General features: G+C 39.1%; 1 protein-coding gene across 1 annotated transcript; it reads left to right on the plus strand.

Annotated features, from left to right (window-relative positions):
• Positions 1-17,126: 17,126 nt before the first annotated feature.
• LYPLAL1 (lysophospholipase like 1) lies at positions 17,127-43,596 on the plus strand. The gene is made up of 5 exons (XM_084262007.1): positions 17,127-17,268; positions 21,077-21,176; positions 31,881-32,050; positions 42,608-42,723; positions 43,347-43,596. The coding sequence occupies exons 1-5, from the start codon at positions 17,184-17,186 to the stop codon at positions 43,581-43,583; spliced, it is 708 nt and encodes a 235-aa protein (XP_084118133.1). The 5' UTR covers positions 17,127-17,183; the 3' UTR covers positions 43,584-43,596.
• Positions 43,597-72,089: the final 28,493 nt, after the last annotated feature.

A 72,089-nucleotide genomic window follows, 5' to 3' on the forward strand; every position in this document is an offset into this window, starting at 1 on the left:
AATCTAATTTTCTTCTACCGTCCATGTGGTTTTTGTTTTTTAATTTCCAGGAATTCCTGACTGTTTATTCTATAGCAAACCATTGGGATTTTGAGGCCATGGTATGTTGTGGGGAATGTCTCAGTAGTATGTGTTCTTTGTTTAAAGTTGCTGAGGAGCTGCGTTGGTGTAATTGAATAAACACTAAGTAACCCACTTTTAAAAGGAAGTGTAATATGCACATCAATTAAAGCCAAATGTCTGCTTAATGGTTAAGACACAGCTATGTGTCATCCTCCCAATATTCAGCAAAGAAGTGTTCCATAAGTGCCTTGAAATCAAATTGCCAGTCTTAAAAAGATCTTCAAATAGATGTGTGAAGGCAGATGGCTTGTTTATATACAATTCTAACAAGAACAGTGTTTTACTAATAAAATCTTGTGTGATTCATCCAACACGTAAAACGCAACAAAGGAAAACAAGGAGCGGGCTATACGCGCACACATACCAGGTTCTGATTATGCAAAGTGCCTGCCCCATGCCTGGACAGCAATCTGCTCCCTCCCTCCCACCCACCCCAATGCCCTTGCTGCCTGGATGAGTGTGGGGAGAGCTGGGCCTTCAGCCTTGCACCTGGTAAGATGATGGTCACCCTGCTTAGCTTTGCCCTTGCCATATCCCTCCCTGCTCCTAACTAAGCCTTAGCGTTTAATATACATGTAATTGGGAAAAAAAGATCAGAAGTGCTGCCCCTGTCAGTTGGTAGATATCTGTCCCTGGTCTAGGTCCAACCTCACTTGTCCTTCCTTGCCTCCTCCCATTGCTAATATTCTTCCCAGTGCTTCACAGATGTTTTCTTATCATGCTACCGAGCAGTTATTTTTCAAGTGGCTTCTCAGAGCAGATGTTCCACAGGCACATGCTCTTTAGCCTTCTGTTGACATTGTTTCTCTTATAAAAGAAGTGTTACTGTCACACTACTTTAAAAAAAAAAGGAAAAATAAACCCCAGAACTTCAAATAAACAACAAATCATTGGGGGGGCAGATGTGTTTGTGTGTATGTGTGTTTAAATACCTGCTGATAGTATTACAAGGCAACCCTGATCACCCCGTATGCTGTTGTTATTATTGTACACATCACAAAGTGGTTCTTTCAAAACATCTCTTGCTCAGAAAGCTCTAGTCCCTGTACAGTTGGAGAGGTCTCCCTTAATGCTTCGCAGCACAGGCTATGTGAGAAATAATATGCTGTGTACATACATTTATTCTTTGGACATACACACAATTCTACCACTATATTTTGGTTATTTCCTTTAACACAAAAGTCACAAAATAAAATACTCATCATTTGGTGTTATGCCAGCAGATGAAGGAATCCTGCCTCTGGTCCCTCCACCAAGTTCACACAGTGGGGCAAAATTCGTTTATTGACTTACATGCAGACATACTCACTTGCTGCAGTTTGTGCGAATGTTTTCACAGGGTGTTTGGAGGTGCTGCCCTTAACACCCAGCTAGTTCTCAGGTTAACATTTCAAAATTAGAGGGGAAGAACTCACTGCAGAGAAGTATCACTAGAGGCTGGATTTCAAGATAAATGTGAAGCAAAGTAGTTGTATGGAAATGAAACTGGGTTGGAGGTACTATCTGGGTGGAGGAAAAAACCCAGTATTTTACGAGTTTGGGAGCTACAAGCTACAAGCAGTGGCCAGGTTTCCCCCAGCGAGTATAAAACTTGGTTGCATAGGATCTGTGCCAGTCAAAACCAGCTGAAGAGCTAGCCCACAGCCCACAGCCCACAGCTTTTGGCTTTGACCAAACTGCACATCCCACTGCATGCCCTTGACGTGGAAGCACAGCCTTGAAGAATGAGCACAAGAGCAGAAAATTCTGACTTGAGCCACCTCATTGCCTCTGCTCCAGTTGGCCTTTCTATACAACCAGTTCATTAAACAATACTTCAAGTGCCTGGTTCATCCTCCTCTATGCCAGTGACATTGTTGGATCCTAACCAGCATAAAACCAGAGCCACACAGGGCTCAATTATGCTCAAGGATTTTGAAAAGATTGATTAGCTAATGCTTTTTCAGTTCCTGTACTATAAAACACCAAATGTTTTTCTTGCAGAGGCTTTTTTGACTTCCAGAAACTTAGGACGTGGGGTTGGGGCAAATCAGGAGTGGGTAATTAGGGAATGCATTTTCGACACAGTCTATCCACCAGGTAGTCTTCTGTAACTCCCTGAGGCAGCTTCAGTCCTGCACTCATCTGTTTAGGAAAAAAGAATCCAACTTTTCCTCTTTACAGTTTCTCCCTCCTTAGCCTAACATCACTCCTTTCTCACTGTCCTACATACCACCGAAACATCTGGGGTGGTGGCTAGTGCCAGAACTCACACAAAGTTGTCCAATTTGTCAGACGTCCCCAGGGACAGGACAAATGCCTTGTATCAGATATCTCTCCATCCTACTAGTAGTTTTGCTACGCTAAGAAAATAGTCCAATGGTTAAAAAAAAAAAAAAATAAAAAACCCTAACCAAAAAACAACAACAAAAAAAACCCCACCCCAAAACACAACAGTGGGGTACAGACAGTTTGGAAGCCAAGGTGAGGATAGGAAAAAAAATTTAAAGGCTAAATATAGTTGTGTGCACGCACACACGTATTCATTCACTCACACACACATTCACAACACATATCCTCCTCTGAAAATATGTAAGAGAGCTGAGAAGTTTCAAGGGTGAGCACAGAATATTACCAGAAAGCAGAAGAGAAATAAAGTAGCTGACTTTGAAAAGAGTGGAAAGTACTTTTGATTGGATTTCTACTAACTGTGGGAAAGCTACTAGGGGAAAAATGGGAAATGTTTAAGCAACTGTTGGAAAGCGTGCAGTTGAAATTCTTCCCACTTCAATCTAAACAGGGAAAAGTGCAACATAGGCCATTGTGGTTAGGTAAGGAATGAAATGCAAAGAGTTTTACAAGCAGAGAGCCGAAAGCTTTTAAAAAAGATAAACAAATCTGGTGCAGAGGATTTGGAGACACTGTATGTAAAAATAAGCAGAAGTAAGTTAAAGGATCAAATTAAAGGAGCAAATGGAATTACTGAATGCTAAACTACATAAATATTTCAACTGACAACAATGGGCTCTTTAGACATGTTCACATTAAAGAAGAAGGAAAATATAATAGTGGTCTCATAAAAATGCACAAAAAATGAGAAACAGGGACAAAGGAAACGGTCTAATAATAGTATAGAGAAGGAAGGGAAAAAACAGGGGTTATATTACTGTTCCTGATTTAGAGGCCAGTCTTACAGGAATTGAAATGCATCTCTCTACTCTTCTGGGGCAGATCTCATCTGCACAAGGTGGAGGCCAAGACCAAAACGGCAGGATAAAGTGTGTCACTTTGCCCACCTTCTGTCTCTGTTGTGACTTATGTGGTGGTTCAGGCTGCTGTGCTTGTAAGGGAAGGCATGAAACTCCTTCAAATTTAACCTGGATGCATCGATCCTAAAGGCACCTTTCTGGTATCTGTGGATCACCAGGAGTCAGCTATTTTCTAATCACTTTCTAAATTCAGCCAAATTTGATGCCAGATAGCAAGGTGCTGCTAACACAGCAGTAAACATCCTTTACTCCAGAGAAATCCCAAGGCAGCTCAGCAACACTTTGGTAACTCCCCACCTTGTTTACACCTTGTGTCCATGAAAAGAAAAACAGACACTTCAAGACAATATTAAATTTCAGGGCAGCAAAGCTAGCTGGGAAGACCTATGAAAGACAGTCAGCAACCTACAATATTTGGACCCGGACGACTTACTTGCTTTACATGGCCCTCCTCTGTCATATGGGTCTTCAAAGCAAGGCACTTAGGCAGTAGGAGGATTTACAGAGGGAGTGCTCTAGGAAGCCTGTATCTCCCTTTGCATCTCTATATGCTCATGCTGCCTCTGCACTGTGGTGGATAAACTAGTATTTCTTTCTCAAGCCATTTTTCTCCATATGGCTCCACACCTGTTATGTGTTAAGTTTATTTTCAGTGACAATGAAAAACATTTAGGATGACCTAATGGATGTGTACAAAATAATGCAGGAAGTGATAATGATGCACATGGTAATACATGTTCCCAACAACCCAACAACCATGAAATGTGGCAGAAGCTTTCTAAACATAAACATGAATGAAATCCAATAAGAACCTTTTTCACAAAAATAAATAAACACCTGGTCACAGTGGGCAATAAAACCAAATTGCAACAGTGACTTAAGTATTTTCATATTACAGATAAAAATATAAGACATTGGAAAGTGGGAACAAGATAAACGTAACAAGAAGACTAAAAGAAGAGACTTGGTCATTTCCATGTGCAGGCTGCAGATGAAATAAAAGCAAATGTAAAAGAGATACTGTTTTTTATTATTATTAGAGTTATCACTACTTTATTTGTTCTTCTGAGAACAAATTTATATGAAGCCAAAGCCAGATACTTACAGTGGAACTATAAGTACATGCAAGCTTACACGGTTTACAAGAAAAAGTCCTGAGTTCTTACTTTGGGCAATCACTGTTGAAGATGCTGGCACTGATGTATGACGCCTGAGCACTCATAAAAGATGCTAACCTTTCAGAACTAAACCCAGTGTTACCAAGAATATTTCTGAAAAACCTGCCTGGCCTCTCAAACTGATTTGCTCTATTTCAAGTTAGGCCTGAATCCCAAATCCAAAACCTTAAAGGTAAAATTCTGTCCCTAAATTTGAAACTTGAACCCTTCTCTGTGCTTGGTTCTTAATAGTTTTATTGGTGCCACATTGACTTGTACTTGCTGAGTGTGTAGTTCTCTATGTTTATTCCCTAAAGACGAGCTGAGAAAGTACATATAGCCTGTGCCCAAAATATGTACGCCTTTGGACATAGCATTAAATCCTTAATATCATTAAAAATAAAAAAGTACATTCAGTTTCTTCTTCAACAGCTCTAGTCTCTCTAAGTTTGGCTAATTTTTGTCCTGAGGCACAATGCTCACATGTTCAGATACTACCCAAACATGCTGGATGACAACTCTGTGTTTACACACTGGACAACTCTCAGTCCAAATTTCTCTTCTCAGGCTTCAGAAGATGTTTTCATGTTGTTCTCAACAGACTGTGTCTGGAGGCAAAAAGCAACATGGTTTCATTACTGCTTTGCTTGGATGATTGCTGATTACCGCCCACTACGGATGTGCGGGTTTTGTGCTGTGTTTCGGCCCAAGTGTGCTACAGCTTTCGCCCCACGTCCCACAGCCAAACCAGCAGAAGATGGTGATGGCTGTCACTCCCCATTGCCCCTTGCCAGCTTGGAAACTGGCCACTGAGAAGCTGCATCTCATTACTGCCTCTGGACAGTGCTGAGCCAAGTTTGCGTACAGTGATTAATTCAATGAATCTGGCATGCAGAAAAGAAATGTCTCAAAATTGCATTATTCCAGTGAAAACACCTGCATACCCTTAGGAAACAAATATAACAACACTAGTATTGTGAAAAATGAATCACTAGGAATTTTAAAAGGGGGAAATAATTCGAAGTCATGGATTTTATGCCTCAGAACCAGCTTGGTAAAACAGATCCTTCTGTAGTGTTATCAAATGCTCGGGCGCATGGATGACATGCAAAGTGCAGGTTCCTCGCTCTGCTAAAATATTAGGGCTGGGCTTCATTCAGTGAAGGTTTTGCTTTAATATTAAAAACTTTGATAGGTGTTTTCTATGTCACTATGAAATGAAACCACATAAAAAGAGTTACATTTGATTTCCTCATAAGCTAGATCAAAATCTACAATTTTAACTCACAGTCAGTAATGTCTCTCTCCTCCTTCCTCCCCCAGCTTTTTTACAAGGGAAGGCACTGGAGAACTCGAACATTTAGTTTACTTCCTTCTCCCTTAATAAAATATAGTAAAGTTGAAAGCTTTAGTAAATCCACATACCCTATCCTCATGTATCAAATGTCTGAAAGGTACTGATAAAACTCAGAAGTCAGGGTGTCTAATCTACACCATTATAACAAAAGCTGTGATTAAACAACTTCAGATGATTTAAAAGTGCCGTAGCCTGGATTTTTGAAGACTTTCTAAAACTGAAGTTCAGAATTACAAATGGTCATACAATGCAAGAATCAGTTAAAAAGCTTTAGTCCCATTTAGTATTTCAAATAGTTACCATAGAGAATGGCAGTGGCAGTACTGAGAGAATTGCATCTCCAAATCTATTCAATAGGATTTTATTTGTTGTTTTAATTAAGAATAATAAAACTCTGCATATCTAAGTACTGGCACCAAATACATAGGAATTGCATATTGCTACTGTGTATCTCTCAGTTATCCATTTGAGGAAAATCTAATCTAATTCCAGTTCTCTGAGCTACTCAAACTGGGGTGAGAGGGATGAGTGGTTCCAGTGGTTTTCTATGGAAAACTCTTGTGGCCCATTCTATTAAAAAAACTGTAAGATCCCTTTTAAATCTATGATTTATGTGTTGGGTCAGTAGAACTAAGGTCATATATGACCTCATAGAACAAAAGAAAGGTGTGACAAAGGTTTTTATTTTCTATGTTTCATTGCGATGAAGTCCTATCTTCTCAAGATCACTGCCCATAACACCAATTTAAATGAGATGTAACAGGACAATTCATTCTCATTCTGCAGTTTTCAATTGGCTTGCCATTTCAGTACTTAGAATCCCTTATTTACTTCCCTGCCTTTTTCAATTCACTGGTGAAATAAGTATCTTCTTCAACCCAATGGTCTCTAGACCATTTGTCCACAGTCATAAATTAACAAGAAGAACAACTTACATTTGCAGTCACTGAGACAACATACCCAAAGCTGTTATGTGTGCATATAAAATATTCCAAAATCTGAGTTGCACCAGTCTTGCCAACACAATTGTACCTACGTGTATAGATGATAAATGCTTTCACCATGTTATGGACCTCAGGACTTTTTCATTCTCTGTATCTGAATTGCAAAACATGTGAGATATAAGTTGTATCACCATCAGTAACTAAAACTAAATTCAAATCCTTGCACTTTCAAACTACCATCTGAGCACTTGTAAATTATTATTTGCTTGTCCAAGATCTTAACTGCAATATTTTGAATGAGACTCTTCAGTATAAAATACTGATTTTGTTCATTATAACACAAGACCATGACAGAAACCTCTTACCTGGTCTTTTGCTTAACTTTTGCGTAGCTTAAACAAAACCTAAATAGCAGCCACTTTTGCTTTGACAGTATCTCTAATAAATAAATACATTCATCTGAAAAAACATCGCCCCAAGCTTGGTTTGGTCATCTTCTTAAAAAAAGGCATATTTTTTCTTCCTGACCTTTTTCCTAGTAAAGACAGATAGATTGTGTGCAGAGTTTATTACAAGATCGATCAAGATAATTGAGGTATAATTTTCTCAGCTATTTCTGTCATCATTTTTAAAGGCAGAGATGATTACATTTCTCTTTCACCCATCTGGGAACACACACTGTGTTCTCATGTAATTTGAATGTTCCAGCAAGGATGTGAGACCATCTTTTTGGATGTAGCTAATAGCTCTGCCATTAGGACATCCTCTCTTGAGACTCCATTTTTCTTATTAATAATTGTCAACACTATCTTTTTTTCTGAAACAGCCAACCACACCTAAGTCTTCTCTTCCTCTCTGGCAAAACACCAGGCAATATTAAGTCCAAAATGTGGCTATGGTTCTGAAGATCCTTAAGGATTCTCTTGCTCCTTATGAAAATGACCAATTACTTTTCTATACCACATTTTTTAAGAATGATTATTGAACATTTATATGAAAAGAAGTTGCTTCTTTTTTTAAGGTCACCTCAAAATTAAACTCCAAGCCACATGTCTTTGCTGGAGTCTGCATACACAAAATTCTCTTCTCACACCAATCTTCCAGGGCCATAATCTAAGTGAATTACTGTCAATTGCATCTAACCTATCAGAGTACAAGATCCCATCTGTCTGCTTTATTATAGTTCACTTGATCTTTTTTTCCCTCTGCACTAATCTGTTTGTGGTAACTCTGATACCAGTTATCGCAAGAACCATTCCTGTTCTGAAATACATTTGCTTTGATCCAGTGTTAGATAATTTTCAGATCTGCAATGATAACGTTCTGGTTTACTATAAACACTCATATTTCAATCTGGTTTAATCATCAGTTTTCTATCCAGGAACTTTGTATCTGCCACCTCCAGTCCTTAATGTGTGAAAAGGCTAAGACTTCAAGTCAATGGTTTTGTATCTGCTTATTATTAAGGTAAAAACAAGACATCAAATAGGTTAACTACACATGCATGATTAGCTATTATTATGTATACAGTTTGTATTAGCGGTTTGAACCCTGACTTTGTTATTCTTCTAGAACTGGCAGTGATAAAACATTGCTATGGGATTTAAACCCAGGGATTTCCAAGCATGTTCATGACATCAGCATATCCACACTGTATCTAAGCATCTGTGTCCACATTAAACATTCTTGTTTATGTATATATGCAGAATCCTTGATGCACCTTGTGCACCAAATCCCGTCATTGTATAAACATAAGCAAATATAGCTGTATGCCTTTCATTTAACTGAGAGTAATAGGCTGTTCCAGCTTATTTTTTAACAAGGCTTTTTTTCTACTGCCAAAAATAAGGCATTTGAATTAAATTGTTTTGTGAAAATAATTACAAAACTGAAAAATTAAGTCAAATTAAATAGTAAGCTTTAAAAATCTGGATCATAACAGTGGCTTTTAGTTAGGCAGGACTGTTTTCAGAACTGTGAGAATCTCATTTAAAATGAACCGCAAATTACTCATTATCTACCTGGAAAGTTCAAAGCACTTCAACATTTTACCAAAGAGTTTGCCTGTTCTGACTGGCAGCGGATGGGTGGTCTGTTTAAGGCACCTGTCCAAGCCCAATCACACTGCATTTTCATAGTATCAACATTTGAAAACACTATAGCTGTTGCATCAAAAAAAGTGCACGGGAATATCTCCAAAGCAGATGGTAGCAGCTAGCACATCACAAAAACATGCAGATTCCTGAGCCAATTTCTATAGCAAAACAGCATCTACCACAGAGCAAAGACTAAATAGCATATTCAAACATTTGGAACTTCCCAACATCACATGGTTTATGCTAAGGACCAGAAAAAGTAATTGCTCTCACATATTGCTGGCTTTCATTTGGACAGGACTGACTTAGAGCATGGTTTATTCAACTGAGTAACTCCCTTTGAATTTGAAAGAATACAAATTCCTTTGAAAATATTGGCTAAATTTTGAATAACGGAAACCACAGAAATCCAGACAAGGATCTTATTACAAAAACGTAAGTATTTTGGTGTCTGTTCTTTTAAAGCAGTATCATTCTAATGTCATTAATATATCAACTTTTATTATAACTCACAAGTCTCTAATAAAGGCTGCATTTCAAGACAATAGTGAACAATCTGCACCTATATAATACATAACACTTCCCGCTGGATCTGTTCATATACTGCATGCCTAAGTCTCCTGCAACTGTTTCTGAAAACAATGATTACATTACACAAATGTAACTTACATGTTTCACATTGTCTGAAAATCTAATTATTTCATTTCTATATAATTCCATGTTAATTGACTCAGAATGGAATCATCCAGTTATCCACAGGTGGCCCTGTTTTCACATGTGTGAGAATTCATTCAGATATTTAATGGAAAAACTGTTCTACACCCAGGCTGAGAGCAGATCCAATACCCCAAAATGTAGGTAACCTTTTATACAGTGACCTGTTCCTATTCTTCACACTCTAATTCCATAGTTCTTCTCCTGCAGGAAACAAACCAAATCCCTGTTCTTGGTAGCTTGGTGGGGCTGATTTTAAAAATGTAGGTAGATTTCAGATATGCCAGACCTGGGTCATAACTACACAGTTGTCACTCAGCCATCACACTGCAACTACTAAAATTTACAGATTCAAACTGGGACCCAAATACACTTCTGAGAGAGATCATTTTCAGTGGCCTGCTGATAATGGTACAGCCATGACCTGGAATCTGACACCACAAAAACAAAGTAGAAACTTAGAATGGGCTTAATCTCACCTAACTTGGGAAGTTCAGACTTCAGATGGATATGGGTGAGCTCATGGCCTTTACAGATCATAGAGAAGACCCACTGCCTCTGCTGACTACAGAAAAGAGCCAATATTAGAGACCCAGAAAGCAATACCTGCAGCCTGAAAATCCAGTTAAACAAAATAGTAAGGAACAACCACAGATTTTATCCTTTCCACACAGGAAAAATAGTACATCCAGAACTAATTATCAGAGATTACAGAACTACTCTTTTGGGACATATTTCATTTTAGAAAAATAAATAAAATTTAACAAATATATACATGAGAGTCACTCTGCATATCTGTTTTATATTCAATCATAAATTTATATGTAGGAAAAATGTACTGATGTGCATTGTGTGTCCTTATACCATACCTGGTCTACCATGAAAAAGATGCACTACAGTGTTTCATCTTAAAGCATCATAAATGTTATCTTAAAACCTTGGATCACTGTTCTGCGCCATTCATCATGCCTCAATATTATATATATATATATATATATATATGTATGCATCTACATGCTGGATGCTCTGTTTTGGAAAAAAAAAGGTGCACTGACACTAAAATATTTTAAAACAGCACATTCAATTTAAAGAAATGCAAACAAGACGATCATTTTCCCAAATGAAATGCTATAAATTTATGCCAATATAAACCTGTCAGAATTATCTCTCTAGAATTTTCACACCAGGGTGTGGTGCTGCACAGCTGAGGAGCTGAGTTAGTAAGTGCTGAAAAATTAAAAATGCTGCTTTACAGCATCATGTAAATCGGCACCAAAAAATGCTTTTTCCTACACCCCAGTTTTGCCAAAAAAAAAAAAAAGCAAAGGTGTGGAAAATATATAAAATAAGTCGCACTGGTATGAAAGCAGGAGGAAAGCAACAAATAGATTTACCAGGGAGTTCTGTATTATACGTTTTAGCTGCTTCTACATTTGACCAGTATGAACACAGATGCTTCCTACTTGCAGATTAAAAAAGCTATTTCTGCCATTTCCGTGTTATAGTATCATTAGAGAGTTGTGTGTCCAAAAGACCCTTCTGCTGAACTACTATAGACTGACAGCAAGGTAACCAAAACCAGATTCCAGGATTAAGAAAGCAAATCTAGATTTTGGTGTGACTGTATAAAGTCATGACAATATATTTAGATGAGCAATGCTCTCTTTCAGACTTCCATTTTATACTGGCAAAAGTACTCCACATCGACATGAGATTCTTTGGTTGGAGAAAACAAGAGAGCTTGCTAGCAGAGCTATGCTACTGAGAGTGTGATAGCACACCCGATTCGTGTACACATGAACGTAGAATGCAGCAGCACAGATCTGGGCATTTTCATTTATGACTCCAATGCAGTAATTTCCCTAGAGTGCTTCTGAAAATTTCAAGAATTCCTAATTCATAAATCAGAACTTTAAAAAATTAGTCAAAATTATGAGGTTTTTAAAATAGGAATCTTGGGGGTTCTTTTCTTGTATGTGTAGATTTTAAGGTTCATGTTTTCACAGCTTTTTCATCAATTCAGACTACTTACATCCTTTTAAAGCGACAAAAACCTGAGATTCATATTCAGTAATATACATGCAAAAGCACTAGTCCTCCAAAGAAATACTGAAACATGCAATGAAATCACAAGGTGCAACAAACTTGCCAGATACATAGTTTTAAAAAACAAAAAATCCTTCATTCTGATTCCAGAAGCTTTACTGAAGAATGTAATAATACTGTGGTACCAGTACCAACATCTCACAGGTGAAGCTCCAAAGGAGCCATACCCTTCCAGGGCACTTCAAACTTCCCGCAAAAGCTCTGAGCTCCATCTCCCACAGCCAAGGTGAGCTCACTACCCAGGGTGAGTGCCTTTGAAACACTGTCTGGTATATAAATCAGCTCTGCCAGCAACTGCAAGTCAATGTAAAACTAGTCAGTTAGCAGCCATAGTTCTAATCACCAACATATTAAATAAAAGGCAGACATCATGAGTCCACATATTAATATAAAGCAGCTTTGCTATTTGCTGAGTATACTGTTGCTGCAACGAGAGGGAAGAATGCAGCCAATCAACATGATTGATAAAGCAACTTCAACTTTACAGCAAGCACACACTTCCTTTTATACCATGTGTCACACCCATTATACTCTAATTGGCTCTTAACTAAAGGTTACATTTACATATTCCACCCATCTTGCAGCCTGGGAATCATGTCTCTTTCTCAGTCCCAGGAACACTGAATCCTTATCACACCTCCTGCTCCCACATCTTGTGGCCTTGCTGCACGATACACAAGAATGTGCTGACTGATTGTTGACCCATCTGTTCTCACCAAGACGGCGTGGGGCCTAGTCTTACTAAGCTACACAGGCGACTGCTTGAACAACTGCTCCATAGGCTCATGGCCTTGCTTCTCAAGCCATTCTGCAATATACTGTTAATGTGTTTTTAGTAAGCCCTGAACATGTCTGTGATATTTCTGGTGGAATTCTGGTTGAGGAACACTTCTCTAGGCTCCAGCAAGCTATAAGCTGAAGGACACGGGCCAAGGAGCTTGCCTGGGAGATGCCTGCAGTTGCAGCAGCTGAGTGGACATCCAAATGACTCAGAAGCAGCAAACCTGCTGCAAAGAACAAGCAGAAGAAACACACAGGCATCAGTAATGTAGCCAAGACTGGATTTGTTTTGGCAGGCTGTTGGCTAGCTGCAGGCTCAGATTTCTGAGGAAGGGAACTGCCTCCTGTTGTCCCTGGGACTGTGCCCTCATTTGTTTTTAAACAAACTGGATGGCATGCAGTAAATATCTGGATCCTGCAAGCAAAATTATCTCACAAGACCCTAAATACCAATTATCATTTGGACCAAAAAGAACATGATTCATTTATTTATTACTTGTTTACCTTGCTGTGGTAACAAGAATCATTGGATCAAGATCCCATTGTGCCAGACTGTATTCAGATGCAGAATGTAACTTGCTTTTCTCTTTGTGGACAGATTTCCCCCACCAAACTCCATGGTAAATCCTATCTGCGATGCATAGTATTAAGGATGCAGCCCAGTCAGGGAGGTTTGTTCTAGTAAGAAACTCAGAGTTAAAACATACTTCTCACTGGGCAGGAAAACAACTTTTCAAAATCTGCTTATTTTGAATATTGATCGTGTGCTAAAAACCTAAATTTTTATTTAAAAGATATGAATGGAAATACATTTTTAGTCTGGCATAGTGAGGGTATGAATAGCTTAGAATGATAAATGGACCACGAGACTGTGTGCCTGAATGGCAGCCACTACGGCACTTCCTACCTCTGTTGCGGCAGTTGCACAGAGAACTGTTTATAAGGCGTTTTTAGAATAAACCCTGACAAGATGTACACCGAAAAATGAGACCTAAAAATCCCCATGACATATAAATTCCATGTCAAAACACAGCCATTGATTTCCGGTGAAAGAAACCACCTGCAAATTTGAGGACAGTTGTTTATTTTTATCAGATCACAGTAACTGCCACGATTATCTTGAAAACAGTGGACAGACCCTTCAGCCTATAAAAAACTGGCAGAAACATATGAGCGGGAAGGAATGTACAAAAGAGTCAAAGTCATTCATCATTTAATTTTAATGCTTTAATAAATGATGAAATCAAGTATAGGATAGCTATCACTCAAGCAATAAAGACTGGATATTGACAATGTGATCTTCTGATACGGTGACAATGATGTCATGATACTGAGACAGAAATAAAGTGTGTGTGTGGAAAGATCCAAATACTTGATAAATTTATTTCATACCAAAATCCTTTTTTCTGTCAAAATCACCTAAATGCAAATATAATCAACCAGAAATCAGATATAATTCTTTGTAGTCATCGACGAAGCATCTGTGGACTAACTCACCTAATAAAAAACCAATAGTAATTGTACAATACCTGCAAACTATTTTTCAATGTGGGGCCTTATTGTGGTATATACAGTTATAATAGCACTCCTGGATGTTATAGATGTACACATGCTGGACATAAAAATTACTCTGCAACATACTGTTTTCAGCTAAAGTTAATTTTAAAGTGCAAAGCCATTTTAAATGAGAAAAATATCAAAATGGTTGCAAGTAAATTAAAGTCTTCTGGTTTCTTCTGAATAGAGTCAGTGTGAGAGGACAGACTTGGAACAGAGCACTGTAGACAAGACCCTATCCTAAGGAACAAAACGTGGCTCACACTTAACATTTACTTTCTTTAGAAGACTTAAATATGGCCACATAATTACATTTGAATATTTCTTTAGTATTTCAGTAAAAAATGTAATCAATGTATTTCATTAAGCCCAGAAAAAAAAAAAAAAAGAAAAAGAGAAGCAATTGCAGCACAGTATGTTTTTTAGGCTGCAGGAGAATGTTCTATGGATGCTGTGAAATGTAGTAAATTCCTTTTGGAGATGTTGCATGTCAGCAGTGCAAGACTTGTAAAAAACCCCATAAGCACCAGGACTTAAGCATATGTTAGTTTAACACAATTTTCAAGCTATTTTCATACTGGCTATAATTTTCTACAGTTATTAACACAACTGACAATTCATTCAGGCTAGTCTGTTCAGTTAGTAGGGCTAGATTTTAGCAGCAGCTATTATTTTCATGGTTTTCATGGGTTACATCTCTCTGCTTCATAGGTTTGGCCCAGGGAATTAGCTATAACACTTTTCTAGTTCTTACTCCAAGCATGTTCCCTCCTTTCCCTCCTTTTTCAGGCAGAAGGCAAAATGGCAGCAGAGGGGACTCTATCCCTGGATGCAGTCCTGTGTGACTTAATCTAGGTGATCCTGTTCTGGCACAGGAGTTGGACTACACAATCTTTCGAGGTCCCTTCCAAACTCTGACATTCTGAGATTCTGTGAACCCTCTAACAAAAGAAAACTCCCAGAAACACTTGATCTGTATCTATCACTGTTAGAAGGGGGGGTTGACCTTTTTTTAAAATTTAAAGTAATTAAAATACATTTTTAATATAATCAATAGTCAATATCATTAATATACTTCAAAACACCTAAAAAACACTTGTCCTCTGGTATTAATAATAAGTTCTCACAGTAAATCTGTTGCCACTCAAATTGTAACTCAGCTCTTTTCCATTTACAGTTGTTGAAAGCTCTTACTCTCTCACAAGTTTCTATACAATTGGCTATTTTGTCTTCAATTTTTGAAAAATATTGGTCTCTCCCCTGAAGCCCTGGAGTTCTCTCCCCTCAGGGAAAGATAAAGATAGACCTTTGCTTGTTTTCTGATGGAAAAGAAAGAATAAATCTGATGCCTTGACTATTTATCTTTAAAATTAAAAACAACATCATACAATATTCTCCAAACCTTGAGTACTATGCATGGTCTGCTATTTCATCCTTTGTTTTGCTCCTGGCATCAAGCTTTATTTGTTGGCACATAGAAATCCTGTATCTCCAAGCCTGTAACTCAGACAGAGGGAATGATAAACCATAAGCTTTAAAAGGGTTTGATCATGGTCTGTTGTCATAACTGTGCAGTTTGTCCAAAGCCACACATCACATTTGTTCAGTGATCCTTCATACACCGCTCATGAAAGACATCAAGATAAAATACTACAAATAAGTAACTTAAATGAGTGAATATGTCCTATAATCATGATTAAACATTCCTGCATTTTTAAAGAGAATTGATGTCTCAAATACCACAACTATTTTTGTATACTTCAAGTCAAATGAAAAATACGGCATGTCTCAGGTATTAGCTGCTGACAACACTGACTTGTTCGCAGTGGACCAACCATGCTGAGATTTTGTACTCTTGAACTGGGCAACTGAGCCTGTAGAAAATTTTAGATACCTCTTTCATTCCTCCCCACCATACAATTTTCTCATTTTCCCAACTATTAGACTTTGTTTTCTTTCTGTTTACTTCTTGGCCCGACTGTAGAACACTTCTAGATACATATATTAAAGAGAGAGCTGAATGCGTTTTGAATGCGTATCATAACATGCCATTTGTAGGTCTACATTTAACTGGTGCCCTAAGTAAATATATAGAAAAATAGTAGTCAGGACAGTAATTTGAACAGAAATACAAACACAGCATGCTCTTCATATTACACACACACCAATGTTTCATCTACTTAACCCACAGGCCATTCTGAAGGTAATAACATGTTACCTCAAGAGGCTAAGGTTTCATTACATTTTTAAGGACTAACAGGTGTGCCCCATGGCTTGCCAAAATACTTCATGATGAACTGCAAAACTAATCTGTAAACTTGCTGCTCACCCCCTGGCTCGCACTGCACCTGGCTAGTGAAATGGCAATGGCAGAGTTTATGCCTGGTCATCCTTGTTCCACTGCTACAGACCTCAAAGCACCAAAGCAGGTGGTTAATCAAAGCATTGCTAGGAAAAAAAAAAAAAAAGGGGGGGGGGGGAGGGGACGGGGACGACAAAAAAGTTTGTATAGGTTACCAAAAAGTGCATAAGCAATCTCCTACTCCTTATCCCCCTATAACTGTTTGGTTCAAACTGCCATGCGCATCAGAGTAGCTGTGCTCAAGCACGGATTAAGGTCTGACAACTGGACCTTCATAACCTCGGTCCTTGCAGGCCCTTTGCTTTTTGTAGTGCCTCATAAGAGCCATCAAAACTTCGTGCTACCTGCCTTGCCTCAGGGCCTTTACTCCCAGCAGTGCACACCTGAGGAGGCTGAAGCTTTGTTGCCTTTCCAAACACATACTACGAGGTGAAAGGTGCAGCATCGTCCCACCCCTTCCCCTTTACTTTTCGATCCCCACTTTGCCCACCATATGGCACTTCTAAAGATGGGGGCTGTGGAGATGCACTTTCTACAGGTAGAAATTTTCTGGTTTGGAGCTGCGAGAGCTGCTCCTGAGGAGGGCTGGGGGCGGGACGAGGGCCCCGCAGTACCAAGCACTGGAGCAAACCCCGACTTCCCTCCTAGCCCGGCGGTGGGGAGCTGTAGCTGTGGGGCTGTCTCTGCGTCGGCGCGGTAGGCCGCGCTACCGGCTGGGAGGAGGAAGAAAGCGGCAGGCATGGCGGCGCCAGCAGCGCTGCAAAGGAGTGTGGTGGCCCCCGCTGGCAGGCATACGGCCTCCCTCATCTTCCTGCACGGCTCAGGTGGCTGCTCTTACCCGCTCTTCCCCTCTGCTATCCCGCGGTGGGGACGCGACGGGGCGCGGCGCAGGGGTTCGGTGAGCATCGCTTCCCGCTGAGGAAGAGCGCAGGCCTACCGCCCGAGGGAGGCTGCTGTCCGGTCGCGGGCCCGGAGGGGGGTTGCCGCCGTCTCCGGAGCGGTGCGGCCTTTTTCCCTGCCGTGAACGCGGCGGTGTGGGGAGGCAATGTCAGCCCCTTCAGACCGCAGCGTTGCGATAGTGCGTAAGGGAACCACCGGGACCAGCCCACCGCGGCTGGAAAGCGAGGAGAAAAGGAGCGTCGGGTGCCCTTGTCCCTCCTCTCGGGGCAGCGCGGCGCTGGCCGGCAAGGAGGAGGTTCCGTGGGCAAAGCAGCGTTCCCTTGCGTGGGCTGGGCCGAGCGTATGGGCTCCACCCGGGCCTGAGGTGGATCCGTGGATTGTGCTTTAGGGATGGTGCTGGCACACACGAGCCTGGCGTTCTGCATCATGAGAAAAAGCGTGTTCCACGAGCTACTTCATTAATTTGCCTGCTGTCAGGGTAGCTATATACAAACAGTGGTTTTCGTAATTAAAATGTGTCATGGTGTTTTTAGGCTCAATCTGCAAGCATTGCTGTCACCTTATAAAAACGCTGTTAATAGACAGGCTTCTGTCTGTTCGGAAGGGTCCTAGCCGTGCCCAAACTGGCTCTGTGGCCACCACCTGTAAAACAGTTTTCCACATCAGTGAGCAAAGTGCAGGAGAGGAGCGTTTTGGGGTTCTTTTCCTCAAGGTTATTTCTAATCTGCCAAATAACAACAAAGTCTGTAGGACTATTAAAAAAAAAAAACAAACTAACAAACCACAACAGACCAAAAAACAACAAACCATGAAAAAACCTAACTATCATAAGTCTTCATTAGGTCAAGGCCTTGGGAATTAATGCCATCAGGCTGTCAATGTGCATGCGTATGTCAGTGTGCTCGATTCTTTCAGTGTCATTCTAGTTTTGGTTTTAGCTGATGCTTCTGTTTTTTTAACAAATACGTGTGTGCACATTAAATTAGTTTCATTTTTAGAATCTAATTTAATTTTGCGTTTCTCAAATTCTGTGAGTTAAATGAGAGTTCATAAGATGTGTTCAGCCCTCTTGTTAACACTAATACTTTAATGCTGGAGGAAATAATTTTCTCTCATGTTGGAGGAGTAAGGGAAGATTATGGTTAGAGGTTGATTCCACATGTGGTTAAAGTACTCTACAATTTTTCATTTCTGATACGATTTCATTTGTAACGTTCTGCAATGGGGAAGTATGAGGCTACTTTTATTTGGTTTTGCTTAGTAGTTCTGTAGAATAGAATTTAAAACAGGAGTAGCCACAGTGCTGTTACTGTGGGCTGGCCTGTAAACCTGAATTGGTGCCTTCTATGTAACACTTGTGATGCAAAGTGGCAGTCAGATGGCATAACTCCATTTTACTCATAAAGCTTGCTCCAGACATTTGATAACTAGTAGAGAATATAAATGCAAAATTGTGTAGAAAAAAAAGAGAAAATTCCCGGTACTGTACATCAAATTTAAGCAGAGGATCCATTTGGTAGCTCAGCAGGGAAGGTAAAAGAATGTGAAAAACCTGTAATAATTTTTTAACTTAGGTTTGCAACTTTTCATGTTGTAACATGAATGTTACATGTTGTGCAAAGTTTTATCCTGGAAATTCAAGCTATATTTGAAAGGAAAATAATTCCCATTTTACTTCATGGGGAAGAAGATAATGTTCACACCAGTCTATTTCAGATTTGGAAACACTGAAAAGCAGGACTGTTTGTGCATTGTTTGCTTCTATTTAGTAATGTTTAAAGAACATATAATGTTAAAATCTAAGAGATGTCTGAAAGGCAGACCTTTCAGAAGGTTGTTGGGTTTTGTTTGGTGTTGCAGTATCCTCTTTCTCCCTTCCCTACAAATTCTGTTCTTACCAAATCAAAATGCATTACCTCTGCAAGTGCAGAGCGCTTGTCCCATGAGAACTCTTGATACACAGAAGGTCATAGGTAATTTTTCTCTTACTTAATGAGCTTTCTGTCAACTTGTCATGGGCACACTAGCTTCATTGACTGTAACTGCTCCTGCTCAGCTTGGCAAAGCTTAAGAAATGTGAATGAATAGTAAAAGACGTGACCTGAACCGTTAAGGAGTTTCCAAAGACCTAAGCTAGTCCCAAATCTGTCAGCATTTGAGTTGCTGCTTAGGTTCACCTACCTGAGGGTTGGTCTTGCACAAGTATTTACAAACCCCAGATTTTTGCTTTATTAAAAAAAAAAAAAAAAAAAAAAGAGGCATGTATAGAAAAACAAATGTTTATTCAAGCTCCTTAAGTTAGCTTTCATAAAATAGGGGACAGCAACCAGAAGGAAACCCTTGCACATCCAGTGTCTACTTAAAGGAGTGTTTGGACTTAAGACCATATTATTTACATAAGCAAAGTGCTTGTGGGAATGTGTTCTGAAGCATCCAGTTAAAATTCAAATTTTTATTTCACTGTTTAATGTAGCACAGAGTAAGATTTGTGTCAGTGCTGTGATTCTATTGCTTCTTGGAGAATTTAGGCCAAACATAGCTTAATGGTTATGTCATTTATGCTCAACAGAAAAAAAAAAAATACTGAGTTTGGGTCCTTGTTGCCTTCTGGTTTAATTCTGAAGATGCATTAAATGTATTTGTAAATAAAGATCATTTAATTTTGTTTGCTAAAGCAAGAGAAAATATTAATTGGGAAGTTATAATCATAACAATGAATCAGTATATTGATGTGGCATTGTTTGGATGAACCCATGTAATGTGGCAGGAAGCCTGATAATTTTTTTGTTCTTGTGGTTTGTAGAGTAACTTCAAAAGTCAAACTTGCCAAATTGAGATAAAGTAATTGGGAATACTGTTAACTCAGATTAGCAGTTTGAATTGTTCATATGTGGGAGCCGTGACTTCAAACAAAACCGAAGTCCTCTGGCATGAGTGGCAGTAGTGAAATTCCATTTTTCTAATTCCCCACCAAATATTTAGGTTGAACATTACTACTGCGTGTTGTATTGCTGCCAACTATAAACCATATTCCTTGATGGGCTGGTTTCTTCAGGCTTGAAGCATTGTTTAACTCTTACTAGAGGCTTGTACATGTGTGCTATTCAGAGGGGTGGTGGTGTATTTGTTGTTGAAGATAACAGTGATGCAAAGGTAAGCTCTAGAAATTGTCTGGTGTATGTACGTGTATTTGTTTGAAAGAAAAGCGTGCCATCTGCATAAGCTGTATATGTCTTCATAGCACTTCATTCTGCAAGGGTTTTGGCTGTAGCCTGAGTTGATAAGACTAGGAAAAAGCACACAGTCAGATCTCTACCAGCTTTCAAATGGAACTGTGAGATTAAGGCTTTTGAGGAGCCTGCCAGATACTTTAACTCATCTCTTGGGCACTTTTGTAAAACGTTGGGGGCGTTCTGGTACTTCCCTTAAAGCCAATGTGTAATTTTAGCATAATTAAATGTGAAGATCCTTTTTATTGCTTTTGGCTAAGTTTTGAAACAGGCTAATTCTGTAGTAAAAGTAGTAGTAGTAGTCTTTTCTAAGGGAAACAACAGGTGTTTTCTCACCTTTTTAAGGTGTTGATCAGTATTTTTTGTTCATGGCTGCTGACAAGGGAAGTTGCAAGTAAGAGGTAAGACCTTGTGCATGATTAGCAGGTACTTAAGCCGTTGAATGTAGCAAAGTTCTTTCTAAATGCACAAAATAATTCTTGTACTCTTCTGTGTGATACAGGTGATACTGGCCAAGGAGCAAGAACATGGATAAAACAAATTTTGAATCAAGATATGGCTTTCCAGCATATAAAAGTAATATACCCAACGGCTCCTGCCAGGTATTTAATACATTTTAAGTGTAGGAGTAAATTACTCTAATTTAGTACTGTAAAATATGCTTGTGAATATTGGTACAGACTCTTGTAACGCTTCTTTCTTCTTTCTCATATGCATGCTTTTTGACAAAACTGAAGCTCAGCAGTGCTTTTCTGCCCAGGGACTCTGATTTTAAGTGGTTAATACCCTAAGTGGTTAAGGCTTTGCAGAAGTCAGTCTGATAACATCTTTCCACTTCCTTGATATAAATAGAAGATACTCCAATGTATGTAATAATGGCTTTATAAATCCATGTTCTGCATCAAAATCCATACCTATACTAACTCCGCTCAAGTATTCTATTGTATTTAATGCCAGGTTTCAGTTCAAAAGGTTGTTGGTCTGTTTGGCGAGTAAGAAGTGAAAAATCTTCAGCTGCTGGAAAAAGGTCTGGGAATCACACATTTCTTCTTCTAGTTTGAATGCTGACCCAACTTGCTTCAAAGAGTTCAACAGTTGGTATAGGCAGAAGTCTTGTTATTAAATGACCCTATGTGTTCGGTGGTAAACTGGAAATGTAGATACAAATATTTTCTCCTGGGAATTTGAAAGTCAGTGAAGTCAAAGCTAAAGGCTCAAAGTTGGACACCTACTTCCACATTAGCTATCTAAGCATATGGCATTATATTTTATATACGCTTTTTTTTAATATAAATCCATTTTTAAGTGATCTGTTACTAAGTTAGGAAAATGTTTTCTTGAATTGGTGCGTGTGTATGAATGCTAGAAGAAGGAGAATACGGCATTCTACACAGACTTTTAAGGTGCAGAGGTTTGGAAGTCAGGAAAAAATATCTTGGAGGGTATAAACAAGCATAGTAGCAGATTTTGTTTGGCAGTCACTAATATGTGAAAAAAACTTTCCTTGACCATGTATTTTTATGATCTACTTAGGCAGGAAAAGCAATTGAGAGATTGTGGTGTGAATTATACTCACTGTTACAGAAAAATCAAGCTTGTGAGTAGAAGTCTTTGAAACTATGTTTTGGGTTAGTAAGTTGTATATATGATTTTCTGTAAATAATATGCTCAGTACTTCATTGATGACATGCTAAAGTGATGGCTAGAGTTACCAGTGGCACATCACACATACTGACAGGCTTCACTTCTTCCCTGTTGACGCAGCAAGTACTGGAGAAATGCAGGAGGTTTTGCTTCTCTGTGGAACTATCTTTTTTTTTCACATTATATATTCAACCAGAGCACCTCAGGCCACATCTGTTAGGTCAGTATTTCACACTTCCACCCCACTCTACTTCTGGGGTCCAATTTCTCATTTGTTTTGCTGGCTTTGGATGGATACTATGTATAAATGATTAACCAGCAGATTTCTGGACTCAAATAGTGGTGTTTATGGGTAATTTGTTTTTATCTTAAGGCTTTGGATTTCAGTACTTTAGTAGATGGGAAGAAAAATTCTGCTGTGATTAAAATATGTGAATAAACAATTAATTTAACTCCTTAAGTCACAGTTACTCTTGTTCTCTACAGCAGATAGAGGTCGTGCATGTTGTGATTTAGAAGAGGGCTGGGTTTCTTAGCAAAACTCTGAAAAGCTATATATTTAAAGAACAAAAAATACCCCCCTGTTTGTCTTTGGCAATATTAAGTACACTTGGGAATATTCTGATAAGCACCATTAGCTTCTATAGTGAAATAAAGCAGATGCCCTTAAGTACACATTGCTGCCACCATTTGCAGCAATGCTGAAGTGAAGTTTGTGAAGCTCAGTGTTATTGGCTGAAAACTAAAATAACAGAAACCTTTACAGCCTCATTTCACATTGGGGCTTTGTTTCACGTTTTGTGTTCTAGCCTAAAACTTTATGAAACATTTGTAATGGCTGTTCTCTTTCCTTCCACAGAAAGGAAAAACAAGGCCTAGAACATCCAAACTTGAATGACAGAGATAAAAATAATTATATCTGCTTTAGGAACTTAACTGTATGGTCTGATTTTGTGTATGTATTTATGCTGTTGTAAGGATTCCAAATGGTTCTGGTACCAATAGCAAAATTCAGCATCCATGTTAATAAGACCTATAGCTAAGCCGTTTTGGATGTGTAGATATGCTGAAGAAAGCTCTCATCCAGCCTTTGATGGTGTAGAGTCAGAGCGTTAGTCTGCTGGGGGGTTGGACCTGATGTTCTCTCGAGGTCCCTTCCAACCCCTAAGATTCTATGATTCTATACACCCATGTGAGAGTTTCAGTGGGTGGCACAACCTGCTACTGCCTCGTCAGTTACAGGAGCAGAGCACAAAGCTTGCCAGCAGGAATTTGCACTGATGATGAAATCAAAGAAAAGTTTGAAGTTAGGGAAGACCATGCTAGGATTGCTTGGCTCATACGCTCTTCTGGCAAAATGCTCTTAATGTGCATGGAGTTCATACTCTATAAACTCCTGTCTTTTCCAGCATAACTTACCGCATGCACACTGAACGCTCCCCATCAAAGTAGTTATGCCAGTAAAAGCAGGTTTGGTGCTACAACTGCAATGCTAGAGGCTTTGGCAGGATAAACTGCAGGTCAGGAATACCTCTTCATGTTTTTAATGGATATAATTCTGCTGATGGATAGATCTATAGATTTGGTCTTACACGTTCTTCACCTCCATTAAACTGGATTCTAAAAACCAGCAGAATTCACATTTTTCAACAAAACATTGAATTTTTTTTTTCTTTGTGGAGGATGGATGGAGTTTATCTTTACAGTTTGTTTAGATTTTCTCCCAGGCACATATTTTTCATTTACTACAATATAAGAGGTTTAGATATGTTTTGATTCAAGAGTTCATACGTTTGAAATGTATTTTGGAAAACCAGTGCAGCATAATCTAGAGGAATTCTAAGACATGTTCTCCATCTTCATTAGCATTGATATCAGCAAACACTGGAGAGGATACTTTCATTTGATATTACTGAGCTGCCTTTTATAAAACTGGTTTTAACGGTTTTCTATAGGTCTCTGTAAAAAGTTACACTTAAAAATTACTAAAGAAGTTTTTTATTATTATTATTATAATGTGCAGGATCTGTGTAGAAAATTACCACCAGCTGTGCCCTGCACAGGTAAAATGTTTGCAGCATTTTGTCACAGCCATTCCCCATCACTTCAGGAAGTCCTGTGAGTCTCCTATTTGTTTCCTGAGCAAAACTAACAGAATGTGTATAGGGCAGTTTACTATTAAAAAGAGGAAACATGCAAAACATGGGAGTAAAATGCTTATGATGAAAAGTATTCTGAGACAAAAAAGGAATAATATGTGAGTTTGAAGTTTCAGTGTGATGTAGGGGGAGTAGTGAATTTAGTGTAGGGGGAGCTCCTGAATTTGGAATATATTTGGAAATGGGATGCATATACCTAGGGTATGCAAATTTTGCCTTATGAACAAAAGAGGAGTTTAAATATTTCTGAGAGGTTTTGTTTTTTCTCTTCAAGGTAAGCAACTGGGATACTTAAAAGTGAGCAGAGAACTTGTTTTAATCGGTTTTTCTTTTACCTTTATCCAGCTTGCTTTCAAGATGAATGCTTCTGTACGTAAACTTGTTAAACACAACAGAATTCAATTTCTTTTCTCTTGTAATGCTAATGTATATCTTAAATTAAAAAAAAAAGCAGCTCAAATTGTAGCCGTAGCAGCTGATGCAATCCCAAAATCCAGGCCTACAGTAGTAGTTTTAAAGTAAAGGGTTTCCTTTCTCTGTTTTTATTTGGGTCAGGATGGTTGCAGCTTTAAATACTGTTTCAGCTGCTAGAACTATGACTTAAACATTAGGTTTCTATTGAGTTTCTAAATCAGAACTGAATACCACCTAATTTAACCTTTTTTTTTTAATAGAAAGTGATAGTTTAAATTGGCATTGCAGGAGCTAATGTGGTAAAGTTAAAACCATTTAGAGTCTGCTTGTTTTAATAAGTATACCTTACCTTCTATAATTCCGTTACAAAATCTAGGTCAAAGATTCTTTGCATTGTCTAGCATTCCATTCTGACTGTCCTTCTCTCTTGCAAGTCAGAAAATAAACTCTAAATATGTCTTGGGCTATTTTGTGGATCTTTTTGACTTTCACTCAACATACCTTTCTGTGGCCAATACATCTCTATCCAGAGCTTATTGTGTGTTTTGTTTGGTGTTTTTTCAGGTTTTTTTTCCCCAGTTTATTCTAATTTCCTTTGTCTCTAAGTACGGTAAGGACTGCCTAGCATTATATGGCCTGGTACTCCATCCTTTCACCAAGCTCACATCTTTGCTGGGCTCGTTGATGGAAATGAGTTTCAACTCATCGTAGTCCCCGTTTGGCTCTATCGCAAAACCACCAGACAGTTTGGCACTGTTGGGCTGCGCTGGCAGCCTCTACTTGCGAGAGGCCTAGGACTGGAAAAAGCAGCAGGGCTACTGCAGGTCAGACTTGACATGGATTGGCGACGCTGCACAGGGGAGAGTGCATGGTGCCTATCTTACTATTTCTGGCTTGAGGGAATGATACTCTGTCTTCACTTTTGTAGGCCTTAACCTCATTCATAAATTTAAAACAAAGAAGTCTTTTTAGAGGTGGACATTTGGGGGGCAATTGGAAAGGGTTTTGGTTGGTATCATGGGGTGATTCTTTCATCTCCTTCTCTAAGTAGAAATTTAACATTCTGCACAGTAATGGTGGAAGCGCGCTTGGATATACTTCTTGTTTTAGTTTTACTTCTCTTGCATTAGGTCAGAAAAAGATGGATATGTGTATATGTAATGCTTTCATCATGTATCAAATACTATGTGGGATGCAGTAAGTTCTTGTCGAAGATACCTTAGTTATGCTCTGGAAAACAAAGTAGAACATGATGGTAATAATCTTGAATTTCTTATCCCTTTAACTACATTGTGCCCTTGGACATCCTTCCTCTTGTTTTTCTTCTCAGCTGTTTTCCAATACAGCAGTTGTGGGGTTCTGTGTCATTCTGTGGTTTTGCTTTACATTCTTTTCAAGGGGGTTCTGTGCTTAGCTAGTGTCATTCATCCATCTTTAGTGTTTTTTGCTGCCAGCTTGTGAAAGACACCACTTTTAATCCCAGAGTCTTTCAAATGCCATTGTGGAGAATTGATTCAGATTGACCCTGATTTGCCTCTTGTCACTTTTTCGGTGGACTCATAGAACAGCCACTATTAATCTGGTTTCTGGGGAACTGGCAGTGTAGAAAAGGTTACAAACGGTATTCTCAACCATAATGTTACTGCTGCTTCTCTGATTAGTGCAAATCTTCATGATACATACCACCTCCCCATCCTACTCCCCAATCCCAGCCCACCCCCCCAAAAAAGCCCCAAACCAACCCAACACAAAGGAAGAAACAGAAACTCATTTTTTTTCCTGCTGAGTTTTTAGGAGTTTCGATTGTGGTTTCATTTGTCTGAATAAGATTTGTCCCAAGAAACAAGAGCTGTCAACATGTGTTTCTTCAGGTAACCATTCTTTACTGGCTAAGTTAGCTCTGGTGTAGCAATACAGGTCAAGAACAACTCTATCAAAAGTGTTTGCATATAGTTGAGTGAGTAGGCACAGCCTTTCCTGAGGAACAGACAAAATTACTCATGAAGTACTCTTGCCTTTCCTTTTTTTTTTTTTTTAAAACATATTTCCAAGGTTAAGCTGGTTGAATTTGACATGCTGTTACTATATGGCAAAGCTTCATTGTTAAAATGTAGCTTATGCTAAAGCTCTGAGATTCAACTTCCCTTGGCCTAGAGTCTTGAATTATACATTTGATTTGAATAGGTGGATTTTTCTGCCTTATACCCCCCATTAAAAAAAAAATCACTTTCTGCTTCAAGCAGACAGTAGTAATTAAACACTGAACTATGAACTAGATATTCTCTTGCAGTGCAGTAATACCAGCTGTGAGATTATGCTAGAGGAGAATTTGGGACTGGGTGGTAACTATATTTCATTGGAAAAACCTATCATCAGCTTGAAGAGTCAAGACTTGCTTTAGAATAATAAATAGGTTGGATTGGAAGGGACCTTAAAAGGTCATCTCATCCAGCCCTACTGCAGTGAGCAGGGACATCAAGTAGATCAGGTTGCTCAAGGCCCCATCCACCCTGGCTTTGAATGCTGCTAGGGAGGAGACATCCACAAGTTCTCTTGGCAACCTGTGCCAGTGCCTCACCACCACACAGGAAAGAATTTAGATCAAATCTAAATCTATCATCCTTCATTTTAAGGCCATCCCATCTCCTATCATGATATACCCGTGTAAACAGCCCCCCTCCAGGTTTATTGTAGACCCCTTTTAGGTACTAGAAGGCTGCTACAAGGTTTCCCTGGAGCGTTCTCTTCTCCAGGCTGAACAAGCCCAATTCTCTCAGTGTGTCTTCATAGGAGAAGCTTCAGCCCTCTCATCATCTTTATGGCCTCCTTTAGACTCAGTCTAAGAGGTTGGTGTCTTCCCTGAGTGCTCCAGGGCTGGATGCAGTACTCCAGGTGGGGTATCACCAGCATGGAGTAAAGCAAAAGTAGGCGATCTGACACTGTGCTCTGTAGATTTTCACAGAGATGCTCAGTCTTCCAAAAGACAACATTACAATGTCTCATGCAGCTCAGTGCCTCCTAACTGAGAGGAGATGAGATTGGGCAGGAAGCAGAACTGAGGATTTCAAAATTTTGTTCTTTCTGTTCGAGTCTTGAAGTCTCACTGCCCTGTAAATTCCCAATTCTGTCTGACATCTCAGGAAGTTCTGTCTGGAACTTCAAGAAAGATGTAAGCCAGCACTAATGGTCTGAGTTTTATGTGACTGCATTAGCAGGGTGATGATAGCCCTGAGTGCAAAGGCAGTGATACAGTTGTGCATCAGAAGAAAGAACTGAGGGAAGAGTATTTACTGTTTATCAGCATGCTGTCTACTACTCTTCTGCTTATTATTTAAAGCAGCTCACAGTGCTGGCTTGTCTTTTAAGATAAAGCATGGTACAGCAGCTGTGATTTATTGGATAATGAATCAAACCACCTGTAGTTTTATGTGAATTGTTGTGCTAATAGCATAATTTTTGAGACAATGTCATGTTTTTAGGTCTAACATTAAATCTTGTGCATCATCATTCTTGGTCTCCACTTCTCTTAACTTAAAATAATTTCAAAATAGTCAGCAGAATTTTTAGTCATGTTTAGAAGATCTGGAGTATATAATCCATGTTCCAGGAAGGTGGAAGAAGATTGTGTCATTGCTTCCTGCTATCGTTACATTTTCATCGTTGGTACATAACTCACGTTAGCAGTAGTTATACTATCTTCAGTTCTCAGACTTGAATGATCTTTGTAGTTACTTTGTAGTGAAATCAACACTGAAAATTATTTCTATTTGAATGTGTCTGAAAGTGTAAAAGGATGATGTATACACAGAGAGCTATTACAGGATACATTTTTCTTTTTTAAGACGTTCAAATATTAGGTGTGTAGGATGTTGACACTTCAGTTCTACATAGGCGTATGTGGGAGAAAACAGTTGTAGACCCATGCATATCCTTATATAAGACCTACAAAGTTATTGGAAACCATGGTCTACAGTAATTTGAGGATGTTGGTAAGCATTTTAAAGATTCTCTTCCTTGGAGTGCCTGCAGTTTCCTAAATATATTTTATTTTATTTTATCCATGTTTCTTTTACATCATCTTTCCTCTTTATTTTTAAATGCTAAGAGTTAGTTCAGTTTTTAATAAATTGTTTCAAATGTCTCTAAAAGGGTGTAAGTTGGGAAGTTGGTTATACCTGGAGAGAGGGTTCTTGATTCTTGAGTTATCTGTGGGTTTGAATCTTGTGCATCAGAACAAGTAAAACCACATGTCCCCTTGAAAAGTAAAAAAATAACAGCAATTAAAAAAACAGAAAAAAGCCCCACAGCTTGAGAGGCTGTATATTTTATTCTTAGTTTCAACAGCAAACATTTTAGAGATTATTTTTAGTATATCTATGAAAAGAGAATGAAGAAAGTGTAGCACAGGGGAAAATCATTGGGACTAATGATTAAACTTGAAGCAAAAAACTCAAAGATTACCATTTCATTTGACACTGCTCTTCATTGACCATGCTGATGTTACTGGATGGAGTTTTCATGTCACGCTGTATTTCTTTGTCTATTTCAGTCCAGCCTTTCTTGTCACTGTAACATAGGGATTATTCTTTTTTTCTTTTGTGGTTTAATTGTACAAAAAAGTTTTGTGCTGGATTCTTGGAGCTGTACAGATGGTTCCATGCCAAACATATTTGTTTACCGCGGTAATGTCTGAGTTGTAGTATGCCAACTAATAAAGGGGTTTATTTAAGGAACAAGGTGAATGACTAAAACAGATGTGCCAGTTGGGTTAACCATTATAAGAATCTTAATTCTCAGCTTTATGTAAAGGTTATTTTTAATGCATTTCTGAGAAATCAAGAGTGGTTGCAAGGATGTTTGAGACAGCTGAAAGCATCTTGTCCATTTGTTTGGGGATCTTTCCTTGTGGGCTTAAGACACATTCGTCTTTCATCTGTCTTACTGAAGAATTTACGAAGACAGTAAATAAAGTCCTCAGTTTCAATGTCTGATTAAGTATTGTAGTATCATCATGGACTCTGTATGATTCTGCCTTTCAAATGTGGGGAAACCTGTTTAAATATTTCTGTACTGCAAATGTAAATTTCTCTAAAGTAATACAAATATGTATCTTCATTCCATGGACATCCTGGGTCAACCTTTTAATACTGAAACCTTACACATCTCTTCTCACACAAATGTACAGTACACTGGTTTTATTCTGGCTTCTAAGCATTTTAACCAGGATTGATATAAAAGTGTTTGAAAGAGTAGCTAAAACTGTGAATTGAAAGCTGTTTGTCCAAGCACTTAGCGTGTTCTACATCACATTGTACAGGTGGTTTCCAGAAACTATGCTGATTTGACTAGAATGTCTCCTCTTAGAAAGTGATTTTGTGAATTTGTAATCTTCTTTCTTAACTTGGGAAGAATCCTGGAGACAGTGGTAATACTAAAGAGAGGTTTAAAAAAATGCAAAAGCATTTTTAAAGCATTTTTTATACTTAGCTTTTGCTTGTTAGGTGTTCAAAGTATTTCCATTGAATTTCCTTTCATTTAAGAGTTAGCTTTTTTAATAGATGAGTAAGGGCTAACTTGAAAAAATATTTGTTAATTCTGGTGCAGAAGTATAAAATTTGCTTTAAATTAAGCAAATTACAGGCTAATTAAGGTGCGCACTGTACTAAGCTTGACCAAATACTTGTATGTCATTTTGAATGGCAGTAGGTTTTTAGGTACTTGTTCCTGAAGCTGTGCTCGAAAAGATGGAACAGTGTAGTCTGTACCTATCTGTTGCTGCTTGTGTTTTATTTTATTTTTGGCTTACCAGCTTTTAAGTCATGAACTTTTATGTTTATGGCACTGCACAGTAGAAAATCTGTGCTCTTGCATTTTTGACTGTGTGACTGAGTAGTGCAAATACTATACTGGCTCTTGTATGCTGATAGTATTGGCAGAATTTCTAGTTTAGAACTAGCCAATTACATAGGCGAAGCATCTCTGTCATTAATAAAGGCAGAATTTGTTGCTTCGTAAAGAATAAGAGAAACAGTGACTCTCTCATTTTAGGTCAGTCATGATTTTGTTTAATCCTAGCACCGAAAAAAATCCAGGGGTAGCAGATAAGTCAATGTTAGTGTTCTCAGTGGGTTCCCATCCTGACAAATCTATTAAAGACCATCTGCTAGCAGTCATTGTAGTCTGATTGGAGTTCAGGTAAAAATGAAAAATGTGCCCCCTTATTAAATATTGCAGTTAAGGATTTTAGGGGGCTTGACTTTGAGATGAAGCACTGAACTCAGCAGTTTGTTTGGTATTTAATTGTAGAGCTATTGCAAGGCAATTAGATCACCTTTCTTGGGATTTCAGGGCTTTATTTGTCATCTTCATTTAAAGACAAAGAAAAGGCTGCTTTGAATTGTAACTTACTTGATTATCTGAGGTTTGGGCAGTATGTGAAAACACTTAAAATACTAATCTGACAAGACGGTATTATCGTGTGAGTGGAGTGCATCATGTTTCTAGGTTTTTTTCTGTGTGCCAGTCCAGTCAGTGTATGGGATTTCTTTCAGATGAGATACTCATACCTCACTAAGGTGAGGGTGGCTTTATCTACTCAAGAAATAAAAAAATCTACAGGAGGAGGAAGTTTTTGTAAATACATAGAGGTTCCAATATCTTTCTGATAACTATTATAATATACTATTCTAATAATGGAATTCCGTAAAGTTGGTTCCTGCGTAGCGGTCTTGTTTAGCAATTTGTCCTGTTCCAAAGTGGATTTCAACCCTAATTTGTTAAGGATTAAGAACCTCTTGGCAGTGTTAAAATTTAAAATGTTTAGGTGACGTGATCAACCTTGATGTTGAACTGACTGAAAACTTGCATTTCACATAGCTTCTAAATACTCTCTCCGTTCTTGAAGGACCATGTTTTGAATGCCAGCCAGGAAATGCAGTGTGACTTGATGTCTATCAAGTTATACCCAAAGGAGATTCCTTCTCTCCTTTGCTGGGGAAATACTGTATTGGCTTTATTTATCATATATGCTGATGGCTTTAGATTATATGCTTGACTAATGATTTGTTTTCTTCCCTTCCACCCCTCCAGGCCATATACACCTATGAAAGGAGCTTTTTCCACTGTGTGGTTTGACAGGTATAGGATCTCTAATGACTGTCCAGAACACATTGAAAGTATTGATTCGATGTGCCGGGGACTTACAGACTTGATCAATGATGAGATCAAAAACGGCATTGCAAAGAATAGGATACTAGTAGGTAAGAGAAACTTGTTTTTAATGTGTTTGTTTTAATGGGTTTTAATTGTTAAGAGATCTACTTCAAATTTACTCCATCCTGAAAGCTCATGAGTATGCTTTGCAACTGCTGAACAGCTTCTTCAGCAGCCAGTCCTCAAGAATATTGAATCATTATTTAACCTCTGTCAGGTGGGGAATGTGGCTAACTGTAAGTGGTGTCCTCAAAAATGTAACTTAAAAATGTTTTTAATGTAAACAGTCATCTGTAAGCTCTATTTAAAATACAGAGTGGGCAGTGATTTATTTTGAAAGCTACATATTTTTATTATTTTCTTTTATCCCTTTTCAAGGATGGAAAAATATACTTTCTCAAAATGATTTGTATTTTGGAGAGTGGAGGTGAAGTATATAAAGAATCATGAGCTTTTCCTTACTGCTGTGATCATTTGGGGTTAATTCAAGGGGAAAAAAGTTGCATATTACACATCACTGAAGATTAACACTTGATAATAAATGAAGCATTAACTGTCATAGTTCATATGTGTCTTTCTTCCCGACTCTCTTTATTTCCAGAAATTTCCAGTAACTTTCAGTACTTCTGTGAAATAGATAGTGAGATACTGAGGCGCAGGAGTTGAGGGGAATGGAGTAGCCTGTGTCAGTGAGGGAATGAGTCCTTGGCTCCCTGTCCCATCCCTAGACCACAAACAATTTCAGGTTGGGGAAAAAACTCCTAATGTGGGAACTTGAAAATTTATGGCCAACTGAGTCATACCATCAAAATCCTGCCTGATGGAGCCACTGCTGTTTAGCCTGCATGTTTTCTTGGTCCAGCCCCATGTTGCTCTTTGAAGGCCTCTGTTTACTTTCTCGTTCTGGCTCATTACGCTGGCTGCCAATTGCATTGTTTTGGATAGCTGTCAGCACAATCTCTTTGATCTGTCTTTCCTGTCTTATACCTGCTGGCTTGGAAATAGCTAAAGAAGCACAGGTGCTTTTCTGTAGAGTTAGCTGGGAGATGTTCTGTGTAGAGATTTAATATGCTGTTAGGCTTTTCTCCTTTCTCTGTAGCCCTGAAAATTACAACTAGTGATACTGCAGAGTATGAAAGCTGTTTTGCAAGTCATAAACAGAGTAAGGAAGTTGGTATGCACTCATTGTTCAGCCCATAGATTCTTTGGAAGTCCCCATCTCTCTGTGTTTGTGTTCCTTGTCTGTAAATCAGAAACACTGGAGTGAGTCCAGGGGAGGACCGTGAAGATGATCAGAGGGCTGGAGCACCTTTCCTATGAAGACAGGCTGGAGAAGAGAAGGCATTCTTAGTCGTTTCAGATACGACTCTGAGTAAATAATTGGCCATTTTATGGCATTATCTCTTACTTGAAATTAGGAATTCTGAAAGACACCTGGTGGCTTTATAACATTTTTGATGAAAAGAATGAATGAGGCCAAATTTTGGTTATAAAGATGTAGTCATTGTACCTGCACTGAACTGTAATGTCCACTGGAAAAGGAGAAACTGATGGCCTGAAATTTTTCTTGAGTTTGGGAAAGGCTAGTATACAGGAAATAATGGATGATGCAGTCATTTGCTTAGAGTGAAAAAGAACAGATCCTGTCAGATCTTTTTAGATTTCTCTTTGAAAAAGTCAGGAATACTCATCCAGTAGAAGAAGAGAAGGCTTGAGGTAACCAGCGAGGAGTAGACAGTGGATTTCTGACTGCTGATACCATAGAGTTGGAGGCAGCCTGCTTGAGGTGAAGGGAAAAATAAGATAATTATAGCATAAGTAGCCACAATGAAATTTTGCTATGAATATTTCCTCAGTGCATTTAGTGATGTTGAGTCATGTTGGAGATACATACCAATATTCCCATTATGGATCATCTTGTGGAAAGTAGAGACAAAAATAATTGAGAGGAGACTGGAGGTTTTGGGAGTCTGTGAAGAGCAGTGGGGGCCTTTTCAGGTAGGTCACAGAGGCCAAGAGAGCCAAGCATGAAGAGGTAGTTACAGGGAGTGATCCGGTTGTTAAAGTGTTAAGGAGAACTGTGAGTTGGGACTGTCTGTTTTGTAATGAGTGGGAGTTTTAATGAGTGGAAAGAAAACAAAATGAGTGTGAGGAGGGTAACAAGATTGAAGGTTACAGTTTTATATGGAATAGCGGACTAGAAATTACAGGCTGAGGATGAGTGTCTGATATTGTTAGATGAGGGTAAATGAGGTGTTAGGTGAGCAGGAAGGTGGGTAGCTGCTGACAGCTCCAAGGTGTGGTATAAGAAGGCAAAGATCTGAGGGACCACTGCGCAAGGGGGAGTGGGTGGGAAGAGAGGGGAAGCAGGAACAAGCTCTCAAGCAGTGGAAAACGAGAAGCCCAACACCTGGTGTTCTGGGGGATGATTTCTCCTGGAGCCATTCAGACTTTCCAAGAGGCTCAAGATTGTGGGTGTACTGTAAGATCATTTGTTCTGAAAGAAATTATAGCCTGCACTGTTTGTTTTGGTAGCACCGTTACCTCTGAGATGCATAAATGGCTGGTTGTAGGGCAGAGCTGTGAAGCTGAGAATGGAGTCTAGGTTGTGTGATGCCACTCCTCTTTCTGCATCAAGAAAAATAATGCTGCAACTTTGTTATTAACACCTGTTCTATAAATCTGTTTCTAAAGAATTAAATTATTTCATTTACTGGAGGTAAATAAAGTCTTATTACTAAAACCTCTGTATCAATTTATTGTAACGAGCACACAGTAGTACACAGCTTATCTGCCTATTTCCTGACAGTTCCATCAGGTGTTTTCCTGTTAAAATCAAAAGTCTTGAAGTAAGTAGACTCCTGGTTTATTAGACTTCCCTTGACCTTGGAGGAAGGAGGGGAGACTGACTGCAGTGTATAATTCTTTTTGAATAATTATATCATGCTCAGAATTTGGTAATTGAAGTCATATTTTAGTCAAACATTCTAGTTAGGTTACTCTTACTGGTCTTCCTGGCTAATGTACTTGTTACAAATAATACTGTAAGTAGGTTTACATTGACTTTGGAGATAAGAGGATGATAAGATTAGTCAAATTCTGACACATGGAGATTTTAATAGTATACTTCATTAAAAACTGAATGTATTCCTCTTTTACAAATGTCTGAATTCATAGCTGAATTAGATAAGCAAGTAACCACAGTTTGAAATGTGGGACAAAGTTTTTTAAATAGGAAAATAAATTAGTGTTGGTTTCTCAGGTGGTGTTGGTTTTGCTTTGTTTTGTTTTCTTGTTTGGTTTTGTTTTTTACACTGCTTCCATAGTGATGGTGCATTATGACAGTTACCACTGAAGTGGAGTTACTTTAAAGATTTCAACAATCTTACTCAAGAATATGTTAGAAGCTCTTGAAAGAAATGTCCACTTCATATTGGGAGCATTTTGTGAGCACTCACTTTAGTCAACTACACTTCAGTGAAAGGCAGTCTTTTTCTTCTGTTTTTTCTTCTTAATGTAGTGCTACTTTCCTGCTTTTACAGGTCCCTTTGTGTCATGCAGAAATGCTGATCCAAGCGTGTTTGTCTCTGCCACCTGTAGTCACTTGTGTAAGCAGCCAGTGAAAATAAACTTTCCATAACAGTCCTGTAGATTTGAGTGTATGCCAAAAAACACATGCATGATTCCTGACCCCCTGTACTGTAACAATAACACAAGACACACAGCCACTTTTTGTTTATTACTAGACTTCTTACATAGCTACTGAACCATGGTGGAAGTAACATGAAAGCTCTGTGCTTCTTGTAAATATTAGCATTTCCAGCTCTCTCAGTGTGTGAGAATGAGGTGGGGAAGAAATATCTCGGCTTTGACATTGCAGAGAAAGAAGATTCTGTAAATATGGGAAGATAAAAAAATCAACAATAGGTCGTTAAAATGTTGGGCAAACTAACTTCACCTACAGCCTTGGTATTTTATGTCTTTGGCATCTAAGGCTTTTGCTGTCATTGATCCTCTCTTGTATCTTTGCTCTTTAAGAAAAACATTATCTTTCATCGGGAGGCACTTACTACCTCGCTCTCACAGAGTAAATTCATAGCTTTATATTGCCATTTGTCACTGCAGTTCATATGAGATTTTTCTTCTGAACCACACATTACATAGCTTTGTGGTTTATCTAAATTATGCCTATGAAGTGCTGGGCTCAAAGCCAGTAATGTTAGTCCATGTCCCCACTAATACTAGCAAATATTTAATTAATTTTCAGAGCATCAATGTTAATTTGCATTGTATTTGTACTCTGTGGAAAATGGTCATTCCTCTTGATTGTTTTTACCTGATCTGGCCATTTATTTTTCTTTTGAATGTCTACTACTCTTTCTACTTCATGATAAGAAGACATTAACAAGAGCAAATAAGAGACATTAACAAATTAATGTTTCTGTTTCCTTTTTAAGTCATTCAGTAGGAGGTGCAGCTGCTAGTAATTTTAACCAGAGAGTAGGATCCACCACTTGTCACTTTGTGTTCCAGCTCTCAAGTGTCTGTATTAATGTATCTAGAGATGAGGGGCTCTGAAAGTTGGCACAGTCTCAGTTTTCACCTGCATGGTGAATGACAGCTGTAGCAAAAGATAATGAAGATTAGGAGTAAATAAGGCTCACAGCAGTAAAACAAAAAAATAATAGAATCACAATGTTGCCATAACATGTTCTCAAATAATGGTTTTGGGAAGAAAATAATTAAGTCAATCAAATTCTGATACTTTCAGCATAAGTAGAAACTCTTCAGAAAGTATGTGCTTATTCATTATTATAAATGTCTAAATTCAGCCCAAAGTTGAAGGGATGGATGGGCTCGACAGTCACGTATAGACAGGCCACAGGGTGCATATTAACCTGCCCTTTCTTCAGTCATGCTTACAGGGTCATAGAAGAATGAGGCTTAACATTTGCTAATCCACCTTCATGTGTTAGTGCTGGTTCAGCTCTGGCTTTTCTGACGACTTCGAAAGATCTCCATTAATGGAAGCTTTACGGTTTTCCAAGGCAACCTCTTGCTTTAGGGAGCCTTCTAGTTTCTCTTCTGTGATTCAGTTTAAAATGATGAATACCATAAACATAAAGAATAGGTTAGGCTCCTCCTTTTTTTGATGTTGTGTAATTATGCTACTTGTAAAAATGACAGGTAAGTGTTGCAACAGGGCTGTGCTGTCATCCTCAGAAACAACAAGAAAATGCACTAAGTAAATAAAGCCAGCCGTAAATTTGATTAACACCATAGTAAAAATTTGAGGCTTTTCATGGATTTTTTTTTTCCTTCAAGTCCTAAAAATTCCTTAGGTATACGTGTTAGGTTCTCCTCTACAGCCCATCTCAATCACTTGAAAATAAAACCATAACTGGCTCTGGTTTTACTGCAAGCTGATACATTTGAAACTATTGTATACCTTTTACAAGAAAAAGGTAAAATTTGTACCCCTTAAATATGTATTTCAAAATGTGTGTTGGCTGGTGATAGATGGTGGCAAATTGATTCATATCCCTAACAAGAAGAAGCAGCTGAGCCAGGCAAGGGAAGTTGCCTTTGTTCTTGTAAAGACGCTCAGTTACTGAGTAACAAAAAGAACAAGAAGGCTGTCAAAGGTAGAAACTGCTCTGTGCAGACCTGCTAGCATGTAAGCTGGTGAAGTTTCATTAACAGATTCAGAGGAGAGGATCGCTGCTGTTGAGGGTATTTGCTTGGAACAAGGTTTATGTTTGAGCACTTCATGCAGAAGCACCGTTCAGGGAGTTCTGTGGGAAAGGGAATTCGCTGCTCCGCTGGCATTTGTAGTCTTTGCTGATATTCCTATACAAACGCTGCTAATGTACATAATACTTCCATTCATGTAGGAAAAAAAAAGGTCACAACAGAAAATCAGCTTCTTTGCAGATGATGTGTAGAACAAGGTTTTGCTGTTCTCATTAGTACAGATGGTAAATTGCAGGAAAGCTGTACTAACAAATATATATACAGGGAAGGTGAAAAACTACTACAGAGAAACTAGTGAAGAAACATTGCTTAAAATAAACACCCCAAACTGCACCTGTATGCCCAAATTTGAATCCTTATCTCAACGGAGTCTGGAGCTTAGCCTCTCTTCTTCATCCCTGATTCTGTGCTGCAATGAGTCATTTTTTTAACCTCTGCCACTCAAATTCACGGGAGAAGAGCTTGAGGTCTGTCTCTGCAGGGAACATATGATCTGTACACAAGACAGATGGCAGAATTCATGCACTAAATGTGATTAATAATTAAAGCTTGTTTCTTACAGCTGTGATTTCTAATGTGGAAAACAGCTTTGGTCCTGTTTCAAAATTATACCAAAAAGACCAAAAGATTGATCTGGTTTGCTGTTTCCAAAGTCTATAATCATTATCTGTAACAAACTGACTAAGGCATTTTACAGTCAGATATCTGTGACTCAGGAAGCAACTGGCAATGTTAAACCTGTTTTTGAGAGGTGGGATTTTTTCTGTAAAGAAGAATGAAAACCTAAAGAGCTTTGTGAACTCAGGGGTTGCAGGCAATGAAGTGGATGGAGCGTGGGGGAGAAAGCAGAGTTTATAGCATTCTCTCATATTCAGTCTTTCTTGTGTGCTCTAAGTAACTTTTGTGATAGTAATAAAGTTCCTGGGCTTGAGATACAAACCCAAACATAGTTAGATCAAATACAAAGAAATTAATAAAGCTGAAGTTTGAAAGTAAGTAAATATTTGACTTCCTGAACTCCATATAATGTTGAAATGTCTTCATGGACCAGATTATCATTTCAGATACAAACGAGGAGCAAATGAATATAAATCAAGGTCTTTATCAGAAGTAAGATCAAGGTTTAATACAAACACTTTGATGTTTAAAAGGCTCCTAAGGCCATTTACTAGCTCTGGAAAGAAGCTTTTATCACTGAAGAATGGCAGCTGTGATGAGAGTTTCTATTCTATTCAAGCGGAAATAAATTGCATGTGAGAAATTCAGTCTCTCTTCACTCTGTGTTACATCAGTGTATGGCTGGGGTAACCTTAACATAGATAAACAGGTATTCCAACAAATAATGTTTTGGGTTTAGTAAGTGTTGCTTGGGATTTTCCTTCAAATTCTTTAGCTTGGAAGGGTGATGATCCTGTGATTCACCAGATCTTTCTGAACTAATCGAAGTTGCAAGGAGCTTTCTTCTCACCACACAGGGGTATTGCATAGAAAGCAGCACTACACAGAAGCACTTTTGAGGTCATAAATACGCACCTGAGTGAAGTTTGCATATGGAAGTCCTTTACTTAGTCTGTTTTGTATGTCCGTAGACTGTGCATTAACCTCCTTTATAAGGCAGGAAAAATAATGCAAATAGATGCTTTCCTGAACTGGTGTCCTGGGCATTGTAGAGCCCACACTTTTTAACTATTTTGATCACGGATCCCTCTAAAAATAAACATAAGGGGAGAAATGAACATAGTGTTTATGTGGAAATCTGTTGGCACATTCTGAACTTCTCTGCTCACCCTTTGTACTTCTTGCAAATAGATTGGCCTCAAGTGAAGGTCTTGCTGTGTTCTGCCCATCTAGGGTTGAAATGTTGCTGTGTCGCTTTTGATCTTGATAAACACTCATGACACAATCTTCTTAGCAATGCTGTGAGGGTTACGTATTCTTTGTGCTGAGATCATCAGTTTACATAAGCATACTTGTGCTCCTGTGTTTTGCTTATGTTCTGTCACTCTATGTTTGTTTTGTGTAATATCTATACCTGCCTCTTATTTTTCCTTAATCCAAAATTTGAACTCTTAGAAAAGTTCTTGACTGAGCATATCTTTGTGTTATGTCAAATTTACTACATCTTATAACAACAACAAAAAATTATCTCCAGCTATAAATGCCTACTTGAATTGTTGTTTCTGAAGCATTTACTGGATGACATTTATTCAGATAGTTGTGGTACCAAGTTGCAAACTTCAGGTTTTCCCCTGGAAAACCAAATTCAATGAACTAGTCCTCTGTATCACAATTTCTTGTAGTAGTGTGAGCCACATAAAAGAACCATTACCTAATATTCTTCTAAACAGAAGGTGACTGCATTGTCAAAGACTGCTGGTGAGTAATTGCAGATGGTTTTGCCAGATTGTGACTAACTGGGTACAAAATTTTAGATTAAATCATTATACAAACTAGCAAGGAGTTTTCAGTGCTGCTTTTTTCCTGTATTATAAAATACTTAAAATGGACTTCATTTTATATGTGGACAAAGTATATCAGTATTTGTAAGCAAATGCAAAGTGGTCTGTTAGGGTGTAAATGGGTTTTTTGGGTTTGGGCACAGGCAGCATCATTCAGAACAATCAAAAGGAAATTGAGATGTAAATGATCAGATTCCACACAAGAGAATAAAGGAGACTTCAGTGCAAGATGTTCATATAGTAACTTTGGCAGCTGTTGAATCTTACATACTTTTTCAGAAGGCATTTTTTTCTGAGAATGCTGGGTCAATGGTGTCAATTTTTTTGCGATTACTATGACACTTCTGCGTAATACTATTTTTGGTTTTTATTGTAAGATTATTTTAAATGTGACAAGATAACATGTCTGGTAGGACATAGTGATGCAGATGAAAGGCTTGCAGTAGCATTTTCAATATTTAATATTTGTGTTTATTCAAAACTTGAGGCGATATGGGCTGTATGAGGTTTTTAAGGTGTGCTCTGAACTTTTTTACCCACATTGATTTTCCTCAACAATTTCTGTTCCCTAGCTGTCACTGGGCACTTGGATGTGTACTACATTTCACTTGGAACTGGTTAAAGATTGATTTGCCAGGTAACTAGCAGGTCCTGGCTTTATTTACCAAAGATAAAGACCCAGGGTATTATCAGCTCCTCTGGGTGCATAGCTAAGGGATCCCAGGTATATCTCCTAGTTTGAGGATACAGCTCTCCTAATTCAATTAAGGATTGTGTTTGAAAAAAGAAAGCAAAGGTCCAGTCTTTCACATTGGGTGGTCTTGCTCCTTCTTCCTATGATCCAATTTCTAGAATTCAGGAACCTGCAACAGACACTATTGGCCATAATAGTCTCTTGAGACCACAAGGTGACAGTAAGTAGAAAGAAAAACCTGAAGTTCAGTAGAAATTTTGATCAGAAACTCTTTAGAAATCAAAAAACAACATTGTGGGGGAGAAAGAAAGAAAATAACCCATGACTGGATTTGTCTAGTGTTTTCAGGAAAATATCATACATAAATCCAGACAAATCTTCCAGTTGTAGCATGGGGTGGAGTGTGAGCTAGAAGGGCCTCAGACCTGCTGATAAAAATGCTGAAAGAGGAATCCCCATTAGGAACAATCTCACCATGACACAACTAGTATTTATGAAGTGCACTGCTTTCTGCCTCTCAGCTTGTGTGCCCCAGGATCGGTGAAGTACCAAAGTTGCAGGGTGTCACTTGGCTCAGTTTCAGCGCTGCCAAGGGTACTGTATCCTGCCTGGGTTTTGTTCAGCACCCATGTCAAACTTGTGTGTAGCACAGAAATCAATCCCAGAAGGCTTATGTAGCCCTAGCAAAAGGGCTGTTCCTATTCTGGAGGCTCATTTTAATCACTTCGGAAAGATAAGCAGAAGTGGTTTGGTATTTTGTGTACTGTTTTTGCATTTCTTCTTCAATCCTTAACTCAGTGTCTCTTGTGTGAAAAAGTCTGCAAAAAAAGAATTTTGCAGCCAGTTAACACCAGTTAACTGCCTGGCACAAACCAGTACCCTGGATGCTAATGCTGCTCTAAGTAGAACTGCAGTCACAAATCTGCTGGTTGCCATCTCTGTGCTAGAAGAGATTTCAGCAGCCGGTCATTCTTCACCCTGGTTATCTGGGTACAGTCAGTGTAGCAGTAGCTCGTGAAGTAATGCAGTAGTCTGGATTTCTTTCCTAATGAATAAGCATTTGTCATGTAAAAATCATCCCTGAGGAATTATCCCACCTAAGGAATTAGTGCAGCTGAGGAGACATATGGAGCACAGAAGGACATTAATATAATATTTTGATAGAGCTCGGGGAAGGTACGTTGCCATTTTCCCCTAATTTGTTATATATCTCAAGGTGTAATAACAAAAAAGCCCTCAACTTGTGTGTACTAGTCTAATGTAATGGATGTTCATTGGTTATGTACAATAGGGATACAGATCTTTAGTGTGTGAATGCTACTATCCCAGAAGAAAAATAAGTTGAAAAAAGTAAAAATTATCCATTGGTAGAGTTTTGCCTTGCAGACATGAGAGAATATACGGTCAAAGTGTTCAACTACCTGGTTGGGACTGTACACAAATGGTGTCTAAAGGGCATTTGAGCTGATTTTGTATTTATTTCTTTTTCTCTCTTGGTAATGAATCTTCAGTGTTACATTAACTACCCACCTTCTTGAGTTGTGCTCTGGCTTAAGATCACTGTAGCCTTTACGTTACTCAAGATGGGTCTTTTCATTGCACTGTGCATAAAAGAAGTCTGAAGATAAAAGTAAGTTGGAGTCTGAGTTAGAGACATACAGTAAAATCCAATCTTTGTTTCTTCTATTGCATCCTAGGAGGCTTTTCGATGGGAGGTGGAATGGCAATGCATTTAGCATATAGATTTCATCAGGATCTGGCAGGAGTTTTTGCTCTGTCTAGTTTTCTCAATAAAGACTCTGCTGTTTACCAGGTGAGTGTGTGGGAGACTTTACATAAAAGCTGCTTCAATAAAAGAAAAATGTGATAATTAAAATTGACTACAGCATGTTTATTCATCTGAGGCAATTGATTTACAGTCTAAACTTATGACGTTTCTTGGAAATAGTGAAGCAGAATATTAGGGAATTGAGGCTTTAAAGCTGTCCTTACATGATGTTTTGTTTGGTTTTGTGCAGACAGAGCAATTATTTTATTCAAAGTAAGTCAGTGTAGAAGGTAGATTAATAAATTTAAATGCTTTGCAAGTTCTCCTTAGTTTTTAGAGAGTCCATATAAGCATAACTATGAAAATTAATGATGAATTACAATACTCAACCGGCTCCATCTGCTGTCCTGAATTTTTTCTATTTCTCTTATTTGGAGAGGGATATAGACCTTAAGGTAAACCTTATCATTTGTCAAGAGTTACCACATAAAAATTTGAAGTCTAGGGGTTATTTTCCAATATTTCTTGTTTGCTTTTGTAGAGACAGTACAATATGACCATTAAAATGCAGGTTCGTGAATGAAATGCTATGTAAATGGTCACTGTGTAATCATAACTATTTTTTCAAAAAAATTAGTGATGTGTCTTACTGTTTCTTTTTCATCTAGGTTTTGAAAAGAAATGAAGGTGTTCTTCCAGAATTATTTCAGTGCCATGGAACTGCTGATGAGCTAGTTCTCTACTCATGGGGTGAAGAGACCAACAAGATGTTAAAGTCCCTGGGAGTATCAACATCACTTCATAGTTTTCCAAATCTTAATCATGAGTTAAACAGAACTGAAATAGAAAAATTAAAAACCTGGATTGTAAAGAAATTACCTGTTGAAGCAGCAAAGACAAATTAATAAAAGAAGATGCAGCTTTTGTATACTTGGTGGTTTTTGTGGGTTTAAAATAATGTGTGGCATGTATGTGGATTGTCTCAAGCATGTTGTATAAGCACAGCTTCAGGTAGACACTTATATTTCGTCGAGTTCACGTAACTGGAGAAATGATGGTGCTAACTATTAATACTCATTTTATCATACAGGCTTCTTTTCCTTTTTTCTTGTTCAGTTTTTGAAGTATATAACCACATCGGTCTATGGAAAATCATGACTGATAACACTAAAAATATTTTTTAAAATTAATCAATATAGTATTCAGGCAGCATCTTTCTCAATTTCCCAGATACGTTTTTTTTTATTGCCTTCCAACATGAGAAGATACACAGAGTTATACTTGTCTTTCTAATGGCAGTGCACCAATAAAAGTCTGTTTACTAAAATAATGGACTTTTACTTATAGAAGTACATGAGTATATCCAAGTTATACACAGGAACCATTTGGCTTCAGTTTGATTCTCAGCACATATAAAAGAACCTGCATCAAAGTAGAGTTGTATGTCACCTCAAAAAAATAGCTGAGGTTTGCGTTACATGTGAAGTCATAAATAGATGTGTCTGTCTATACCACAGGTACTTCTTCGTTACTCAGAGATCCCCCTTTATGTGAGTTCCTTGGGTCCTGTGGCTAATATTACAGGCTAAAAAAAAATTAAAATATAAGGGTGCCATCATGATTGTTAAGATCTATCCTGGTTGAAGAAACCATTCTTCAGGCACATTTCCTGTAGAAGCTTATTTTTGCCAACTTTTATTTTGGCCTGGGTAGAGCACATTTTAAATTAAAAGATGAGGATACTTGACTCCTCTGTGAATATTTAAGAGCTGTAAATAATGATTGTGATATAAAGAAAACTTGTATCCCATTATTTTTATGGTGGATGATTCATCTCTGTGTCAGTTTGATGAATTAACTCAGAGTATAAATATCTGCTCTTATGTAATTTTAATGCTTTTTTTATCCCCCGCCCCACTTTCTCCTTCCCAAATTCAGTAATTTTATTAGCATGACAAGGTATTCAGCCTTTTGCCAGAGTCAGTAGATCCAAGTCTCTTGCTTAATCTTCTCCTTCCCCCCTTTTCTGCAGAGAGGATCTAGGACACTGTTGTTTGCTCTGTCACAGCAGATTGCTGCCAGCGTTGGCTATGACTCCAGAAACGTTGGCCAGCTCTGGGGGACTAAGAGTTTTGTTCGAATCCTCATGCACTGAGACCTGAGCCAGCTTTTACCTATCTTGAAGAATAAGCAAAAGGGAAAAAATGTTCACTGCTCAAGTACAAGGCATGTAATTGGCAGTAGCAAGTAACAACTTCCTGCTGCTAAAAATATTTTGCTTTATTTCATTTTGCTAGCATTAGCAAGTCAGCAGGCTGTTCTGAAAAACAGGATTTTAAATGGCACATGAAAACTCAGCTATTTGAAACTAACTGAACAGCATTTTTTTTCCCTGGTGCCCTAGGCTTCCTAATTACGACAAATAAATTGAAACAGGTGCGTTCAGAGGCAGCTGAGCTAATATTGCCTTGGCCCAACTCTAATTGCAATCCTTGACAAGTGAAGTAGCATTTTAGAGATAATACATCATTTTGAGTTGTGCACCATTTTCAGCTCTTCCTGCAGTTCCTATCAGGAAGCTGTTTGAAGTGTTAATGCAAGGTAGTAATTAATTTTGGTGACAAGTACCTTCAGAAGGGAAACTGGCAGGCCCCTGGCAAGGTGGCTTTTAGAAAGGTCAGAGAATAGTACAAAGCAGCTGAAATAAATAAAATCATGGGGTGAATAGAAATTATTGCTAAGCCCAACCCAGTTCTTTCAGTTATTTTTGTAGTCTCAATAATTACAAATCCAGTGGGTACAGGGTGGTTTTGTTCCCTTGATACAGGCTGAGAAGCAATTACAGAGGTCAGTATTTCATGATGTTCTTAGAAAACGATGCAATCCCCATTTTGCAACTTTTTATCCATCTTTCTCTGCCTGTGCCTGAAATGCCAGCTACTCAGGAGATGTACTGTGATGTACAGTTGGAAATCTATTATGTATATGTGGTAAAGGAGTCACAATCTCGGAGTTTTGAGGTCACTTTTGGCATGTTGGACAACTTTTCAATAGAGTTTTCCTTCAGTCTGCAGGTAGCTTCAGTGAGGACGGTGTGACTTGCCTAGCACATTTGCTGAGGATGGTGCAGCTGTCTGCCCTGGATAGTGCCCAGCTCATGTTGGACAAACAGATTAAAGTTTAGCCCAGAAAAAGTTGGACTGCTGCGTGGTATTGAGAAGCAGCCAGAGACAATATTAGTCCTTGAAGACAGTGGGCCTGCTGTTAGATCTCTACTCAAAAGAAAACTTTAATAGTCAAAACTAGCCCCAGCTACTTGACAGCATGTTTCAGAAGCAATCCAGGTAGATTTTTTGACTGGTTGGCCTTTTTTTTTTTTCTTGGCCTGGCCCATTTTTACTTCACTTTTTTTAAAAAAAAAAAAAAGATTTCAAATTGATACTGGAGCACAGGACATTTGCCAGAAGGGTATCTCAACAGTGCTTATTCACTACTGCTCCAGGATCTACCTGTTGGTTTCCTGGTGGAGTTTGAAGTTCTTTGATCTTTAAGGGTCAAAAAGAGTCCCCTTTTGACTACCTGGTTGCATATTGTTGGGACAGAGTTACAATAGCAGGTGCCAGGGCATACGGAGCCCTGAACTGTGGTGTCTCCTATCAGTTGTATCAAGATTTAGATGAACAGAATGGAAAAGAATCCAACTTTCACTCCTGGTATATTTGGGGGATGCCTGAATAGCATATGAAGGTGGTAACAAGGTAGGTGCCATGTACTCCTAAGAGGAGAAAGCTCAAAGTTCTGTCTCATTTTCTTGTACGTGGGCTTTCTCCCATTTGTCTACTGCAGTTTGAATGGGAAAAACATGTTTAAAAATACAGTCCTGTACATAATTTTGACAATATTATTGACAATTTATTGATAATTTGCAGAATTCCAGTGCCAAGCATGGATCTGTATAATTTGGGCTACTGAAGATAAAAGAATATCAAATAGGTGGCTCTGTGCTTTTCCAGAGGAGGCAGGAGCAATTAGCTGGCATGTGGTTTATGTTCCTACTGTAACTCTCAAGGTCTTGGGTTTTTTTGGTTTCAGGGTTTTTTTCCCAATTTAGAAATGAGTTTGTATTTAAATACTGTTAAAGAATATAACTGAAATAACTGAGTAAATCCATTCGGATTGATGTTACTTTGTTGAAGCTTGATACTGTTTTGCTGAAAAACATAAATCGAACAGGATGTCCCAGTCTGTCGGAAGAGGAGTCGGCGAGGAAGGAAGTCAGCTTGGCTGAGTAGGGGGATCCAGGAAGATCTTCGGGAAAAGAGGGAAAAATATGACCTTTGGAAGAAGGGGCAGGTGTCTTGGGCCAACTATAGGAATTTAGTGAGATCATGTAGGGAGAAAGTCAGAAGGGCTAAAGCTGAACTCAAACTGGCCAGTTCTGTAAAAGATAATAAAAAGTCCTTCTATAGGTACATTAACAGTAAGAGGAGGATCAAGGAGAATCTCCAGCCCTTGTTGGATACTGAGAGAACATTAGTGACAAGGGATAAGGGGAAGGCTGAGGTCCTTAATTCCTTTTTTACCTCAGTCTAGAATAGTAAAGATAGTTATTCCCCAAGTACTCATCCTCAGGATCTGGCTGACAGAGAGGGGAAGAATAGCAAAATTCCCATGGTTAAGGAGGAAATGATTAGCGACCTACTTGGCCAGTTAGACACTAACAAGTCAATGGGACCTGATGGGATTCACCCGAGGGTGCTGAGAGCTGGCAGATGTGCTAGCCAAACCCCTTTCCATCATCCACCAGAAATCCTGGCAGACTGGGGAAGTTCCACTCAACTGGAGGCTGGCAGATGTGACACCCATATATAAGAAGGACTGGAAGGAGGATCCAGGGAACTACAGGCCTGTCAAGTCTGACCTCAGTCCCGGGGAAGATCATGGAGAGGGTCATCTTGGGAGCTATCATGCAGCACATGCGTGATGGCCAGTGGATCAGGCCTAGTGAACATGGGTTTACAAAAGGTAGATCCTGTCAAACTAACCTGATCACCTTCTATGACAAGGTGACCCACTTAATGGACAAGGGGAAGGCAGTGGATGTGGTCTACCTGGACTTCTGTAAAGCCTTTGACATGGTTTCTCACAGCATTCTGACTGATGAACTGGCTGCCACTGGCCAAGACAGATGGACCCTCTGCTGGGTTAAAAACTGGCTGGATGAACGGGCCCAAAGGGTGGTGGTGAATGGAACCAAATCCAGCTGGAGGCCGGTCACAAGTGGCGTCCCCTAGGGCTCAGTCCTGGGTCTGGTCTTGTTCAACATCTTTATCAATGACCTCGATGAAGGGATCGAATGCTCCCTCAGTAAGTTTGCAGATGACACTAAACTAGGAAGTGTTGATCTGCCTGAGGGTAGGGAGGCTCTTCAGAGGGATCTGAACAGACTGGACCGGTGGGCTGAGACCAACGGGATGAAGTTTAACATGGCCAAGTGTAGAGTGCTGCACATGGGACAGAACAACATGCAGCGCTACAGGCTTAGGGGAGACTGGCTGGAGAGCTGTCAGGAAGAGAAGGACCTAGGGGTGTTGGTTGACAGCAGGCTGAATATGAGCCAGCAGTGTGACAATGGCATCTTAGCTTGTATCAAAAACAGTGTGACAAGTAGGTCTAGGGAGGTAATTGCGCCCCTGTACTCGGCATTGGTGAGGCTGCACCTCGAGTACTGTGTCCAGTTCTGGGCTCCCCACCGTAAAAAGGACATTGAGGTCCTTGAGCAAGTGCAGAGAAGGGCAACCAGGCTGGTGAAGGGGCTGGAGGGCAAATCATATGAGGAAGGGCTGAGAGAGCTGGGGCTGTTTAGCCTGGAGAAGAGGCGGCTGAGGGGAGACCTTATCACCACCTACAACTACCTAAAGGGAGGCTGTAGAGAGGTGGGTGATGGTCTCTTCAGCCAGGTGACAGAAGATAGAACAAGGGGAAATAGCATGAAGCTGTGCCAGGGCAGGTTTAGATTGGATATTAGAAAAAAATATTTTACTGAAAGAGTTGTCAGGGCCTGGAACAGGCTGCCCAGGGAAGTGGTTGAGTCACCATCCCTGGATGTGTTTAAAAAAAGGGTAGATGAGGTACTCAGGGATATGGTTACCATAGGATGGGAATGGTTGGACTCGATGATCTTCAAAGGTCTCTTCCAACTTTATGATTCTTGTGATAATTCAGTAGGCAAAAGAAAACTAGTTTAAATTAATCACTAACTTTCTTGGGCTTAGTTAGTGTGTTCCATACTGATTCATAAACAAAGCACTAGTGTTTGGAAAATATTTTTCCCTTCTTATTGCTGTGATTTATCCTGTCCAGCAGCTAAAGCAATGGCATGGCTGTTCACTCGCACTCCTCCTCCCAGTGGAACAGGGAAAATGTCGGGGGAGGGGGAGAATGGGGGCTGGGATGGAAACAGTTTGATAGTACAGAAAAGGAAGAAGATAAAAATACACAGAAGTGATGAGCACCACAATTGCTCACCACCCAAAGCCAATGCATGGCAGCTTCCTGAGTTGCCCTGCATCCCAGCCAAACCCTCAGTTATATATGAGACATGACATCATATGCCATGGAATATCCCTTCAGCCATCTTGGGTTAGCTGTCCTGGCTGTATCCCGTCTTCTTTGGTGCCCCCACCTTGTAATTGACAAGTCAGAAGCTGAAAAGTCCTTGGCTGCTTGGCAACACATCAGTGTGTTTTCACAGGACTGTATCAGCAACTAGAAAGAGCATTACCCCTATCCCTGCTGAAACCAGGAGTAATTTGCTGACATTATACATTCACATTTAAGATGTTTGAAGTTCATGACTAGATCATTTATGACTAAATGATTCCTGTGAACTTGGGTGTCTTCTGAGTAACTAATGCACTTACAGAGACCTCCAGAGAACAAATGTGAATGAGGCAGAAATCAGCTGTTTGGTGTGGGAAGCCAGAAGTCACTGCTAACATAATTTTGATATTAAAGTAAAAAGTTCTCTACTTAAATTAATTTCTTCTCATGTTAAATCTTTAACTTTAGCTTTTTTAGTAAATCGTCTTTAAAACTATTTAACAAGTCTCTACAGATGAAGCAAGCCAAGTGGGTGAATGTAACTTGTATTTATAAAGATGAGATCCAGATGGCAAAACACAGAAATAGGAACCTAGAGGACAATGTTGGAATGAAATCTGTTAGACATAGTTCTCCATTGAATTTACTTTTCAGTTGACACACATTCTGGGACAGCTGAAAGGTTGTTTGGGAGATCTTAGAAGAAAAACCTATTCTGTGAGTTCACCAGCTTGAGTTAAAGGTGCTCTAGAGAAATGGAATAGCAGTGATTCATTTACTTTACTCCTTTTGTTTGTTTTCCAAACCTCCTTTCATTGCGGGCACCTGATTATTGCTACTCAGAAGATAAAAGCAGCTGGCAGCTCTCTTTTCATTACTAGATCTGTCAGCTCAGATGTCCGTACACTGCATTGGGATTTAGCAGCACCCTGTTCATGTCTTGGTTACCGACTGATCAGTAGCATTCAGCACAGCATGTGGGAGACAAGTACTTTCCCTGTGTAGAGCTGTGAGTGAGAATATCTGTCCTCACAAATGAGAGCCAGAAGGAAAGGGCACTCATTTCCCCACCTGCATTGTGTACTTCAGTGGCTTGGCTAGCTGGAGATGTGACACACCTTGATTTAATTCCTCTGCCCTTCTGAGCATGTTCACCTGAGTGCCAGGCCTTTAAATGCTACCTGTGTAGTCACTTTATTTGCTATCTTTTTAGTAGAGACTGTGTCATCCTTCTCTAGAGCCAGAGTTGGACTTGATGACCCTGATGGGTCCATTCCAACGTGGTATATTCTATAATTCTAGGTATTCTGGGTTTTTTCCTTCACTCTGGTGAGTACCTGCAAAAGAGTTAGGTTTTTTCTACATCTCTCTCTTAAGGAGTGCTTGGCAGGTGAATAGAGATGACGGATCATCCTGTGCCTGCCTGCTGGTGACTTGCTTGAGTAATTTCCTGTGAGTGTGGATACTGACCTGCACCTTCTCAGGCAGAGGTGGGAGATGAGTTTGTTCCCTGGGTCTTGGGCAAGAACTGTGTTTACTGAACAGTTAGGTCAAAAAAAAAATATATATATAGCCAATGGCATTAATCTAGTAAAGGTCCCTTATTCCCCACAGCACAGGGATCAGCCTGGCTGCCTTAGCTAACCCGCTGTCATCGAGACAGGCTTTGTGCGTTTCAAGTGCAGAAATCCCACTCTACTTCAGCATGTGAGGGCCGTAGGCACTTCTTTGGTGAGGAGGCACACAAAATCTTCTGTGGGTTCATTGTATAAATCTACAGGCTCCTCTGAAAACACAGGAAAAAGTTGTTTGCTAATTAGTAACTTCTCAAAAACTGTTGTGTAATGAGCATTAAACATTATTCTTAGGTCAGCAATTGCTAGTGAGAAGGAAGATAGATTCCCGAGAACAAAGGCAATGAGACTTTGTAATGGGTGCTCTTAAAACATAATGAAGACAGTCAAAACAGACTAGAGAGTATACTTAGAGCTTTTCCCCTACTTCAGAAGGCTGGTATTTTGTGGTTGGAGGATGTGTTGCTCAGGGTCCTGAAAGCATTTATTGTTTTAAATTAAATGCAACATGAAGAAGTTATAATCTAGTATTCTGAAACTGAGAATCAACCCATAGATAAATTAAGTGGTTGCTTATGCTTTCTTAGTGCAAGAAGGGTGGTTGTCAGAATGTATACTGGTAGACATCAGGCACATCAGATTGTAGTTTGGATTAAAAAAGCCATCAAGAGATGATACCATCATACATACAGTAGAGAATGTATAAATATATTACTTCTGCTGCTGCTTTGCCTTCAAAGAATGAAGAACTAAATCAAACTGTAAGGCTTACCTGCTGTCATACTGCTCATAGTTTTGGTGTACAAAACCCTTTCTGGAATGAGCAATATTCAAGCACATGAACAACCTCTGCTGCCGTAGAGCGGACGGTTCCTACTGATGGATCTGCATAGACAGTCTGGCTTCAAATATGGAGGTTTTTGTTTTGTTTGAATTTGGAGGGTTTGGGGTGAAGTCCTTAATGTAGCCAAGGTCTTCTGTGGGGCAGCCAAAATAATTATGAACCTTAATCACAGTAGTATGCTAAAAATGCAAAAGCAGTGATTTAATATGTCCAGAGTAATAAGACTGGTTGAATACTCAACCATCCTTTCCTTCCATGGCTGTGATTTTTAATTGCTTATCTCTAACACTGTTAAGGTATGCTTGTATCCGAGCACGGTCTGTCGTTCAGGTTTACTTTTTTATAAAGCCTAAGTTAGAATAATTTGCAAGTTAATGTGATAAAACATTCTGGCATCAAACTTAATTTATAATTAAAAGAAAATGAAGCTTCCTTTCATTGTCTTTGCGCTGCAGAAATAGCAATGGCTGTTTCGATGACCACCTGGGCAAGGGCTATTGCATTGCCATCAACAGGATTTTTCTAAATGTGCAATAACTTAAATCAGGTTTACCATAGGCCCATCCTGACTTAAGCCTTGATCCTGCACCTTTGAAAGAAATTAATGTTTTCCAGTGTTTCCCCCTGAACAGTTTGCAGACTAAATCTATTAAACAAATGCCCAATGAGGAGCTCAGGGTTTGGAAGTGAGACGAACCCTTTATTTAGCGTGCACCAGAGTGTCTCCCAGGTATGACTTACAGGTGTCTGACTGCCACTTTTCCTTCCCCACCAGTTTCAGAAGGGAGAGGAAGCTTGTTTAGAAGTAGGTTCCTGCTCCTTTTGGGCAATCAGCCTGTGCAGAGTTGTTTGGTCCTGTCACACATCAATCAGATTTACACTTAAAGCCATGCAAATTTTTATTTTAACAGAAGAGATTTTTGTGCTATGGGCAACCTGCAGCACATACAAAGGTGCTGTGGGGTGCCATGTGCTAATTTAAAATCATTTACTTGGAAATGAACTGGGTCAAAATTGAAGGATGGTGCTGCCAGTATTTTTAATAATATGTTGACATATATTTTTGAAACAATGTGTCTTGTGCTTCCATTTGTATTTATAATTTAGCGTGACTCATAACCAGAAGTCAGACCTGTCCCGGTGAAAAGAAAGGAATGGATATTAAGATTACAAGTGCCAAGGCAGATTTTGTATATCGAAAGCTGACAAAAAAGAGAATTTGCAGAGGTTGTAGTAAGTGCATCATTAAATCATCCTTGGCTCCTTCTCAGTTGTGGTTTGTTGGCTTTTTTTTTTTTAAATGATGCTTCTCTAAGCAAAAATATAAACATGTGAAACACTGAAGGTGACTTTCTTGGAAGAATTAGGTTTTTTTCCCACTAAGGAAATATATTTTTTTCTGAAGATGTCCAATTGATTAATGCCAGACCACATGAAATTACTAAGTGAAATCCTCAAGATGTTCTATTGTTTTTATAGCACAACACAGTCACCAGTGTTTTTCTGTATGTGAAAATATTTGGCGGCTTTTGTTGACCAGATAGGCAATGGTATGCAAATTCTGCATTTTATATAAAGGGTCTTGGTTTCACATCTAAAATACAGAGGTTTGACGTTCAGCTGAAACAGTGGGTACGTGATTGCCTTCATCTTTTCTATAGAGCATCATGAGAAGGAAGAGCCACCTGAACTGGACACAAATGTTTGATTTTCCTGAAGATGTTTTTGGATGCAGCAAGAATTGTCTGTCGCCCCGCTAGCCTCAGCAGCTCTCCCCATGGCCCATGTGCACACTGAGGTCTTCTTTCCCAGTGTTATGAGCAAGTTCCATCTTCGTAGTGGAACCCCCTTACTACGTTTGGCATGGGCAGTGTCAAGAAACATACGTATTATATAAATTCCCTTCTTAAAGCACTACCAGTACTTTGGTTAAGCCACTGTAAAACTACTGGTATGCATTTGTTCATAGTTTGGAAAACACTGTTCTCATTACAGTAAACCAATATAAACATCAGCAATATTCCTATCAAACAAATTAGTTCTCATATGAAATGTATGGTAAGTAAATTTGTTGTGTAGCTGAATACAGCGTTATTTAATGGAACTTGATTTGGTGCCAGACAAACATATGGATCTTTAAATGCATTCCCCTTGTGGCTGTGTTGAAATCATCCACCAGTAACACGTGCTGGGTTCCCTTCCAGGCTCTCAGGCTGGCTGCCCTTAGTGTATGAGGGTTTGAAATGCAGCAAATAATATTGGGGGGAGGATGGAGGGGCAGGGACGGGGGAAGTAAAATATACTGCACCAATTTCTGTTGTGTTATTTTTTTTAAATGTTTTGATTGAGTAAAACTTTTCTTCTCGCACACACCCTTCCCCTTCCTTTCAGCCTGGAACGAAATTTTATCTTTAAATACCATAAAGTTTCTTTGTTCCTTTGAGGATTTTTATTTTCAATTTCTTTTCTATTTATTTCCTTTTTTTTTCTTTTGAGGGGGAGAAATCATAAAGGAGGCAAAGTGGGGATAAATGGAAGACACAGAAAAATACATGTCAATATTTTTATCGTCGCCTTTTTAAAAATACTACAATTATTACTAATAGTGCTACGTATTGCTAAAAAATACCTTTTCAGAAAATGCTGCCTTTGTTTTTTTCTTAGTCATTACAGACTGTGTTCTTTGACAGCAAGCAGTATTGGGAAAGCTACTTCAGCTGTTACGTTTTTAACCACAGGACAACATCACTGGGCTCACACAGTAGGTTATGTTACCCTTGCAGCCAAAGTCATAGCAGAGATCCTGCTGTACCACTTTGACGCAAATGTACACCGATTGCTGCATGCAGTTGTATTTGAACTCATCCCCTTCTTCAAGTGGAAAGTCCACAAGTGTCAGAAGGTTTAATACAGTGTTCCTCCACAGCAGTCAGTGCATTAAGGTGGGCTTTAAGAATTACTGTAATGACCCCAACTCCTTTAACTTTAGTTCACTGTGATTTCTTTAAAACCTTCCCTTTGTACTTAATCAGATGCTAAGGATGGGCCTCACTTTGCTTTGTCAAATTCCTTCCAGTGCTATAGCCCCAAGCGAGTGTGGTATAATGATTTACATATATAACATCTGCATGTGCTGTCTCTTCTGGTCGAAACTGTGTTTTGGCTTACTGAGAGAATTAAAAGGCACAAACTGTGCCCGTGCGTTGTGCACGTTTACCTTTTGGCTGGTTTGCCAAACCTGGTAAGGTTATCTGACGGTGGCACACAAAACTTTCAGGCATTCAAAAATAGCTTACCATCCAGCTCCAGGCACTGGATTAAGACCACCTTGGAGGGACTTGGCTTTAGAGAGCAGCAAGAAAATAAAACGTACTTTCAATAAATAATTAGGAGAACCTGTTAATGCTATACGGACTAGAGCAGAGTTGTCTGTGCCAGTTCCTTCTGTAAATTGGTGTAGCTCCTTTGGGAGAGGTATAACTGTGCCGATATATATCAGCCAAAGATCTGACATGAGTGGAACAACTGGGGGTTTGACCCTCTACCAGCTGAGGAGCTGCTTCTCATGGATAGTACATCAAGTAGAAGAGGATGTTGAAGGGGTAATTCAGCGGTAGTATTTTTTTTCTCTTTTTTCTTTTTATTTTTTTCTTAAGCTTGGAGAAAATGAAATGGTGGCATGATGGAGAGAGGCATTCGCGTTGCCATGAATACAGCAACCAGTGGCAAACTGAAAGATGTTTTTCTTCCCTTAAAAACAGTTAGGGGCCAATTATAGATCTGCTGATGTAATGGGAACATTCTGACCCACCATTATTGTCATAACCATAGTTGTAGGTCTGGTAAATTAAAAGGTCTGTTTTCCTTGCTTTCTGCATACAGATTCCATTTCATAATATTTTGGGCTATTTCAGGGAGGTTACGGGGCTCCGAAGGTGATTAACTCAGTCATAAGCAGCTTGACTTGTAACCCACCCAAGCACTGCTTATAATAGTATTGCTTCATTTTGTAGTTTCTCTTGAAAAACCTCAAGTGCCAGACTGAAAAATGAGAGTTCTGTGCAGCTAATGTCATCTGCTGTCTACTGTTTCTGAAGTCTTGGAAGGAGGGGGCTATGGAGGAGGGGAAGCACGCTGGGAGAGCTGAGGCATGTGAGTTGTCCTGCTACAGTGCAGCGTGGAGCAGTGTGTGGATGGCAGCAGTGCACTTGGGCACCGTCCCGAAGAACAGGGGAACCTGCGCAGTCCTGTGACTTCTCTGTGTAAATCCAAGCTCAGTCATCACCTGTTTGCCAACACACAGACTTTGCGTGCTTTTGTACCACGTGAGTGCACCAAGCCTGCCTGTGACCTTATACTTGGCCTGTGTTTCTGCAAAGAGACCATGCCTCGTGCCCCAGGACATCTCTAGTGGCAACCGTCTCCCAGGCTGTTTGAAGGCAAAACCAAACTTTCAGTGCAGTCTGTACTGTCACAGATCCATTAGGCTGATGTAGTTGACTCTGCCCTGAGATAGTTTCGAGCTGCTCACCCTGTGTCCGGTTCGGTCTTGTCTGGGAAGAGGTACCCAGTCCCTTCCCAAAGTGTTTTCAGATTGGAGCCCAGTCCTCTCTAAATCCACTTGATGCAAGCCATGGTTTAAGCTCAGAGCAGAACTGTAGAAATGGCAGGATCCAAGTGCTGAAGAAGTTTCTTCTGCTTGCAGGGGTATGTTTGGCGCATGGATGACGAGGGTCTGTCTGCATCAGGGTAAGGTGAGCCTGTCAGTGCTGTTAGCTTGTTTGGCTAGGAGCAGGTTATGATCTCACCCATTGAGTCAGTGCAAGCTGAGCTGCACCTGCACAAGCCAGATGCAGAGACAAAACATCTAGGTCTTGAGTGTGTTTGGATCTAATGCTGCATTATGAGGTGCACTGAGTGAGGTGTTGTCATAGCAGTGCACATGGATGAGAAGCATGCTCTCCAAGGGTTTGACCTTCTAGTAAGACATAGGGCATGCACTACTGCTTTGTTTTGTTTACGTTGTTTTGTTTTGTTTTGATTGAATCACAGAATTATAGGGGTTGGAAGGGACCTCCAGAGATCATCGAGTCCAACATTGCTGCCAGAGCAGGTTCCCTAGGACAGGTTGCTGTGTCAAAAGCAAGGCATAATATGGTGAGACATGATAGAGTTTAAACTTGGCAGTCAGTACTTGGGAAGCAGGTATCAGAGGTACAAGCATGATGCAATCTATGGTTGGTGAGGGTGAGGGAGGACAACAGAGATGATGAGTAAGATTCAAGGAAAGACCCTGGAGGCCATAACCTCAGTTCAGAGAAGATGTAATACTCACAGGGGCCAAAGGGGGAGTAGAAAATGTCAGAAGCTTTTGAGAGGGGCAAAAGGTTATGATTTGTTCCCCAGCCACTACTTTAGCTAAGCTTCTCTTTAGGAAAGAATCAGCAATATTTAAAATTTATATGATGTGCGTAAAATAAAATGCTTTGTCAGCTGATCCCTCAGCCAAATTTAAAACATAGTCAGAAGGTTTTCAAAGCTTCATAATCCTTTAAATTATAAATCAATGTTTTTACGCTGTATTGAAATCACCATAAACTCCCAGCCTGTGTGATAAGCTACCACAGAAAGGAATAGAAGCCAGCAAATAGTTCTTGCTAATAATACCAGAAGAAACTCCTAATTCTTTCCCAAAAGACTGAAAAAATTTATCCCCAAATTCTCTTTAAACTGATGTAGATAACTCTGATGCTTTAGTTATGTACAGAATAACTTTTTAAGGTAAAGTTTAGAAGGTCGATAGTACTTGAAATTAGGTTAGCTTAGCAAAGTGAAGCAAAAGTTGCACTGTAAAAAAGACAAAGTGCTCAGTATAGTTTCTGTCCCAAATAAAATGTCGAAAGCAATCCAACTTCATAATGTAGTTAGTGTGGGGCTAAAAAATGTTCATCGTTTTGTGATAAATGTCTTGAATTTGTGATATATTTCAGAAAGCTGTAGCTCATATAGAGTCACAGTGATGTGTGAATTTTTCATTATTAGCATATCGAGGTTTTAGTCTGAATTGCAGGGAAACTGAAAATACAGTCTAAACACTCTAGAAATAGAAAACAAAGGGGAAAAACCTCCAAAGAGTCTTTAGTAAAAAAGACAGTGTCGGGAGTTGCTAAGCCGGTCATGCTACTTCAGGGTGTATATCTAAGTGCTACGTTTGAGTAAACTCTATCTGAGTGCTATGTTTCACCACCAACTTCAAAATGATTATCCAACCTCAAGAGAAATATTTGCTAAGTAATATGACCAGGTCAAGATGAGGGTGATTCCACGGCATGACTTCACTGCCATGTGAGTTTACAGACACGTAACTTAAAACTTAATTCTCTCAGATAAATTTCTTTTTTCTTTACTCCTTATGAGGTGAACTTGGAAAGCATCTGCTCATCATCATTCACCCTGCAATTAGATATTTTTTTTTCATATTGGGAAAAATGTTGCATCTTATCCCTTCATGTTCCATTCCTAGATGAAATGTAAACAGTCCTATGTCATGTTTAGTAGGTCTGTATAATGTTTATTGTTCTTCTGTGATGTACTCCTGTTTAACACATGATGCTCAAATTGGGTAGAGTATCCCGGATGGGACCTTGCCATTGTGGAGCTGTGCACAATAACAACTGCCTGTCTCTCAGGAATGATGTTCATATTTTAAATGCCAACCAAAAGAGACCGTTGCCCTCTTGTATCAATGTGTATTTAGTTTGTCAACCACTATAACTCCAGATTTTTCTAAATTAACCTATATTTTGTAGTAGTGCAAAAACTGACAATAATTTTTTTTTTCTGTTTTTTAACTGAGCTGGCTTAAAATTAAGCAAATTCAATTTAACTCTGTCCTTAAAAAAAGGGGGGGAAGGGGAGATATTAGGTTTTGGGTGGAGAGCTTTTATTTCTAGTTTGTTCCCCAAGCAAATTTTTATGGCAGAGTTATAAACCCCTGAAAATTGCAGTTCATAATGGAAACATTGGCAGACCCTAAACGGCGCCACTGTAAAGTAGTATGAAGCTTTAAGTTTTTCCACTTTTAGACCTGGAATAAAACTAAATTACAACACTTTCCATACAGGCATTTGATTTTCCCCCCTCCCCATGTAATTTCTGCTGGATCTGTTCATGTTTCCTGAATTCCTGTGTTGCCATTGGACTTTTTCCTATTGATTAGGCAGTTTGTTTCATTTGATCAGTAGATTTTACCAATGGAGATACTCAAAGCAGTGTTTGCTGGGGCACAGGGTGCTAGGAAATGTAATGCTGGCTTGGAGAAAGTTACAGTGAGGATTTTTGGAAGAAATATACAGCAAATGGGGCAGGAATGAGTGAAATTATAAGGTTCCCTACAACAGTGCTCTGCAGAGGAGAAATGTTCTTCCAGACTCCATCCAAACCCACTGACAAAGTGGATTCAAAGGGACTCTAAGAAGACAATATCAAGATTGTTTTCCTTTCCCAAGGCAGGAGAAATCGAGCAGCGATGTGATTTTTCATAGCCTTGCAATATGCTAGGGTATTCCAACAGGAGCAATTGTATCTGAGAGTGGATGTGAGGCAGAATGGAAGTCAGCAAGTGGACAGGGTTTTTTTCTGGAATTGTTCCTGGAGTCATTTCTCATACTGGCTCAGGCTGCAGGAAACTGAAGATCAACATGTGGGTTATTTATAGCCATTTTCTAAATTACTTCCAGTGCAAGTGATCTATTTAGCTGCTTCAGTCCTTAGGGCTGGAGTTGCAATGCCACTTGTTTGTACAAATGATGAAACCAGGGTGAAAGCAAACACTTGTTTTTTTGTTTTGGGTCTGTCCATGAAGATGAAATTTTGTCTTCATTCTTGTTTTTATTGCATCCTGATGGACCTGTGGTGCTTCCTGGCATGAACAACTGAGGGCTAGGATATATTTCTACCTGGTTTGTATTGAGCTGCATTGTCAAGGCAGCTGGGACTTTGGCTCACTGTTTCTGGAGTTGTCCATGGGCAGCAGATAAATGCCTTTGGCCCGTAATGCTAATGATTCTGAAACAAGATATGGGAGTCAGGTTACTTGAAAATTAGCCTTAAGGTCATAGATAAAAGCCATGTCTGCATACTCTGGGTGACTGAGAATCATTTCTGAATAGTGAATTAGTGTAGGTTGGATGAGAATTGCTGTGAAGTCTTTATCTATGTCCATACCGTTTTGGCACTTGCCTTTTCCTGGATGCAGGAGCAAAGCCCGCAGTCCATTGTAGTGAAAAGCCCAATTGATTTTTCCCAGTCAACAGGAAAACTTTGTGCCTTTAGGGGAAGTTATAGTGATGACACTGAGCAACTAAGAAACTGGGCAACTGCTTCTCCTTGTTTTCCTCCTTTCTCTCTTGCAAAATAAGTGGATTTCAGCCTAAAGCATGTCCAAAACACAGGCCCTTCTAAAAGGATTTTAACTCCAAGCAGGACATAATCACCCTGAAGAATGTACCTCTCATTTGCCAGAAGCTCTTTACTGGATGGAAGCATACAAGAGCTCCATGATCTGCTGCAGGAAAAGTTGATGTTTTAATCTTTCAGTGAGGAGCTGAGCTATTCCAGTTGGCTTTGTAGGTGAATTCCAGTAGCTGTATCTGAAAAACTCTGTGCAGTATTGAAGTCCCAGTAAAGATAGTGATAAAATGGAACAAGACCAGAGGAGAGCCACCACAGTGGTTAAGAAGCTAGAGCATAAGAGGTGCTAGGAGTTGCTGAGGGAATGGGGTTTGCATAGTCTGGAGAAAGCTATGGGCAAGTGAGGGGATCCAGTCGCCATCTTCCACCATCCAAAAGGAGCTTGTGAAGGAGATGGGATCAGACTCTCTAAAAGGGCACCATGGCAAAGGGAAGAGGTGACAATCACAAGTTGTAATGAGGGGAAATTAATTTGATGTGAGGAAAGTATTCTTCAATGTGAGAGTGGCTAAGCACCAGGAAAAGTCTCTGCTTGGAGGTTTTCAAACTTCAACTTCACCTATTTTTTCCTATTAATCTGAACTCATTTTACTAGAGGTAGGGTCAATATGGAAGAAAAAAAATAAATTACTAGAATTAAGGATTTGGGAAACAGGTATGTAACTATATGACCAACTGAGAGAAACATTTCCAGCTAGTTTAGTTTTCTTTTGCAAAATAAAATAAGAAATAGTCTAGAGACTGAAAGTGAGAAAATAAGTTACAATCAGAAGAGCTTAATATTTTTAGCTCCTGTTTTTCAAAAGTAAAACATTTTTAAAAGTATATTGTCATTGCAAAGCAGAGAACAACTGTAATGTTTCTTAATATATCCATTGAAGAATATCAAAGTCACATTCTCCAAGTGTGTTTGTCTGTGCATGTTGAATCTATATGAACTTTGATGTAAACATTTTCAGTCAGTAGACATCATTTTGTATTTTAAAAGTCGTGAGGGTGGAGTTGTCATATAGGATGCCTGAAAAACAGCACTCAGAAAGTTACAGAGTTATGAAAAGCCAAGGAGATCTACACTTACTGCTGCCTTTTTTTGTTTCCTTCAGCTGAAGCGCAATTGTGGAAGGCAAGAAATGCAAACAACTGGCCTTTTGCTAATTTATCACCTATACAGCAATCACAGTCTTGTCACTTTGCATTAGCCTTACTTAAAGTTTCCCAAGAAGACTGTCTGCCCTGTAAAACAGTCTAACTTGACCAGATGAATAAACCAGAGACACAGTTGCTCATGCTTCACAGTGCTTGCATGGAGTCTCTGTGGTGCAGGAAGCTGGGAGGCAGATTTGGGATCAGAAACCAAGGTCTTATGTGCTCTGTGAGCTAATTCAGCTCACTTTTTTCTGTCCTGCTCAGTGCATTTGTTATTAACACAAGAACTGAAATCAACTAAAAGCTGATAACCTTGTGTTATTGGATCCTTATTGTTTCTAAACACTGATAAGGCCACTTTGTGAGATCAGCTTTTGATTTGTAGCTGTTTACATTGGGGGAAGACTGAGAGATGCTAATGTCCCTTCTGGCATTTGTAGCTATTTTGCTTTCTGAAGATTTGTGGGTTTTAAATGGCATAAGATCAAGCAGTAACAAAGCCGTGACAGACGGGATCACTGTTGGGGTACAGAAGGAGTGTTTCGGCTCCAAACATGTTGCTTACTTTGCAAGTTAGTGTCTGCACACTCCAGTGACTCCTTTTGCATGGGGGTCATCACTTCAGATGTAAGAACCTGAAAAAAACCCACAGTAAATACACAGTTGGGTTACATCTGTGAGTGGATGAAAGGCAGCTCTGAGCTGGGATTTCTTTTCTGCTCAGGTAGTCTTTTTCCTGTGCCATGCATGTCCTCACAAGACAAGCAGACACAGTCTCTGTTATTAAGCCAAAAGGAGCAGATAAATCTGACAAATCTTGCATTTCTGCTGTTTTTCTCTTCTCGGTTTATAAAAGGTCAGAGTGTGAACCACTTCAATGCCTTCTGCTGTTTTCTTTTACATTTTATAGTGTTTGCATGATCTCAGTGAGGGAGCGTATTTATTGTGCATGCCATTCAGTTTAGATTCAACTGTAGCACATGATTACAGCAACTTAGAGGAGAAACTGGAAAATAAGTCCCTGATGTAAAACTGGTAACTGAGCCAAAACAGTAGTGCCAGTTATTTTAATGCCTCACACAGTGATTTACAAATCAAACACATTTAACGATTTATTGGGACAACTGTACTTATTAACCAGCTCTCTCAAAACCTGGGATGAAGAATTGTTTTAATGTATTTTTTTCTTCTAATATTTTATAGAGGGACATTAGAATGTGACAGTAAGGAAAGTCTGTCATTGCATCATACTTCTCAGTGCCACCCATGATTTACCCCTTCAGTTTCCACTGTATTATTTGACTTGGGAAAATATATGCAATGTCTCGTGGAAGAATACCTACAGGACTGATCTGAATCCTACGGATATTTAGTAAGCTGATGCTTAACCCGTTATTTCACAGTCAAGTATTCCACATGCGTGTGCCTACATGGTTCTTTTAGGCTGCTGAAGAGTGTGAGTTGTAGCTGGTATCACTGGTCGCTTCCAGCCTTTGCCTGCTCTTTCCTAATTTGCACAGATTAAATCTGCGAGATTTACAAGGAAAGAGGGTAAATAAAGACAAAGACACACATATAGGTTCTTTTCATTTTAGGCAAGCATTTACTACCAATCACAGGCTTCTTGTCCAACAAAGGTATTTCCAAGTTGTGCTTGCATTGATGGTAGATGCAGAGGTTTTATCAACCCTTTCAAACCCTGCATGAGATGCAAAAATACCTTTTTACTAGAGAATATTATTCCTGTCATCTTCTTACTAAAACTGCCCCAAGGAATGACTAGATGCCACCCACAATAAGTTTTGAAGGTAAATGGAATTAAAGAAAGCCTCAGGTTATTTTTTTACGTTCAGTTTTAGAGTCTGAGAGATGGAATAGCTCAGGTTTTTGGGGTTTTTTTTGATCCAATAAGGTCCAGTCCCGCAGCCTTAGCTCTGCATGACCTTATCATTGTACAGATAAGTGTCAGCGCAAAGCAGACAGTAACCCTTTCTAATGGTTGTAAGAGGAGGCTGGAAGCAAAGACTTGTTTTTCACACTGTGAAAGCTTGATCTTTGTCATACTGTCTGGCTGCTTACCTGCAAATTAGGTAGGTATCATTATAAACACTTTGGAAGATAATCTTGTTTTTGTAAATGTTTGGTGGTGTTTTACTCTCACTGCTGACTTACTGCGTGCATCTTGGGCACCAGTATCTCAATCCTGTCGCATATCTATTTTTAAAAGCTGTATTTTTAATAGCTTACATACAGAGTCTCCAATGCACTTTTACATGGTACAATGAGGTCATTTTTCTGGATAATTGAGAAAGTTAAGTAATTGCTTGAAAAAGTAAATATTTCCGTTAAAATCCTTGAAGCAAGTCTTAGAGCTGTTTGATACCTATACTCCTGAAATTAAACAGTGGTTTACGTCAACATGAAATCCATCTTGAACTATCCTATGATGTCATGTTGTACTGCCAGGGTGCATGCAGGCTACTTCAATACCCTTCATTCATGATGGGGAACCTCATTGTGAGTTCACTTTTCCCTTAAACAACCAAAGGCAATATATAAAATGTGGTGTCCATATGATTTGTGTGTACTTGTAGCATACCTGTTGACAGCTTAAGATGCCCATGGGACACACTGGCAGAGTTTTCTCTCTATCTTTTATTGCCTTTATGCTCTCCAAAGCGTGACCTTGCAGCTTTAAAGTAGTTTACCTGTTGGCATACTCATGTGACAGCAAGATACCTAAAACAAACCCCTTTGTGATTTTTTCAGGACCAAACAGAAGAATCTCGGTCTGTGTCTAGGCTTCCCTGTTTTATGTGACTGAGGGTCATAATTTCCCTAGCAGCTTCTATGCTGATGCACCCAGCTTTCTCTGGGACACTTCATTACCTTCTTCAGGAGAATTTCCTGCAAAAAGTTTCTTAATTCATCGATGTCTGGATAGGTTTTAACTACAAGATCCAGAATTTTCTTTGCATGTCAGAAATGTTGATATTGGGACTACTGTTTGTAATGTAGAATCGCAATCTAAAACTCTTCTTCTACCTACTCTGTGTTTTTTACTACCTTATGTCATCTGCCAAACTCTTAGACTCAAGCTCCATAAGACAAGGCTTATCTTTTTGTCATCTCACAGTTTGATGACCCAAACTCACACTAGGAAGTCAGCTAATTATTTCTGCTGTGATTATTCAATTCACAAAGAAAATAATTCGGGTAGCAGCCAGTTTAGTAAGAGAAAGGCAAAGTTTATAATCTAAGGATGGAAAGAAAGGATCAGATTTTAAGTTTTGTTGCAATGAAGACAGATGGGTGCACTGCATAGGAAAAAAGGAAATAGTCTGGTCTCAGAGGCTGAGATTCTGCATAATACAGTAGACAGCAGAGCTCTCAGTTACAGTACGAAGGCTGAGAATGAAGAACGAGTTGGGGGTTTTAACAGTGTTAAAATAAGAAAAATCCAGGATGACTTACCACAAAGGTCAGTGAAGGGGAACAGCAGCAGCTGAGCTTGACCAGTGATTCTTGACAACAGAGAGCAAAAAGCAAGAAAATCAACAGACAATGTGCTGGAAGTGAATCCATGGCCAAAGTCATGGTAAAACTGGATAAACTCAGCCCTCTGATGGGTAGTTAGGTATCCTGTAACACTTCAGAGAATGCTGACATGTCCATCAGCTGCTTAGTCCCTTTGATTAGTTCCAAATACTTCTTAGATTAATATTTGGCAGCATTTACCTCATTTAAATTCTTCTTGAAAAGCCTGGATGTAATACAGTTGTGGATTTGTATGCCTGATGTAGCTTCAATTACTTTCTCCAAGGGAATCAGAACCTCACAGAATTTCAACAAGTCTGGGTGGGTCTCTTTGCTGGCAGTACAAATCAGTCAACTTCATTTTATTTTTCTGAAACATCAGAAATATCTGCTATAGACTGAATAAGCTCGCGTTGCCCTTGGAACTAGCCAATTACACTCAATGCTTTCCAACCCCTGCATAGGTTTATCTTTCAAACCCTCAAAAAACATAAATTCGATTTGCCACTGTATGCTACCATATTTCTGTAAATGTTTGATATGATGCAGAAAAAAAAACCAAAAATAGGTAGTTTCTAGCTCCTTGCTTCAGGAAATATGTGCGCAAGCAGCTCACAGCTGTTAAGTTATGGTCAGCTTTTTTTGATGCAGTGGAGCCATCAACATTATGAATTGGAATGGGCCAGAAAATAAGATTACGTGATTGCTAAGGGCTCTGGTTTTGAAATGGATTTACATATAAGGAGTGTGAGTTACCAAATAACATCTTAAGGATAAGCTGACAAAAAATTATTTCTAATGAGCGAGATGATAGAAAATGTCACCATAAACACATTACAATTTCTTTGAGAACTGTAGAAAAGCACGAAGTATAAATGCCCTGTGTTTCCAAAAGGGAGCTACACAATTTGAGACCTCTGGGGTGAATTGAAAAAGATCAACAATTAAGATCAATTCTGCATTCAGTTAGAGGTAGAGCTGTGCAACATACGTGAATAGGGCATCCTTCCACTTTCAGGTGACAGCCAGAATTCGCAGTTTGCAAAAGTAAGGAAAAAAATATACTTAGTGACTGATTTCCAGATAAAAAGCAAAGCCTCCAATGTGCTGCCAGCCTCTGAGCACTAGCAGTTAGCCCCGTTGCATAAAAGTGCTATCTTTACTGAAATGGGTAATGAGGTTACACATAGCAACGGATACATTAATTTGTGGGGAGTTGTTGATGTTTTATTAAGGGAAAAAGCAAGCAAACAAACAAACAAAATACCCCTTATTTTTGCAGAGTAAAATGTGTAATGAGAAAAAGCATTAAAATTAATAGGGGGGAGGTGTGTAAAAGTTTACACTGGTAGCCTTAGAAAATAAAGACTTCCAGATTATTCACAAACTAGTGACCTCAAATGTACGTCTGCTCTCTAGCTGCATCATTTGCTTACTTCTGGAATCCATTTTTTATAACTTTGTTTCATTGCAAAGCAATTGTTCTCTTTGACATCAGTCGTACAAATGTAAGCCAAAGGCATAGTTTAAGTGTAGGACTTCTGTAGCAAAGAAAGAAGTTAGAATTCATTCAAATTAATTTCAACAGCCACCTTACCAACAGATCTAGAGGGGTGAAGTCTCTTGGGAGCAGTTAGCGCTAGTGGGACTGTCAGAGTTGGATGCTTGAACAAACCCAATTTTAATTTTGACCTAATGAGTAGTTTTAGTGGGGAACAATATTTTAATACCAAGACACACTTATCCACTTATAATAAACCTTCAGAGCAGTAAGGTCTGTGGAACACGATCTTTTCTCTTCTAAGTTAACCAGCCACACTCCCTTCTACCATTAAGTTACAGTGCCACGCATAAATTTAAAAGAAAACATTTACAAGCACAGGAGCATCTCTGTAGACCATGTGGTCGTGATAATGATCATCATACTGAATGTACGCCTCATTCCAGAGGTGATTAGAGTCTGCATTTTAAAAATGCCCAGAGATGGCTTATTTTAATTTGGTTATGTCCTTTACTTCCCTTATTCCAAATGGCAGGTTCAGACATGGGCTTAGCAATGTTTGATTTCAACTGTCATTTCTCTTCCATTTCAGTCTGTGATAGCTTGTTTTGTGTTGAAATTTATGATACAAAATCTCTGCTTTGTGCTTTCCTTGAGGACAAATGAAAGTCACAAAGGAATTTAAATATCTTGGTTGGAGATGTGCAGTTTCAAAGCTTATTAAACGTTTCCTGTGTTGAAATGCCTCTCTTTAGGAAAACAATGGACACCTGAACAGCAGAGTAGAAATCCTTGGCTTCTGAAGCTTTGACATAGTAAATTAGGAAAAAATGGCAAAAAGAGGCAAGAAAAATGTTACAAATTATCAAGAAGCATAATTCGATCTATTTTCAAGCCTTCTTTAGAATGGTTGGCTCAATGAGAAGAAAGATGAAGATAAACTAAGACAAAGTTATTTAAAACCTCCTTTGCCTAGCAATAACTACAATAACAAATAATGGCTGTTTGTATTTTCTGTTTCTACACAAGTAAAAGTATGTTCATAATCCATTTGTTCATTCAGACACCAGTCAGGCCTGACTTACATACCAATCAAGCAGTTCTCATAAAACCTGTGTTCATGAGCACCAGAGAGCCAAACAGAAGACTTGGGGAGTTGTGGTGTGCATTTAACAGGTAAGGGTTGGTTGTTTAGGGTTTTTTTTTTTATTCTACAGCCATTAGGAGAGTGATAAAGCGTGTCTACAACACTTGAGGGTATATATTTAACTTAGGGACAACATGCAACTTTTTTCCAAAATAAATCACTGAACAAATTGTCTTCCAGATGATGTTCTAGTTAATTTTTAATCAGACCCTTCCAAATATTTTTATGGATGAAAGACACAGAATTTCAAGAGGAAATCTTGAGAGAAACTGTGCTAGCACTCTGCACAGAATAGAGCTTGCTCATTAACAATTACAGCCTTTGAAGAGCAGCCATATCCTGACTCAGAGCAGTCAGGTCACTGATCAAAATATGAATGTTTTTCCCATGCTCTCTGGGTAACCTCCAGCTGCATAGGCCGCCTGCAGAAGCTGCCGCCCCAGGTGCTTTGTAACCACAGTCACAAGCTTCTACAACTACAAAGATCTCAGTGCAAGCAAGGAACGAAGTGTCTGAATTCAGGTGCAGAATTCCCTTGAATTTTGTGATTTTGTCCCCCCTGCCCACATAGGTGAGCAATTTTTTTAAAAAAAAAAATTATTTTTTTTGCACACACTTGATTGCAATGAGGACAGGAAAGATTTAGAAAACATCCACTTCACTGTGAAAAATGTTAAATGTGGGATTTCCTTTCAGAAATGCCTTTTCTTTCACTTTCTGAAGTGCAGATTATTTTTACATTCCATTTTGTTAGCCACTTTTCATGACTAACTCATGATCAAGGTCCAGCTAAAAATTTACCTCAGGTCTTAAAGGAAAACAATGTCTTAAATAGTCAAAGAACGAAGCAATGCACCTTGCTTTGAGTCAGGAAAAAAGTGTTCTTGGTTGAACTTGAATTATTTTTATTAATCTTATTTTTTATTTAAACACATTTAAGACAGATATGAATGTTTTCTTGGAATCTGGTTGCCTTTTAACTCTTTTTTTTCCCTAAAGCCTAGCTGTTGGCCTTAGAAGAGAGCCAGATGCAGAGTGACTTGTTCAATATTACCATGCAACTACCTTAACTCACATGAGTCCCCAAACTTGTTCCAGACAGTGCTGCTGTTGGAGCATTGAAGAATTTGTAAACAAAACTTACCTTCTAGCCCCAGCTAGACGATGGGTAAAACCAAAAATAAGTATTAAATCGCTTACAGTGATAGTTAATCCACTAATTCCATTCCAGGTCTGGTTAGATCTGTTTCATCTTACAGAGATAATATCTCATAGGGATAAAGTAGGCAATCACATTTCTAAAATTCCCTAGAGTTTAAGGAACTGTTTGATATACTTGTTGATATACTTCACTTCCCACTGGATTTAAACAGGAGAGGGAGCACCACCATAGTGAAGGGTGCTGGGGAGATGGCATTGAAACTGCCGGCATAGGTCTCATCATCTGTGCTCTGGGAACATAAACTACATTAAAGCATGTGTCTCCTGTGAAGGGAGAGTAAACCCTTAGTTTTCGCAGCAGAGAAAAATGAGAAAGGAGCCCAGTCTATGTGAGACAATTGTGGGGATTAAGGGGAAAGGAAAGAATTACTTAGACTAAAGGATACTCTAGGCCCATGAACAAACAAGCTTGACGAATTTGTGAATAAATGAAGCTTTCAGAAGAAACTTAAGTGCAGGGTCTGGAACAGTCTTGCAGTCAGGAGAAATGGGTGAAACACTGACCTACTTTCAGATGGAGCATGGTTAGTTACCAAAGGAGCTTCCCAGCCTGTGGTCCTGTATGACCGGGAGCACAATAACAATAGCAGCATCCCAACAGGGACCTTGACAACTTATCTCTTTCCTCAATGTTCTGCATGCTTTTCAAATGTATCTTTACTCTTGATGAAACAAAAATCAAATTAAGAAAATTCCTACGCTTCAAAGATTTCTAACTCTAAAATATTTGAATAAGGGAGCAAGAAGCAAAACTATGTTCAAGCAAGGAACAGCACAGTAGAGCTGTCTCTTTCCCCTTTTGAGTTTTTTTTGTTCCTTGTGCATGTCTTATCTCACCAAAAGCCTGTGGTTTTGGCCAAGTGTTCTCAGGTTTTAGTAAGATGAAATAAAATAAAAAATAAGGAGTCACAGAAAATTGCATAATCTATCCTTTTTAGAAATTCCATTTTTTTGAGAATGTGCAATTTAAACTTTCTACTCTGGTTAGGGTGACTGAAATGAAATTTGCATTCTGGATGACAATCTAGCATTGCAGGTGCATTCTGTCTAATGATCCTGATCCTAATCCACTTTCTCATTGGATAAATGGCAGGATTCCAAGTTCAGTTATCTACAAAATGCTAATTAACACCCTTCAAAGCAATTTTAGCTGAAGCCAAGCATTATCTGGGCACAGGCAAGGATTAATAGGCACAGCTTTTTGTCCATAGCAATAAGGTCATTCAGGGGAGATCAGAAGTACAGTAGATTAGCGTCTCCTTTATGTGCCTGCCTCCTCTCTAAAAAACCTCTGGTCAAGGCAATAAAGCAGGCTTCAATCCTCATTGCTGTTCAGCTGAAGGCCGTGTCAGGGCACATATATATCAGCTTTCCAGACCAGTTACAACACATTAGCTCATTAGTAGCTTCATACGAACCAGATCTGGAGTCTCTCAGTGAATAGTATTTAACTGCCTTTGTGTAGCCAGGATTTGGACAAAGCATTGAAGTCTTTCTTAGGCTCTAAGGAGGAGTGAGGCAGTGGCAAGGAAAAGACAATGAAATGTGGTATATTCAAGTTAGGTTATAGCTGTAAATCTTCCTCCCTTATTAAATCTCTAAAAAATCCATAATATCCTAAGACAGGCAGACATATGTTTAATTCCATGATTTAAGGTAAAAATAAATAAATAAAAACATGGCATCCCACTTTTCTCATTCTCTTAGGTCCTAGAGGCTGAAATTAAATTACAGTTCTATGAAACTGGGGGGTTTAAGTGCCAGTGCTTTTTTCTTTTAAAAAGTGGGATTGTAACAGTCAATTGAAAAAAAAGGTGAAAATCCTTTTCAGCTCAAACTTTCACCCTGCTGCCCACAGAAGGTGGGATATTTTGGTTGAGGCAGAGGTATTTTGCAAAATATTTTTTTTAAAAATATTTTGATATCTTTTATGTGGATAGCCAGTTGTTCTAGATTTTATGGGTTGAATTGTGTTTATTCACTGAAAGAGATGGAAGTAGTGGGATCCTAATGAAACATTTTCTGCGAAATAATTCATATATAGATAAGCACCTTTGAAAAACCTACTCAGACAAGTCTGCATCTTTACAAAAGTATCTAAAAACCTTTGAAATTTAATGTATTGACAATCTTGTTACCACCAGAAATTCTATATTTCCATGTAAATGTAGCAAGCCAGATGCTTTCCACCATCCTCAGGAGACATACCTCCCTTTGGCACAAAACATATTTGCTACAAGCATGTATTTAATGCTGTAAACAAGCTTTGTAGCAGTCACAAAGCCTGCTTAAAATAAATAAATAGATAATTAAAAAAGCAACATCACTTTCATGCAAATATGACAGCCGTGGCAAGAGTTTTAACTGCTGGCTGGCAAAGAACAACCCATTTGTGTAATACGTAATGTGAAACATCATGGAGTACCCAAAATACCTCATGGAGTACCCAAAATGCAAAGGCTGGAAGTGGTCAGGGTACTATAGCTATAGCGCTATAGAGTCTCTTTTTATGAAAAAAGGTTTTAAAAATTGGATTCATTTCCTTTGGTTTTCCCTCTCTGACCTGCACTTTTTAAGGATAGAGACTGAAAGGAACTAGCTTACTGTGGACAGACAGGTAACAATGTTCACAAAAGATGGATTAGTGAAAAAGCAAAAAAATGCATTAATTACAGAAAAACTGGCATTTTGTGTTCTTTCTAAAGACATTACAGAAATACAGGGTAACATTTGAAGATATTCAGCTCCCAAATGTCTGAATGAATTCCTACCGTCACTGGACTGGATTAAGGGTTGGAACTCATTGTAAAGGCTCTGACCAGAAGTTTTTCTTTATTTACTGCTTCCCATGGGATATTTTGAAAGTGGTGAGTGCGATGGAAAACAACTTGAAGCAACCACAGCTAGTCACTCAAAACCCAGAAGGTGTGCCTGCTGATTTCTCTGCCTGTTGCTGCTTTCCATGAGCATGAGTATCCCGCTTTAGTCATTTCCTGAGCAATCGCCTGGTCTGCAAGGCCAGCGGTATGTCTCGGTTTAGCCACTCACTGCAGGCCTTTCCATTTGGTTAAAAAAGATCCCTAAGCTGGATTTAACACAACTTTATGCGTTTGAACTCTATGAAGAGTCCTCATAGAGGACTATACATATAACTTTAACACTGGCCATAAAGTAGTAACAATGAAACACGAATAACACCTGCCACCTCACATGTGGTAGCTTTCATCTGACCTTTGCTCAAAATTGTTTTGCTCCTTTTTTTAACACCACCATTAATCTGCTGAGTTTCACAACATTTACACAAGGTAGATATTATTGATAATTTGAAGACAAGGAAAATATGATACAGATGCTGCATCTCCTCTT

This window comes from Gallinula chloropus (genome assembly GCF_964237585.1).
Source record: "Gallinula chloropus genome assembly, chromosome: 3".
NCBI classification, from domain to species: domain Eukaryota; kingdom Metazoa; phylum Chordata; class Aves; order Gruiformes; family Rallidae; genus Gallinula; species Gallinula chloropus.

Coding starts and splice junctions, on each gene's coding strand:
- LYPLAL1 (XM_084262007.1), top strand. CDS start 17,184: ATGGCGGCGCCAGCAGCGCTGCAAAGGAGTGTGGTGGCCCCCGCTGGC. Junction 17,269..21,076: donor CATCTTCCTGCACGGCTCAG/GTGGCTGCTCTT, acceptor TGTGTGATACAG/GTGATACTGGCCAAGGAGCA. Junction 21,177..31,880: donor TACCCAACGGCTCCTGCCAG/GTATTTAATACA, acceptor CCACCCCTCCAG/GCCATATACACCTATGAAAG.